This window comes from Bidens hawaiensis, unplaced genomic scaffold (genome assembly GCF_021521415.1).
Source record: "Bidens hawaiensis isolate Kalapana, Puna unplaced genomic scaffold, B.hawaiensis_p1.1 tig00026380_1, whole genome shotgun sequence".
NCBI lineage: Eukaryota > Viridiplantae > Streptophyta > Magnoliopsida > Asterales > Asteraceae > Bidens > Bidens hawaiensis.
Window position 1 is genome coordinate 1 of NW_027505070.1, and position 67,500 is coordinate 67,500.

At 37.7% G+C, this 67,500-nt stretch overlaps 1 protein-coding gene and 1 non-coding gene across 3 annotated transcripts; one reads left to right on the top strand and one right to left on the bottom strand.

Moving 5' to 3' along the window:
• The first annotated feature begins 15,214 nt into the window (after window positions 1–15,214).
• LOC143610460 (ubiquitin-activating enzyme E1 1-like) lies at window positions 15,215–24,149 on the top strand. Of its 2 annotated transcripts, none has more exons than XM_077084937.1 (7): window positions 15,215–15,285; window positions 16,170–16,519; window positions 17,244–17,461; window positions 19,609–20,403; window positions 21,509–22,377; window positions 22,463–22,895; window positions 23,415–24,149. In XM_077084937.1, exons 2-7 carry the CDS (start codon window positions 16,186–16,188, stop codon window positions 24,009–24,011), a joined length of 3,246 nt encoding a protein of 1,081 aa, XP_076941052.1. In that variant the 5' UTR covers window positions 15,215–15,285; window positions 16,170–16,185; the 3' UTR covers window positions 24,012–24,149. The 2 variants fall into 2 exon arrangements, with proteins under 2 accessions (XP_076941052.1, XP_076941053.1); XM_077084938.1 differs by lacking the exon at window positions 15,215–15,285 and adding an exon at window positions 15,332–15,395.
• Window positions 24,150–47,436: 23,287 nt separating this feature from the next.
• LOC143610461 (small nucleolar RNA R71) lies at window positions 47,437–47,543 on the bottom strand. The gene has a single exon (XR_013149591.1). It is a non-coding gene; the product is annotated as a small nucleolar RNA R71 (small nucleolar RNA).
• Window positions 47,544–67,500: the final 19,957 nt, after the last annotated feature.

Consider the following 67,500-nt stretch of genomic DNA (forward strand, 5'->3'; position numbering starts at 1 on the left):
TGATTCGGTACTCTGAAAGCCCCAATCAGCGACAGAGGTACTCACTTCTGTAATACCTTGATGGAAAAATCTTAGCACGATATGGAGTTCACCACCGGTTGGCGAAACCATATCACCCTCATACCAGTGGGAAATTAGAAGTCTCGAATTGAGGAATTAAAAGAATTTTAAAAAGAACTATATGAATGAATTGCAAAAATTGGCAATAAAAGTTAGATGACGCATTGTGGGCCCTTAGGACAGCCTACAAGACCCCCATAGGAACAACACCCTTCAAACTTGTTTATGGGAAAGCATGTCATCTACCAGTAGAACTAAAACACAAAGCCTACATGGGCCCTCAGAGCAGTGAACTTTGATTTAATGTCCTCCGGAATAAACCGGGAAGATCAAATTCATGAACTCGAAGAACTAAGAACATTGGCCTATGAAAATTCCTAGTCTTACAAAGAAAAGACTAAATGTTTGCATGACACCCATCTGAAAGGAAACAAAAAATTTCAAGTTGGCGATCAAATGCTGTTATACAACACACGTTTACGTCTTTTCCCAGGGAAATTAAAATCACGATGGACAGGTCCAAACATAGTTGAATCAGTTTTCGACTATGGGACAATCGAGATTTCAAATTATAATGGTCACAAGTTCAAAGTCAATGGACATCGATTAAAACCATATATCAATGGACCATTTGAAGAAATTTCGGAGGTAATAATTCTCCGACCAACTAAGTAGACATATAAAGGAACATGGTCCAACCAAGGCCTTCATAAACTTGGCCTTATAAATATTTTTTTTAAATATATATATTTATATATATAATAAAACACGGGGCGTGCCTAAGAAATCACGGTACCATGCCGCAATATGCGGGCCGGAATCTTCGCTGCAAAAATCTCAGTCAGACTTGTTCGTAACAGAATTGTCAGAGTGAAACCACGGGACCGTGCTTCTAAAAGCACGGGGTCGTGCCTAGAACTTGGTTGGCTATAAAAGGTACATCTTGCCAATCCATTCCTTGCACTAACCAAAACCAAACCACTCCTCTCTGAAAATTCGACAAGCCTAATGAAATGAGTGAAGTAATTCCCGTTCCTCGACAACTGAGAAACGATGCCCGCCATGTTTCCAAAACCGAGCTTCTTTTGAAACTTCAAGAACTCGTCAAGGAACTTACCGAAATGAATCTCCTTGCTGAGATGCGTCTCGTCCAACTCACCGAATTAGTGGAAAATATGAAAATGGAACTTCGAGACATCAACGAACAACTCCAGTTTCAAGTTTTCGGTTTCACATACTTTCCACCACCAGGGCCATTCGGAGGAGGAGAACCTTTCGGAGAAATCTAGGAACCATAGTTTTCTACTTTCATGTGTAAACAAGTGCACTAGGCACATTGTGTTAGGAATTCCCGTTCCTCGACAACCGAGAAACGATGCCCGCTATGTTTCCAAAACCGATCTTCTTTTGAAACTTCAAGAAATCGTCAAGGAACTTACCGAAATGAATCTCCTTGCTGAGATGCGTCTCGTCCAACTCACCGAATCAGTGGAAAATATGAAAATGGAATTTCGAGACATTAACGAACAACTCCAGTTTCAAGTTTTCGGTTTCACATACTTTCCACCACCAGGGCCATTCGGAAGAGGAGAACCTTTTAGAGAAATCTAGGAACCTTAGTTTTCTACTTTCATGTGTAAACAAGTGCACTAGGCACATTGTGTTAGGAATTTCGGGCTTAACCCGAATATTTTCTTACCCCTAGGAAAACCGGGCTTACCCCGTATTTGTTTCAGGACCTTTAATTTTAATGAAAAATAATTTTTAGGATGATCAAACTCTTAATCACCATACTAAACTTCATTATAAAAATTCCGGCTCTCGCGTTTAGCTGAAAAATCAAAGAAATTTTGAAAGACAAGAAGCATGGGTCGTGCTTCCTGAAGCACGGGACCGTGGTCACCTTAGAATCTTCAGTATGATACGCGCTGACTCTGTACAATTTTCTGAATCAGATACTTTTATTCCCCTAGAAGCACGGGGCCGTGCTTCATGAAACACGGGGCCGTGCTCGACTTTCCAATCTCTATATAATGCATGCAAAAACTCACTATTCCATTCACACCAAACACAAAATTACTAAAATGGAAAGCAAGAAATTTGAATGGAGGCTAGTGAGGAAAGGCAAGCAACATGATTCATCTTCAAATCATGAGGAGGAGGTCATGAGGCTACAATGCATCATAAGAGACCAAGTCGAAAACAACATCCAAATTGAAGCTCGCATCATCGAGCTAATCAACAAAGTTGAACTACTTCAGTTTGAAAACTTCCATGTTGTGGATTGCCACAACAAGGATGTAGCCTTCAAGCTCAACTATCTTAACCGAGAGATCGTAAAGCTAGACAAAAATCTTTCCGAGCTCTTGGAAGCTAAACGAGCCCCACCTCACAATCAAGACCTGTTCGGGAATGGTGGTCGTTGAAGTCCCGACTTTGTCTTGCTTTGAAGTTGCTTTTGCTAGTGTTATGTTTTGTGATATAGAATTGTTGTTGTATTTTCCTTTCTACTATTAACTATGTTTTATGTTTTAATGAAATTTAGGACTTTTAATTACTGTCTTAATTCTAATCCACAAAGAAAATCAGTTAAAAAACAAACCTGCTCGACAAATAAACAGGGTAAACAAAAGAAACTGTCTGCCTCGTCCAGCAAGGGTCGTGCTTCAAAAAAAAGCACGGGCCATGCTTTTGAGTCTACAGCAGTTACGATTTTAAAACCAATAAAATAACTTTTTCAACCAGTTAAGCCTAAAAACAACTCCGTTCATCACCACAAACCACCGAAAATTCATCAATTTCACTAATCTTTGCATCAACTCTTTGAATTACAACCGAAGGTATGTTAATTTAACAAAACTATTAGTCGATTTCATCCTTCTAGGTCTAGATTAACCCGAAAATCTCACAATTGATTGAATCGGGTTTAAACCCGAAAATTAGATACAATATTCGGTTAGATCTAGGAGATTTGTTAGATAGGTTTTGTAATAATCTTTGTTGGAAGAAATCATTCGGGTTCGGATCTTGGGTAAAATATATAACAATTGAAAACCCAATTGAAACAACCGGGTAAAAAACGCAGGTTCGAGTCTTGATAAGTTTGAAACTAGAATTAAAAACACGAACGTGCTTTGAACAACACGAATCATGGTCACCTTTTGGTCAACATAAAGTCAAAATTGGAAGAATCTAAAGAACAGTAGCAGCACGGGCCGTGCTTCTAAAAGCACGACGCCGTGGTTTGCTCTCTGTTCCAGCATATAAATAATTTTCGATAAATTTTGACTAATTTGAATACGAATTGCAGATGGCTGAGTATGGAGATGACATTCATGCATTTTTAGTCTTTCCCGGGCGTGAATTAAGGAATAGGAGAGCCCACGCGAGATTAACCTACCTAAACAAACGATTTCCAGAAGCAAACTTCTACGCCTGCAGGGACACACTAAGACAAGTCAATCAATGGAACCGGTACAAAACCCTGGTTAGAGGACCGTGGAAGCGAGTTTTTGGTCAAACAGGAGAGGCTGTAACGGAACTCGCAAAGGAATTCTTGGCTTCTTTCTCTGTAAAGGCCAAGAATCCAGATATATGGGACGAAGAAGCCATTGAATTCAGGTATGGGGGTGAATGGCACACAACTTCTTTCACCCAATTTAGGATTGATCTGGGAATATACACGGTTGAGGAGATAGACAATGAAATCTGGTACAGAGCAGGAACAACATTTGCAGACGAAGACGGTGATGATGATGTTGATGCTGGAAACACAAGGATGGAAGCATGGGAGCAGCTGAGCTACGGGACCGAAAACAACAATGCAAGCATTCAAAGAGCACGGCACTACATGACCCACTTATGAGATATATTCATCGCCTACTCAGCCACACTGCCACTGCTAGAGGTCAGAGTGAGGGGGTTGTTAATTTGAGGGATCTCTGGGCACTGTATTGCATGAAGACTGGCACCCCATGCAACATCACTTATTTATTCTGCAAGCTGTTCAGACAAATGCAAATGCAAAAGGGAACACACCGATTTTTGGTGGAGCATGGATCTATAACCTATATGGAGCCTATGGCGTAGACAGAGAAGGGACCCGAAGCCCGGATCCGATTGCTCTTAGTCTTGATTTTTGTAACAGCATGCAGATGATTCAGTGGATTGGTCAAAACCCGGATGTGTAGAGATTTTGTGATGCCTATAACCAGGTTTGGGAGCCTGAAGACCCGGCAGAGATGTTACTCAAGGACGTGCCCAATAGGAGAGGAGGATCACTGCCCAGACAGAGTCTTCGCCGCACCTACCATCAGAGATGTGGCCCATCATCATCAGGGGTCGGCCCCAGCTCGTCACATGATAGCAGATATTCTTTCGAGGGCCTACACGGCCTAATTGATCAGTTCTCAGCAAGAACCACCGCCTCGTTTGACATGATCATAGAGCAGATGGCTGCCTCCGATGCACAGCGGGCAGCCGAATATGCAGAAACAAGGCGAGAGATTGATCGTTTGGGCTCTCGCATGGATATGCAGTGGGACCATTTGACCCAGACATGGGTAACTGATGGGCAGCGGCACTGGTAGGTCAGGGTATGGGCATGCACGGGTTGGTAGTACTTTCATGACATTATTACTATTATGTTTGTTTGAACAATTTACTTTATATCTTTTGTTTGTTGGTTTGGTTGGATACTTTTATGGCCGTGGGTGCCAAGACATTATTAGCAGGTACTTAATTAGCCCATGTGGGCAAGGTATGGATGATTCCATACCCAATTTTCATCAAATTATGCTTGGCTATTTGTGGTTGTGTGCAGTTTTATTTTATACAGGTACAAAACAGGAAAACGGGCGATAAACAGTGGACGCTCTGTCAAAATTTCGTTAACCCGTTGGGAAGTACCTCTTCATTATTACCCACCGTACTTGATTAGAATTTTTATCTTCTAATGAATCTTTTCACATTGAGGACAATGTGAGATTCAAATGTGGGGAAGGGAATTACTTGACCAATTGCTTGCTCAACCAATTATAAGATTCTCTAATAACAAAATTTTTGTAGCAAAAAAAGACTATTTTTATAACAAAACCAAAAGAAAATCCAAGAATTTTTTTTGCAAATAACCAACTACTAATCGATTATACCAAAAGTGAAGAAGTAAAAAAGAAGTTTTGTAATACTGAGAAGAAATTTATGCAAAGCATGGCGTTTATACCCAATTCCTCTGTTGCTGTGAGATAAACCTCATGCCATATAAATATTTTTGCGGAAGATTTGAGTGACTCATATGTTTCGTGTGATTTAGAACTTGTCGCAGATTTTCATTTCAAGACCGCACGAAACATTGTATAAAGAAGAAGGTAATGTTATCACCATTCCCCAAATTACAAAACCCAAAAACCTTAACTGAAAACCATACCACCTTATCCATCTCACCGGTAAAATACAACACTGGTCTTTTACCGGAAGACCCTAAAGAACTGGAAATACATTCTTTCGATTTTCAATTTCCTTTGCTGCATACATTTAGCGAAACCTAGGTTACCTCCAGAACTTAGGGAGAGAATTTTTCTCTTTAGCAATGAGGTGAGGAAAAAGTGGCGCCAAGACGAACAAAAGCCACCATTTTGTGCAGTTTCCAAAAGCGCTGAAAAAGAGAGAAAAAAATATATGAACGATGCCTAGGCTGCGGAAACTAGTCCCATGAAGGAAGAACTAATCCACATCCTCGACAAAACTGGTCTTGATGATCTGACCTTAAAAGAGTCACTAGGTTTGTAAAAAAAATTAGCAATCGGGAGAAAGAGCTAAGCACTGAAAGACATCTTAAGGCTCCTGACAATCAGTAGAAGTTGTATTTACCATCCTCACCATCAGTAACCCAAACCCTTGAACCACTACATCATACCAAATCCCTACAAAACCAGCTCATATTACCTTCTGATTTATGCGACTCTTCAAAAAGGTGGAGATTTGAACTTGTTACAAGCTTATTTGTCACAGGTTACATGTTGACTAAGAGTGATCACATGCATACTTCACAGGTATGATCAGATATATAAACCGAGTGTGAGTGAACATTGTGAGAACGTGACGTTTTGCATAAACAGAAGCTCATTAAAACAAAATCACTTTTTTACATTTCATTACATATATTCCTATGATTTAAGGTTGGATGTTTTGTTCCCAATTTCTTGGAACTCTCTTGGGGATGTTTAAGATATGGTCCTAACTTGCTACTTTTAGAGAATATTCATAAGTAGATTGCTTGTGGACAAGCAATGTTCAAGTGTGGGGATGTTTGATGTACATAAAATTATGCATCTTTTTAGCATCAAATAATCTCTAAAAACTGCAACTTATATTAAATAACATAGCACAGAAGGCTACTTATCGTAATAAAATATAATTTCAGGTAAAACCAAGCCCCAAACGAAGAAACGAGTGAAAAGACGAAGAAAAATGGAAGAAAACACAAGAAAAGCAAGAAACACGCCCCCATGCTTCTGAACACCAGAAAAGACAAAAATCTACAAGAAAAGACAAATACTGGGAACAAAAGCCCGGGACTGTGCCTCTTGACCACGGGGCCTTGGTCATCCTCAACAAAAAGACAAAACGAATTTAGCATATATCAATAAACGCGGGGGGGGTGCCTTCCTAAGCACGGGGTCGTGCTTCATGCTCCAAACTGCCTATAAATAGTGGCTCATGTTGCATTGATCAAGTGTGACTTGAAGAGAATTCTATACAATTTTCACTTATAAAACCACCCACTAACACTCATATTGAAGATCTAGTGAAGGGTTTGAAGGCTTGGAGGTCATCATCATCAACCATCATCATCATCATGAAGGAAGATTCATCCACATTTGGTTAAATTGTTCTAGTTTAATCATGTGTTTGTTATCATTATCCACTCTAATGTTCATAACCATGCTCATTATGAGCTAACTCCATGTACCATCTAAAATCTATGAAGAAGCTTTGTTTTACTTAATGATTATACAAAACATGTGATTTGGTTTAGTAAAGTACATGGTTATCTTTCAATTATCTTTTGATGAGAAATGTTTCACCATCTTAATTCAACAATTCAAAGTTGGTGATTTGCAATCATATTGACAATCATTCATGATCGATTCATATTCTTGAAAGATAGAATACTTTGATAACTTATCGAAACATGGATCCTTATATTGTATTTAGAAATGATGAGATATAAGTTATGATCTATTTCTCTAGTTTTGGTAATTCTGAAATAACATTGTAAACACGATTGCTTAGGTTATCATGCTAGTTAAAGAAATCATATGTTAACGGAATGTGCAATTATAACCTACTTAAATCAACCAAGAGGAGGTTGTGTGATAGACTATAATCACCCAAGGTTGTTAGAATTGGTATTTGAGAAATCGAAGTCAATCCTAATCTTTCTACTTACTAAACCACTGGCAAACTCAAATTGACATTTTCGTGGTAGTATGACATTAGGAAAGGGTTGACTTTAAAATGCGCATACTACTTTATTTTATGTCATAGGATATGCTCACTTAGAAATGATGGGCTATTCTATCATATATTATTTTGACAAGTTTATCACATATTCATTTGTTAATCATTAAGGAACAATTGAGTGGATTCTTGATCTTAGACGGTAACCTTCATATAATTGAACTACTTGTTTAGAATTTCTCGTCTTGGTCACCTATATATTATATGTAAGTATTTATATTTTATAAAAAGTTCAAAAAATCAACCCCGATATGATTAAACCTCTGATTAACGTAAAACGACGATTCATTGTTAGAAACATGTGTGTCCACGGATCGATAGTTGGTTCTTACCAATACTATTCTACATATACGATAGGTACACTTGCATATTTTGTGTGTGTTTAGTCTTAGTAGAAATCACTTTTATAAATTTAAAACACGATCTTGTGCAAAAGCTAAATAATCCCATCCTTTCATAATTTCACCATCGCACGCACCACATCAAATTCATACTAAATCATGAAAGTAATTAATTTTTATCAAATAGATTACAAGTTATTTGAATAATATCAATATAAATTACATAAAATAAAGAAATAAAACTTGTTATTTTCAATGAAACCTGGTTTACGGGCATGTTTATTATTAATTACAAAAATATCATTAATTTCTTTTACCTTTATAAACATTCTTTGTTTGGCTGAAAACAAGTACGTTTCTTAAAAGAACATTTATGTTCGGGTGACAATCTTCACATAATATGAGTAAATATATGTCATCCTCTTGGTTATAAAAACCATGAATGGAATTGATTTTAATCCACATAAGTTCATCAAATGGCAAAGGGTGCACCTCTTTTCCTGTTAGTAATCACCACATGTTCGTTGACTGCCCATTTTATTCTACTACTAGCTTATCAAAGACATCGTAAAAATGTCCTCGATCAGAAAAACCCAAGCCAAAAAAGCATCTCACTCTGGTCGAAAGCTTCAGCTCCATTGCTCTGCCCTCTGGTAACACAATAACTTTATTTGAAGTTCTATATCATATTTATATTTTTCTGTAAATTAGATTTATTTGAAATTCTATATCCGATTTAGATTTCTGTAAATATAATAATTAAGGAATTTTCATGTTCATACATAAGAGGGATCAATTGAATATGTGGCAAAGAGTCGCACATCAAGAAGCAATGATTAGCGGTTTCATTTATGCTATGCCCTGCATCGTGTTCGTCTGTGTTTATTGAGCTTCAGCGCCATGCGCTTTGCTTCGCTTGAAATCACAAAGGCGACTGGAGATGAGCGTGGTTCCGGAATGGTATTTCCTACCGATCCATGCCATTCTTCGTAGTATACCTGACACCGAGTCTTTCTGGCCCCTGTGAACATCTTTTCTTAATGTATTAAAGAGGGCCTCTCTAAGAGAAGAGAAACGTCGTAGAAACAAAACTTGCACGATACAAAGAATCGTGCAAGCACTATGCTGACCGAGTGTCTGACTTGGAGGTGGTTAAGAAAGAATTCTTTAAAGAATAACTTGAATTGAGTTTCGGCCCCTCTTGCTTCTTACAATTTGATGAGATGTGTCATCACTGCAAAACTCGGATGGCAAAGGTAGTGTTGCTACCATGCGGTCTTTGGTTCTGCTTAGACTGTGATAATGGAACTGATGTTTGCCTGATTTGCCATACCCACAAAACCATTAGCATCAAGGTCAATAAGATCCAAGAAAAATTTATGGGTTTTTCGTAAATAAAATCAATGTTTTAACATATGAAATTGCATGCTCGATGATGTAATCTTGATTTTAATTAAGTTATTTTTGTGTTATAATTTTCAAATTTGTTTTAAGAATGAAATAGAATTCTATGGTTTTCTGGAAGCCACCGTAAAATGCCCTCGATTAGAAACACCCAAACCAACAAGGAAATAACACCGGCCGAAAGCGATCAGCTCCACCCTTTGATAACACAATAACTTTATTTGAAGTTCTATATCTAGTTTAGATTTATGCAATTTTTATAATCTAGAAATTTTCATGTTTGTGTAAAGACGAATCAGTTTATTATTGGCAGAGAGTTGCAAACAACGAAGTAGAGAAGAGAAAAGTCACAGAGACAAGACTTGACCAATACAAAACTTTGTGCAGGCACTATGTTGTCTGGGTATCTAAGATGGAGGAGTTGGTATGACAGACGTAGGCGGCTGAAAAAGAAAATAGAGACGCTGATTGGAAATGCTGAAGAATAAGTCTAGTTGAGCTTTAATCCCTCTCACAAATTATAGACTGATGAGACGTAAGATGTGTTGCATTTAGACTATTGTGTTATGTACGTGATATTAATTATATATATGAAATCTTGAAAACCATAATAATGTTTTCTCATGTCAGGTTTCGGGGAACTTGTTTTCAGAAAATGGATTAAAATGCAATCGGCAAAAAACCAAATGACTTACTTAATGTTATTTAACTAAATAGATATACGGCCAAAGTATAAACTGAACAAAATTGGGTGACCAAAGTGTAAAATCATCCTAAAGATGATTATCTAGAAAAACGTGTAGCAAAATCATTAGCAACGAGACTTATAGGTACAACCTAAATCTATTGCAAAATGGGTATTTGCTACTCACACCTTGTGTGGAAAGAGGCTTAATAGATTCATATAACTTATTTCGTAATACAATTATATGGTTCAATGTAGTCATTCGATTTAGATTATACATCTTCTATCTTTCGTGCTTGTATGATTACATGTGACATTTGTCATCTTTTTTATATAGTATTCGTATTTGTATTTGTATTCGTTAAACCGACCCGTTGTGTGGTTTCAATAAATTTTTATTTGTCGTTTTCATTTAATATTATTTTCGACAATTATGATTATTTCTCGTTCATTGTCCATCTGTTTAGTTCAAATAACGAATCTCCGAGCTATAAAAGTCAATAAAATAATTTAAGTTTAAATTTATCGGGTATAAAACGTAAACTATCTAAAGATATTAAAAATATAACAAGTTCTAATCAACTATGTACAATTATAAAGTTAAAGGTTAAAGATTTATAAAGTTAAAAAAACAATATATAAATTGATTCAAAGATGAGGGGGCTTAAAGTGTAACTTTGAAGTTTAAAATAATAATAATAATATTATTAATATCCCAACCCTCCCAGCCGTTCCCCCTCTTATTCTTCGCGATTTTCCGGCGACCGGAATACCGAATTCCGGCGATCCACCAAACGACTATTTAAGCTTCATTTTAATCCGTTAATCACACTAAACGTCATCTCCAATAATTCTAAACGTTATTACGTGATTAATTTCATCATTTATATCCTAATTAGCATCTTTTAATCACCTAAACCGTCGATTATAATTATCATATCAATAACACGAATTAATCACCCAACATATCAATTGGGGCTATAATAGCACACTAATCATCTGCTAGAACTACAACCATAAAATTACACAAATGAACCACCCATAACCTCAAATCTGTTCTTATTATTCCGATTCCGGCCAAGCACCGTTCATCCACTTTCTGGCACCATCCAAGGTAGTTTTTACATGGTTATGATTCGTTTTGACCCGACTAACAAAACCCCTAACCTAAATCAATCAAACATGGAATGAATCTGAAGAATTGAAAACCTAGGGTTTTGGTGTAGAAGATGATGTTGAGCTTTTGTTTAAAATTAATTATTTCCATCTGTTAACAATCAAAACTGTTTGGTCCAGTGGTTGTGTACGTGTTGTGTGGTCATGGAGACCCGGGTTTGAACCCGGGTCACAACAGATCCTTTCATATATTTTTTTAAAAAATGTTTTATTAATTATAATAAACAAAATATATATTTACAAAATCATACAAAATAAATAAAATTAGTTTTATAGTTAAATAAAAGATGTTTTGATTTCCGTTAACAATTTTCATTCAAGATTCAACTTTTACAAATCCGAACCACTCGTTAAAACTCGTAAAATAAATATAGATAATATATATATATATATATATATATATATATATATAATGTTGTTGCACACTACTAAAAAAGACTTTTAATGACATTCGCACTACGACACGCATGATTTAATGACAGGCGAAAGTGTTGGTCATAAAAAAAAAAGTCATAATTTTTAAAATTTGAAAGATTCATGACCCGCATATTTGTTTGTCATCGATTTAGGGTCATAACTAAAAAAATTAAAAAATGTGTGTCATTGGGCAAAGCCCTAAAAAATGTTACACTTATCCCTTCTATTCAGTTCATTCGCTCCCATCTCCACACCCAAATCTCCTAACCCCATTCATTGCGTTCATCACCACCAAACCCTCTTTCTCTTCGGTGTTCATCGTTGCTCCGTTCCTCTCTTTCGGCACGGCATTGTATCTGCCGTCTTCATTCGCATAGGCTGAGACACCGATTCCACGGCTGCCTCTATTCACGGTTCGATTTCAGGTACATATATGTGTTTCAATCATTCGATGTTTTTATGCCTATGCTTTTAATTTTAGTTTTTTTATTGTTTTCGGAGCTTTAATCGGCTTTTGAAGCTTATTATTCATTGATTACACACCACTGTTTTGCAATTAATTGTAACTTTCTAATATCTAAACCAACAAACGTTTAGACTAAAAATAAAACATACCGGTGACGACAAATTCCGTAAACATTAATATTAATTTTGTAAGTAATATTATAATAATAAGTTATAAAAACCCGTTAACTTAAATATTAATACACTTGAAAATATGTAACAAAATACTTATAAATATAAAGACGTATGAACTATAAAACCGACATATTATTCCATTAAATTAGTTTGTAATTCTCGTGTTCTTGTTATTTTAGCTTGTGAGATTCGATCGTTCGGTTCCATATAATGCGCTTATCATATTACTTTCAAGTTATCATCCAACCTCAAAGGTGAGTTTCTCACACCCCCTTTTTACCCTTTTAAACTATTTTGTGGGTAGCATATATATTCTATAAAAAATGCAATTTATTTTATTTATTATTTACAAACTACAATTCGCATCATGGACTTGTGTGTTTACTTGTTACTCGCTCAATTATTACGTGCATGGATTTCTTCTATAAGTATGATCATACGTCCCCCTTTGCACTCATGGACCATTGTTTCTAGTGGAAAATGGACTCCGATCTGAGTACGTTGGTGCACAATCCCAACTGGAAAATACCTTCATTTATTCTTTACACTCAGGACCTTTGTTTCTAGTGTAAAGAACCTTTATGTGTTTTTCACAAGTTTTCATGGAATTGTATGGTTTTTATGTAGTATTTAAACTGTGTGAACTCACCAACTATTAAGTTAGTTGACTTTATTTTATATATATGTTACAGGTACCTTTATTAGAGGATGAAACGGATACAGTCACTAGAAGTTAGGTTATTTAAATAATAAACAAAAAGACGTCTGTTTTGTTCATTTCTCTTTGTATTTATTTTATTGAACAACTTGTGTACTTGGGTTTTGAATGAATAATGATATTATCGTCACTTAATAGTGTCACATGTGTTTTGGGCAATCTGTACGTCACACCTGGGCGTATTCCTCTAAAGCCAGGGGTGTTACATTACACTCCACATATCCGACTCCGTTTAGATTGAATAGTGACTTGGGATGATTTGATCCTTACAACATGTTTTTGTAATAGTGTATAGAAAGGTGTATGTACCTGATAATGATACTATGTATCCAAAATTTAAATGGCATCGTATATTTCAAGTTCCCCAAAAGAATAACGTGAAAAAATCTAAACAAAAACAAAAGTTTGGCGTTGCACAATCACGTTCCACCAAGTGATCCAATAACATGATTATGGCACCAAGCCATCACTATTTATCTATAGTATGATCATCCAAGTATTCAAATTATTGGATTCCTTGCTTTGTATTTGATCACCACTCAATTGAGCATTTTTGTCTTCTTCTTTTGTTCAAGACCTACCTAAAGGTGTTGCTAGAACATTCTGGAAATCAATGGTTATATGACAATCAATCTAAATACCTATTTTGACTTTATACATCAGGTTGGGTGGTTTCAGTAATAACCTAATTTTGAATTTTATTGACTTTTTACTACATCTCATCACATTGTATATAAATTTGTTACGAACTGAAACCATTGCAAGGTATGAGACTTGTCTCACATGGTTGTATGAGCAACTAATGTGGGGTTTATAAGCCAAATGGGTTCCTTCACTCATCATACTAGTCTTTTGGGTTGTGTGCTTTTGTTTGTTTGTAACATTGGTATTAGAGACAACCTCGTAGTGGTGGCCTGGAGTGAGCTAACCGTGACCAACGAGGATGTTGGCCCTTAAAGAGGGTGTATTGTTACCGACAAAAACCATTGCAAGGTATGAGACTTGTCCCACATCGGTTGTATGGGCAATTGATGTGGGACTTATAAGCTAAATGAGTTCCCTCACTCATTAGACTAGTCTTTTGGGTTGAGTTCTTCTGTTTGGGTTGTAACAAAATTAATAAGTGTATTTCATTCAACAATTTTAAAGAAGATATCATCTAACATATTCTTAGTTATATCATTGGAAACTCAAGGGTGTTATGTTTTCTTATATGCAGGTAGAGCTCATCTTTACATGTATTTTACAAGTGCGTTATAATATTACAATTAGATTGCTCTTCTTTTCTTGCCTCTCATTGATATTGAGCATAAATGTTGAAAGAAAAATAAAATATTTATGAAGTTTTTAAACTTGTTATGGTGTAAAAATACTCTTGGTCATGACAACCATCATTCAATTCCACAAACTCTTCAAAGTACATTATAAATTTGTGATCTTATCACCTACGAAACCTAACCTTCATCAAATGGCTTGTCGTACGTATATCATATCAATTAGGTTTCATTAAATTTGTTACGGTTTGAGGTTGTATCACTATTAGAATTAGGTTTCATACACTTTTTCTCATTTTTGTATATTCAAATTTTATTTTTTCAATTTAGATGTGTTTTAGGTTGATGCATGAGTGAAACTGTTATGTGTGAACATAATTTGATATTTGTTTGAACCACAATCACCTGGTTTAAGGTACACTCTTGTATGCTCTAAGTCTCTAAAATTAGGTACGATAGGGGTAGGCTAATTTCGGATTTATCCGGTATGACGTACGATAGGGTGCAAGCGAGCCGAGCTGCTCACGAGCTATTCGAGATCGGATCATGAAAAAGCTCAATCGAGCGGATCTTAAACGAGCCCGAGCTCAAACTTTACTTATCGAGCTTGATCCAGCTTGCGAGTCTAAACGAGCTTGTCATTAATATAATTTTTATAATATGTATTTATATATATTTAATAAATATTAATTAATATATATATATATATAATGTTATGAAAAAATAACTAAAAATTATATATTATGTTATGTACAAAAGTACAACTGAAAATAAAATATATAAAAATAATTATTAATATATAAATAATAGTTAAAGAAATGGTAAACACCCGAGCCTGATATGAGCTTGAGCTCATGTATAACTTTACAAGTTTGGGGGAGGAAATATAAAGTATTGAAGATGGAGGGAGTAAAATGTTAATATAACCAAACAAAATTAAACCGTAACCCCACCTCCACGTTCATCCTACGCTTCTCCATCCTTGGTTCATTCATCAAGCGACGCAAACCCTAGCTCGATTTTGGTTCCATTTTTGTCCTTCGAATTGAGGTAGTAATACTCATTCCGATTTCCTCCAATTTTTAACCAAACGCCATTTGCATGATCGCCATCGCGATCTACCAGATCGAACGATCCAGATCCAAAATCACGTAGCTATGGTTTGAACTGCAAATGATAATATTTGCCTGAGTTTCTATCTGTTGACAGATTTTCATTCAGTTAGGGTTTGTGTGTGTATCGGTGTTCACCATCGGACTTTATGCTTCCTGGAAAGAGATTATATCGTTATTGTGTATTTGGATTTTATGCAGTCACTGATATATCGGTTTTCGGCCCCTTGACAAAACATCGGTCTTGATATTATCAGCGATGTTATATTTGACCAATATTATAATATTTATGACCGATATATCACTGATTATATATATTTTGGTTTTTTAAGTCTTAATTGTCAGTTTTTAGTGTTTGATGTCAGTGTTTTGAGTCTTAATTAATTCCTAGTTGCTACAATTGTTAGTGTTTGTTAATTAATTCCTAGTTGCTACAATTGTTAGTGTTTGGTAAGTTACAAAAGGTTAATTTGTTGATGGTAGTGGTAGGAGAGTATACTGAATTGTTAGCGTTAAATTGCTGTATATATTTTTAAACTCTGCGTGATATAGATATCCCACCGATATCTTACCGCGGTAACTGATATCAAAGATCGGTCCTTGACTGACATCCGACGCATTGGCTGCAATCCAAAATATTTTTGTGTTATTAGGGTTGATGCGTGCGTGAATTTGTTCGAAGTTGAAATTGTATGAGTTATAAACAAGGAGAGGAGACGTGATTGATTTGTTTCTGTTGATTGTTTTTTACTCATTTTTGTGTAGTTAGTTAGGTTTTGTGTTTTGTTGTTGCTTTGACTGACTGAAATTGTGTTTGAACAGTTCACCGTCGGACTTTATGCTTCCTGGAAAGAGATCAGCTGGAGGAGAGGAAGTAGTAGATGAGTCTTTGATCAAGAGGACTAAGATTGGCAATTTGATTTCAACAGCCGCTACCGCCAGCACAAGCACCGGGACTTCTTCAACTGTTGCAACTATGGGAGGTGGAAACAACTCGAACGGTACCACTAATGGGAAATTGCCCATTGGCGGTGGTGGTGAATCAAACCAGTCGGATATTGATGAGGATCTTCATAGCCGACAGCTTGCAGTTTATGGTCGTGAAACTATGAGGCGGTTATTTGCTTCTAATGTTCTCGTCTCTGGGATGCAGGGACTTGGTGCTGAAATTGGTGAGTTTATGATTGCACATTTGTGTTTTGATCATTTTTATAGTGTTGTTATCAAGAAGTTAGTTCACCACCACCGCCAATGGGCAAGTTAAACCTAAACTGACGTGGGATGAGAGGATTAAGCATGATTTGATAGACTTAAACCTTTCTGAGGACATGGTTGAGGATAGGAATTCATGGAGAAGTAGAATTAAAGTTAAGGATTTTTAGTGAGAAAGGAATTCCTTAGGGCTTCTATTTACCTTATTTTGGTCACATTTATAGTATTAGTATTAGTATTAGTATTACTATTAGTATTATTCTTCCCATATACATAGTATTAGTATATTCTTTTCATATATATTATTATTAGTATTATGATTATTATTATTATTACTATTATTATTATTATCATTATTATTATTATTATTATTATTATTATTACTGTTAAACTTTGATTTCCTTTGTATTGCTTCATACATATGGACTTTAGAGCTGAGGGTCTCTCTGGAAGCCACCTCTTTATCCCTTTGGATAGAGGTACGGTGTGCCTACATCCCACCCTTCCCAGACCCTACCTATAGCTTTGCTGTTGGTGGGACTTCACTGGGTATGATTGATTGATTGATTGATGTTATCAAGATGTTGCTATTGTTAAATACTTAAATGTTTATTTTATCATATATTACTTGAATTTCTTATCTGTGTTATGCTGTATTGAAACGTTTATATACACTCTGTGCAGCGAAGAATCTTATTCTTGCTGGTGTGAAGTCTGTGACGTTGCATGATGAGGGAGTTGTTGAGTTGTGGGATTTATCTAGCAATTTTATTTTCACAAAAGATGATCTTGGAAAGAACAGGGCTCTTGCTTCCCTTAACAAATTGCAAGAACTGAACAATTCTGTTGTTATTTCGACATTAACAACTGAATTAACTACTGCGCAGCTGTCCGAGTTTCAGGTAATTCAGTATGGCTTTTTAGCTGGTTTTAAATGTTGGTAATTGTTGAACTTGTGCATTTTATGATCCAAACGTGCCATGCCTGATATTTTTGGTTTTTTTACTATGTTTAATTTGTCTTTCTTTGTTCAGTCACAATTTTATCATCTATGATCATTTTTTTGCGATGTTTTTGTTTTGTTTATGTTTATTTTTCTGTTTCTTTTACATTCACTTTGAAGCATGCTGTACATTTATGCAGTGTGATGAAACTTGGCCCAGCCGGTCGGACCGGTCAGACTGGGACCCGGTCCCTATACCGGGTCGGGTCCGTGTATTTGGGTCGTTTCGAAAAACCCGGCTGGTTTTGCGGGTGAATGGCCGGCCCGAACCGGTTGACCCGGCGGTTGAACCGGTAAAAACAAATTTTCATTAAATTTAAAATGAAATGTGCCCGCCGGATTCGAATTTGAGACATTTTAGAGATAGAAAGTTTAATAATTACCCATGAGCCAACCAACCAAGCTTCATTGATGTCTCCATTGATCAAACATATATCATATATATTTAAAAAACAATGTATAAATCATAGGTAAACATTTAAGTTTGTTATTATTATTATTTTTGGACTTGGTTATTATTATTTTTTATATGTAACGTCATCCGGTCAACACCGGTCTGCCCTCTCGGGTCGGTCCGACCTTTGACTCGGTAAGACGTCCGGGTCGACGTTCTGACCGGGCCTGAAAACATTGCATTTATGATGCGATGCCATGTCTTATGATTGTTTAGTTGGTTTCTAAGTTTCTTTTGTTTTTTCTTTCACAAGCACACTTTTATTTACAATTGTTTTATGTGACAATTTTGTTTGGTTAGCATTCTTGAATCTATACGTAATATGTTAAAATTTGGATATTGCGTTGAATTATATTTTGAGAAAGCCAAAGATTCATATCATTCTTTGGGTATCCTTAAGTGCTGGTCAGTTAATACATTAAGATGACCAATGATGTTTACAAGTTTAGGGTAACTGTAGCTCTCAGTATATAGTATAATTGATTAATTGATAGATAATTTGTGAACCATTAGTAGCTCTCAGTATATAGTATAATTGATAGAGAATTTGCAAACCATTAGTTAGTTTCTCTTGTCTTTAGTTGACACAATGAATTGTTTTTATTGAACTATATCCGAAGTCAAATGTTGAACAAATGCTACATGCTGAAGTTTCTAAATACTCAAAACTAATTAGGAGACGTCTAAATCATTCAACTACAAAACATGTGTTAAAACATGTTTGGACAATATCAATAGAATTAATTAGGACAATTACAACACCCATATGGGATCCAATTTGCCGCATCTCTAAATGACCTTCTAGTATGAGACCTATCCGGTGCAATGGCGAACAATCGTGGCCACCCCAAATAAGATTAGAAGTATTACGGTTATACTTTTGATTATATTTGGGGTGGTTGTAGACGGTCACTATTGCATGGAAGGTCATGTGGAGATGCAGCAAATTTGGATTACTTATAGGTGTCGCTATTGTCCTAATCTGTTCTATCGCTATTGTTTTAAGTACTAACCTGATGTTTTGAAGTTAAATGGTGTGGGTATCTCTTTTAGTTTGCTTGTAGCATTTGGTAAGTTTAGCTTGTAGCATTTGTTAGATATTTGATATCTAAAATGGTTCAATGAAAACCTTCCCTTGTGCCAAACTGTCAACTAAAGAACAAGAGAAAATGAGTAATGGTTTAAAAATTATCTCAGTAATTACATGTTTAGAGCTACAGTTACTATCAGTTTACCCTAAACGTTATGAGTCGTCTTATCAGTATCTACATAACCCAACACTTTGGGATACCTAAAGATTGAAATGCACCAGTTTTGGCTTTCTCAATATATAATTCAGGAGTAATGGGTGCACATAGATATCTAAAATTTAAAATATTATGTACAGATTCAAGAATGCCATAAAAAGGGTAAATGTTGCATTATCCTATAAACTGTGAATGCAAAATCTAGAACAAAACATAAACAAACATATAGATCACATAAAACAACCGTGGATAAAAGTGTATTGTGAAACAAACATTTGTTCTTTCAGTTATGCCATATGTGTTTCGCTTGCTAGTTACATCGTAACATTGAAATTCTTGATGCAGGCTGTAGTGTTCACTGACATCTCCTTGGAAAAAGCAATTGAATTCGACAACTTTTGCCATAACCACGAGCCTTCAATCGCTTTCATAAAATCTGAAGTACGTGGTCTTTTTGGTAGCGTGTTTTGTGATTTTGGCCCCAAATTCACTGTCTCAGATGTAGACGGGGAGGACCCACACACAGGCATCATTGCATCTATAAGCAATGACAATCCGCCACTTGTCACATGTGTTGATGATGAACGCCTTGAATTTCAAGATGGAGATCTAGTTGTATTCTCAGAAGTCCATGGAATGACAGAACTAAATGATGGAAAACCAAGAAAGGTTATTAATGCAAAACCATTTTCATTCAGTATCGAAGAAGACACTACAAAATATGGCCAATATACAAAGGGTGGAATTGTAACTCAATTGAAACAACCAAAAGTGTTGAAATTTAAGCCATTGGAAGAAGCTATTAAATACCCTGGTGAATTTCTCCTTAGTGATTTCTCTAAATTTGACCGACCTCCACTTTTGCATCTTTTGTTTCAAGCTTTGGATAAGTATGTGTCTGAATTGGGACGGTATCCTGTTGCTGGATCTGAAGAAGATGCTCGGAAGTTTCTTTTTGTGGTTGTTAATATGAACAATGAACTTAAACATGGAAAGATTGATGAGCTTGATGAGAAAATTATTAGGAACTTTGCTTTTGGTGCTCGGGCTGTTTTGAACCCTATGGCTGCTATGTTTGGTGGCATTGTTGGACAGGAAGTTGTTAAGGCTTGTTCTGGAAAGTTCCATCCACTACTCCAGGTTAGTTCTCTACATATTGTTTATGAGAGTGTTTGGATTTGCAATTTGAAATTGATTATCAGAATGTTGAGATTTGAACTTGCGTTAATCAGTTTATTAATGTTATTTTAGTGTTTTTACTGCTGATTATCTTATTGTTAAGACTTCTATTTCTATATGTCTGCAACAAATTCTATTTTGGGAGTGTAAAGAAAGTTACAATTATACCCCTTTTATATAAACTGAAGGACTTCTATTTCATAAATCGTGTCTTTCATAAATCTGATGGGTTTGTAAACAAACTGAAAAGAACACGAATGGATCATGCTTGTGTTTGTTTGTTTAACTTTAATCGGTCAAACGATTGAACACGAACAGCAAAGCGAATTGGGTTTTCTTGTTCGTGTTTGTTGGTTAACAAAATGAATGTGCTCGTGTTTGTTTATGTTAGTTCATTTACATTATAAACAAATGTTCAGGAATTTAAATGAATGAACATAACTGAACATAGATGGACGGACATAATTGAGCTAAAACCCATATAAATGAATGAACATAACTGAACATAGATGAATGAACTAATGTGCCTAAAAATTTAATCGAGTATATTGACAAAAGTAAATGAATGCAAACATAAATGAGTTCAAACATAACTGAACGTAGATAAACATACTTTCACGAACGTAATGAATGAATGAGACATGTGTTTAAGTTCGTTTTTTTTACTCAAATAAACAAAAAACTTGTCCATGTAGTTCGTTTTTCAAATAAACAAACATAAACTAACTTCTCGCCCAGCGGTTCACTGAACGTCTGTTTGTTTGCAGGCCTAAAAACTGCTTTTTTTGGTTCATCTTATCGATTATTCTTTTAAATAATCGGAAATTGCCAAACACACTACGTACACATGATTATATGATCATTGCAACTTTAAGCAGCAGAAGCACTTTGAAACATTACTTTCTATAACATGTTTTCTTATACATAATTATCTAATTCAGTTACTCAACATCAGTTAAATCACTTTTCAAACACATATCTAAACACCCTTTTACATGTTCAACATTTTGATAATTAGTGTGTGCAATTTATCTAACGGGACCCACTTTTTCTTTCTGTTGGACAGTTCTTCTATTTTGATTCACTAGAGTCCCTTCCTGTTGAGCCTTTGGATCCCAATGACCTAAAGCCGTTGAATAGCCGTTATGATGCTCAGATCTCAGTCTTTGGGGTTAAACTTCAGAAACAATTAGAGGAAGCCAAGGTTTTTGTTGTGGGATCAGGTGCACTCGGCTGTGAGTTTTTGAAAAATCTAGCATTAATGGGTGTTTCCTGTGGTAATGGAGGAAAACTAACAATTACTGATGATGATGTCATTGAAAAAAGCAACCTTAGCAGGCAATTTCTCTTTCGAGACTGGAACATTGGTCAAGCTAAGTCAACGGTCGCCGCAACAGCTGCCACCTTGATCAACCCTAGTTTCAAAATCGAAGCACTTCAAAATCGCGCTAACCCAGAAACTGAAAACGTGTTTGATGACACCTTTTGGGAGAATCTTAGTGTTGTGGTCAATGCTCTCGATAACGTGAATGCACGGCTTTATATTGACCAGAGGTGTTTGTACTTTCAAAAACCGCTTCTAGAGTCGGGAACCTTAGGGGCCAAGTGTAACACACAGATGGTCATTCCTCATTTGACTGAAAATTATGGTGCTTCGCGGGACCCACCCGAGAAACAAGCGCCCATGTGTACTGTCCATTCATTCCCACACAACATTGATCACTGTTTGACTTGGGCTCGGTCAGAATTTGAAGGTCTGCTTGAAAAGACACCAGCTGAAGCCAATGCTTACCTGTCAAATCCTAGTGAATATGCTTCTGCAATGGAAAAAGCTGGTGATGCACAAGCGAGGGATAACTTGGAACGTGTGCTTGAATGCCTCGAGAGGGAGCGGTGTGAATCATTTCAAGACTGCATAACTTGGGCCCGCTTAAAGTAATGTGTATCTCTTTACATTAGTACATCACTACTTAATTAACACTTAAAACATGTTCTTAGTGTTTTTTTTGTATGTAATCAGGTTTGAAGACTACTTTGCCAACCGTGTGAAACAGCTAACCTTCACTTTCCCTGAAGATTCTGTGAACAGCAGTGGGACCCCGTTTTGGTCTGCTCCGAAACGGTTTCCGCGCCCGTTGCAGTTCTCAGTTGAAGATCAAAGTCACCTTGGATTTGTTATTGCAGCATCTATATTAAGAGCGGAAACTTACAGTATACCGATTCCCGAGTGGGTCAAATCTTCTGCAAGGTGTGCTGAAGCTGTTGGTAATGTGATGGTTCCTGATTTTGAGCCCAAGAAGGATGTTAAAATTGTAACGGATGAAAAAGCTACTAGTATGTCAACTGCTTCTATTGATGATTCTGTTGTGATCAATGAACTGGTCAACAAGTTAAATGCGTGTTATCAGAACCTTCCGCCTGGTTTCCGGATGAACCCAATTCAATTTGAAAAGGTTCCCCTCTCTCTCTCTCTGTATATATATATAATATGTGTGTTAGTTAGATTTTAATATAAACGGTACTAATTTTTTAATCATATTTGATCTTGGTATCAAAAAGCGTGCCTGAGGTGACCTTTAAAACGTCTCAGGGCATCAACCCTTTATGCTAGGGATGTGCATGGAAACGAAAAACCAAACTGAAATAATCGAATCTTAATGACAGTTGGTTTTTATGTTTATTGTAAAACCGAGTTTTTGGTCCGGTTTTGATCTTGCATGCAATTAAAACTGAAAAAAGCCACGCCAAACCGAATTAATCGGATTCGAACTGTAATTGTGGATTTTGCAATTTTAAGTTGAATATCAACTAATTTATAAAAACTTATGTTGCCCAGATGTTTTAGCCCCAAACGAATAATAATCAGTTAATCATTGAATAACAAGAAGGATTTGGCCCAAATTCATTATTTTCAAGCCTCAATGGTAAAACCAAAAGCGTACTGAACCTAATTGTTAATTTTGAATGTTTAGGATGATGACACCAATTATCATATGGACTTGATAGCCGGACTTGCTAATATGAGAGCTAGAAACTACAGCATTCCGGAAGTCGACAAGCTGAAGGCCAAATTCATCGCTGGAAGGATTATTCCTGCCATAGCAACCGCCACTGCCATGGCGACCGGTTTTGTCTGTCTGGAGCTTTACAAGGTCCTTAGTGGCGGTCACAAAGTGGAAGACTACAGAAACACGTTTGCCAACCTGGCACTTCCTCTATTCTCCATGGCTGAACCAGTCCCGCCAAAAGTGATTAAACACCAAGACCTGAGCTGGACTGTCTGGGACCGTTGGATCATTAGAGATAACCCGACTCTAAGAGAGCTTCTTCAGTGGCTTAAAAACAAAGGACTGAACGCTTACAGCATATCTTATGGAAGCTGCTTGATTTATAACAGCATGTTCCCCAGGCATAAGGATAGGATGGATAAAAAGATGGTGAATTTGGCAAAAGAAGTGGCTAAGGCTGAGGTGCCGCCGTATCGCCGCCATATTGATGTGGTGGTTGCCTGCGAGGATGAAGAGGATAATAATGTTGATATCCCTCAGGTCTTGGTATACTTCAGGTAGATGGATCGTCTCGTGGTGTTTTACTTAATCATGAGAGTTGTTGGATTTGATGCATTTTAGGGTTTGGACCCTTCTAAACCAAGATGTTATGTGTTAAAAACATGGTTTAACGTCTCATGCATTTGTTTTCTTCTTTAAGGTTGGTGTTTGGTTGTGTTTGTTATATATATAGGTTATATATACATGATTCTAGTATGATGAATAGCTCATTCGATTCAAAATGAAAGTTTTGAACGATTGATCACCCCCAGCCCAGCACACAACATTCAATCCATTGACGCCCGTTCATATCTCCACGTGCTCCCACCGACGTTTAACTTTGTTTTAGGTTTTAACCTATCTATTATATATATGTTTAAAGTTTAAACCCATTGGTGTTGAGAAAAGCTAATAGATTAGGATTGTTGGGACTTGTAAGTTGGTGACACAATAGACTTGATGGGCAGTATCTATTTCTTTTTTATTAACACACCAAGAAACACATATGCTTGACATGGTGCTAGTTTGCCTTGTTTACACATGAAGAGATTCTTTCAATTGATCTTGGGGTGGTTTACACGTCAAGGGATCACTTCTAACAATTGGTATGAAACAAATGAGGCAGGGAAGAGGGCAAAAGAAATTGCCTGTTCTTTGGTAATAGAGATTTGTTGACTGCTCAATTGAAGTTGCTGGAACAATAGGTCTCTCTTCAAATTGAATATGTTACAAGAGTTTTCGGTCTGTTATAACAGTCCATCTTCTTCAAAACATTACATACGTTGCCGGATTAACGTCATGGTACAGTCTTTATATTATAGTGTAACAACTATACATGAAGTACATAGCCGAAGTTAGAGGAACACGGAGGCATAATGTTTGAGAAAATTACTCCAACCGACATCCGTTAGGCAGGGTTTAACAAAAAAGCATATGCCAGCAGGTTGCCATGTCAAAGCCTTAAGAGACTAAAACTGATATGTCAACAGTTAAAAGTTAACCATTGGTTTGAGGTCATCGGCGGAATCTCTAGGGTCTGGATGTGTAGATGTGGATTATCTGCAAAATAAGGCCGAATATAATATAATTGATGTGACTAAATGGAGAAAGAAGAGGGAGTGGGCATTAATTTTTTTTTATTTAGGTGAAAAGAATGAAAATTCCTTTCTAGAGTAGAATAAAATGAAAACTACATATGTTGTGCATAAAAGGTTAATAGTCTGGACAAGATTCAGATATATGCTTTTAAATAAATAAAATAAATGAAAACTGCAGACGTAAACAAAAAGCTTGATAAACATACATTAATAGGTAAATACCATGCATGATATATTGAATCGTTTAATAGTATGATCTTGTCTGTTTTTTAGTTAATTTTTGTTTTGGTCACTCTGGTTACTCATGATAACCATTTTAGTCCAATCGTCAAACCTTTAACCAATTGGGTCACCAAGGATTCATGTTTTAACCGATCACGTCTAATCGATTAACTTCATGATTATCCCATCATCGTAGTCTTGTGTTTTGGCAACTTTCAGGAGCTTGTGACGACAGACAGACATTGTGATCTAAGTTCGAAATCAGACAACTTTTAGAGTTAATTTGTAACTCGGCCGGGTAAAATCAGAGGGCGGTAATGCGCTCTGCACATAGCCTTTGTTGTTGTAGCCATGGCAAATAAGTGTCTTGCTTCGTTTACAAACAGATCTGAGCCTCATTTATAAGTATAATAATTTTGTTAGTGTAAGAAAAAAGATACTCATGTGAAGCCATATCAAATAAGTCCAATACACTAATTTTAATGAGAACATGCCTGTATTAGAACTATTACCAAGCTTACACATTACAAAGAAAGTTAATACAACTGAATTTGCACTTCTCTCAATTTAAGATTGCTTGTTTGCTTTGATGCTTCAGCCATAAAAAGATGTGACCTTAAGGTCATTTGTCACACCCATATTTTGGGCCTGGGCGTGCAACCAACAATTGGTACTGTTTTTATAAATAAATCAGAGTTGCGGTTGAAATGCGGAAATATTTGCGTGGATTAAAATAATAATATTTACATAGCAAAAGAAGGGATTATAAAATACCCGTTTAATGTTTATCAAAGATTAAATGTTTATACAAAACCACCATTTAAATTTAATATTTAACAAAATGATCTAAGCCATCAGATTGCCTATTGAAGACTTCGATTCTTCAAGCGCCTATCCTTCGTTACCTGTAAAACAGTTTGAAAATACATAAGCAACACATGCTTGTGAATAACTGACACATGAAATATTTTATTTACTTAATTACCCCTTGAGACATAAGTTAGGTCTCGGCCCATCGTGGCTTAGGAATAATCAAGTTAAAATCATAAAACACAATTACAAACTTAAGCTTTACTCGAAACCGCTCAGCAAACACCGCAGCGTTCGAGATTACTTAGCTACCATCAGTATACACATGATTACCCTCCCTCGGACATAACTTAGGTCCGACCCGTCATGGCGGAGGCATATAACCAGGTGTGGCGCGGTGTGCCCACTGTCTAACCACATATGTAAGGATTCAGACAAACGTACACGACAACCTGAGAGCCAACGATTAGTTTTGTTCATAATGTTTTAGAGATACGTAATCTCATGTAATTCATTTATTTGACTAGATAATACAAGTTATGAAAGTTGGGCGTATTCACCGTTGAAAAGGATTAGCTTCACTTTAATGATCGGGTTGTCTTTATTTAGCTATCTCAGACCTATAGTATGAGTATAACCTTTTGTTATTACTAGATCTTTAATCTAGCTTAAGACTTTTAGTCTCTTTTGTATAATTTTTACCTCGATTATAGTTTCTTTTCGAACCTTTATTCCAAAACATATTTTCTTTATTTTACGAGTTTAAACCCTTAGTTTTACTTATTTACTTTTCTAAATACTACGTTTCTTCTTCTCAAAGAAACGTACACTTTATTTCTTTATTTATTATTTAAGAAATTTAACAATAAACTTAAATAATATGGATAACAAAGAGTCACTTAATATTCATATTTCTCATTTATATTTTCTTTATTATATTTTCTTTCGTTTATTCTCGAGGTACCGAGTATACCCTCGACTAAGGTCTAAGCCTTTTTAATATTATATTAACATTTTATTTGGGCATTATCCCTACCTTGGTTGGCTTATATCCCTAGACTCTTGGGCAGCACTTCGACACTTTCACGCTTCTCGAGAATCTTAATCAACACCTCCTTGGAACGTAAATTGAGGTTCGCCAACCGTCAATCGTCGTTGGCACGTACTTCAAGGCGGGACGTCGACTCTTCTCTTGGTGGCACGCCTTCGGGGAAATGTCGTCGGTGTATGGCACGGATTTCAAAGAAACGTCGGTTTAGGGCACGAATTTCGAGATACGAACGTCGGGTTGGTGGTACGTAAAACGAGCTAGAGTGAGAGAGTGTTATAAACTTTGAGGTGTGATGAATGGGAGGGGTTGGTTGTCACACCCCCATCTAATGCCTAGGAGTATGACCAACAGTTGGTACCACAATTGTAAATAAATCAGAGTTACGGGTTTAAGCGGAAGTCTTATAAAACTTGTGGATTTAATATAGAATATTTACTTAACAAAATACGGGATTATAAAATACCTGTTTAAGTTATATCAAAAGCATTACTTGTTATTTACAAACCACCATTTTAATATTTATAAGTTTATACAAAAAGATCCGAGCCATCGGATATCTTGAGCTTCTTCGTTCGTCAAGCACTAACTTTGGTCACCTGCAAAATGTAAATAAAGTACGTTAGGGGTGAGCAGAAAACCGAAAAAACGGAACCGAAACCGAAATAACCGAAAAAACCAAACCGAAAAAATCGAACCGAAACATTAACCGACGTTTTTTTTGTTTTTTTGAAAAACCAAAATTTCGGTTTCGGTTCGGTTACTCATTTCTAAAAAACTGAACCGAACCGAATAACCGAACCAGCATATTAACCGAACCGAACCGATGTATAACCGAGCCGAAACGTATTGCTTCAGAATATTTAATTTGTTTAGCCCAACTTTGTGGTCCACAAGTCTTTGCTTAATAACTTTTAACCTAACAATAATACAATATACAGAATCATCTACACAAAATAGTAGCAGCCGTTAATATGAAGAAGACGAAGAACGAAGATTGAAACTAAACTTTTAGTGTTTTTTTTATTAAGAACTTTGTTGAATTTAAACTCTAGTACGCTTTCAAGTTTGTATTCGTTTGGTTCTACGTAACAAATGTCTATTTTTGTGTTTTGAATCTAGTATGAACTTTCATTATTTTGAAATTTTTTGAAATGTCTACACACACACACACACACACACTAAAAAAACCGAAAATAACCGAACCGAAACCGAAAAACCGAAATCGATCGGTTTATATATTTGAAAAAACCGATATTTCGGTTTCGGTTTCGGTTTCACCTAAAAACCGAACCGAACCGAACCGAACCAGGCACAGCCCTAAAATACGTCAGCAACGAATGCTGGTGAACACGGTGACGCTAATAATATTTTCTTTTACTTTATTACCCCTCGAGACTATGCCTGCCTCGGCCCATCGTGGCTTTGGAATAACAAAGTTAAAACAACACGTTTATAAACTTGAGTCTCTACACTAAATACCTCAGCAAACACCGTAACGTTCGACTTAGTTAATTACATGTATGTATACACATGGTCGTGCTCCCTGCTGGAAAGCGTCCTACGACCACGTGTGGTGAGATATGCCCACCGTGTACTACCACATATGTAAGGATCTAGGCAAACGTATACTACAGCCTGAGGGCTAGGCTTATACTCTTATTTATAACGATTGCAGGAACACATAGTCCCTTGTAAAATCATTTTGATATAACACGTTTGACTCGTTTTAAAACAAGTTTGTAAAGTTTGGGGCGCATTCACCTTTTCACTTTGGGATCGGCTTCAAACAACGTCCGAGGGTCTTTCCCTTGCTATCTCGCACCTATAATACGAGTATAACTATTTGTTAGTCGGATATACAATCCGGCTTAAGACCTTTAGTCTTATTTTATAATATCTGCCTCGATGAATCTTTAGTTCAAAATCTCTTTTAATTAAAAACCTTTAGTTTAAAAGCAATTTATAAACCTTTAGTTTATTTATTAAAACCCGACGTTTCTTCTTCTCTAAGAAACATATTCTTTTTCTTTTATTATTTAAGAATAGTTATTATTACTTAAATAATATTTTCATAACAAAGAATATATATACTTACACACGTGTATATATATATATATATATTTATCAATAATCATAATCTTATCTTTTGTTCTTTTCTTTGTTATGTTTTCTTTTCTTTTATCGAGGTATCGAGTATAACCTCGACTTAAGGTTTAAGCCTTTATAATATTTTATTATTATTTATTCGGGCATTATGCCTACCTTTGATTGGCTTATCAACCCTATTTACTCGACCAACACTTCAACGCCTTTTCACCTTCTTGTTTAACCTTTTCTCTTAACACTCGTCCTTGGTACGTAACACGATGTACACCAATTCTTCACCAATCGTCGGCACGCCTTACGTGTTCAATCGTCATGATACCCAAATAACAAACGTGTTCTTGGTTGATGCGTCGGTGGAAGATGGCACAAACTTCGAGGAAATGAACACGACAAAGGAGGAATCAGTGCACGTTTTACGAGGTGGATCGAGTATATGATTGTGAACTTCTAGTGAGAGGTTAGAGAGAAAATGGAACACTGATTTTGATGTGAGAAATGGAGATCTCGGATTTGCTATTTATAGACAAACTTTGGAAGCCCTTCGCGATACGCGATGGCTTCCTGGGCACCCATCGCGTATCGCGATGTAGCCTTGGCCAGTCATAACGTAGGTCTGCCACGTGGCAGACGGTGTGCCACGTGTTGACACGTGGCGGGCGTCGTGCCACGTGTAGCCACGTGGTAAGCCACATATCAAGTTGTCAGACACCCCATCGCGATACGCGATGGGTTTCCCTTCTGATCCATCACGTATCGCGATGGGTCAGGAAAACAGAATTTTCATTTTAAACCCTTGGGTTTGGATTTTAACAGTTTTGGTCCCTAGACTTTGGAAAGTTTGATAATTTGAACTCGAAATTTTCACGATGTTACATCCTCCCCACCTTGAAATAAATCTCGTCCTCGAGATTGCATTTTTAGAATAGATGGGGGTATTTCCTTCTCATTTCAGATTCGAGTTCCAATGTATACTCGGGTCCTCTTCGTGAGTCCCATTTAACTTTCACAATTTTTAATGTTCGTCTTTTCAATTTCTTTGTTTTCGAATCTTCTATTTGAATTGGTTTTTCAACAAATTTTAAATTTTCATTAATTTCAACATCTTTTAATGGCATCGAAAGAGATTCGTCGGTCAAACATTTTTGCAGATTTGAAACATGGAATACGTCGTGTATCCCTTACATTTCCTCAGGCAGTCGCAAATGGTATGCAATAGTACCAATTCGTTCAAGTACCTCGAAGGGTCCAACGAATCGAGGACTTAGCTTTCCCTTCATACCGAAGCGAACAACGCCTCTCCATGGCGAGACTTTCAAAAGAACTTTGTCACCAACATTGAATTCCAATGGCTTACGACGGACATCAGCGTAACTCTTTTGGCGATCACGTGCCGTCTTAAGTCGTTCTCGGATTTGGAGAATCTTGTCGGTGGTTTCTTGGACTATCTCAGGTCCAGATAATTGATTGTCTCCGGTTTCATACCAGCACACGGGCGTTCTACATTTACGACCATATAACGCCTCGAATGGTGCGGCTTGAATACTTGTGTGATAACTATTGTTATACGAGAATTCCATTAGGGGTAAGTGGTCATCCCAACTTCCACCTAAATCGACCACACAAGCGCGGAGCATGTCTTCCAACGTTTGAATTGTCCTTTCGCTTTGCCATCAGTTTGTGGATGATAGGCAGTGCTAAGGTTGAGTTTTGTGCCCAAGGCTTGTTGGAAGCTTTTCCAGAAATGAGACATGAAACGACTGTCTCGATCAGAGATTATAGATAACAGTACCCCATGCAAAGCAATGATGTTGTTTAGATAATACGCGCTAATCTATCCATTGAGTACGATTCATTGATAGGTATGAAATGTGCGGATTTTGTCAATCGATCCACAATAACCCAAATAGCATTATGTTGTCGAGTCGTCTTTGGGAGTTTAGTGATGAAATCCATTGTTATTAACTCCCACTTCCATACGGGAAGTTCGGGTTGCTGGAGCAATCCCGAAGGATTTTGGTGTTCAGCCTTCACTTTCAAACAAGTTAGACATTTCTCAACATGCGAAGCGACATCATTTTTCATCCCATTCCACCAGTAGTTAGGTTTGAGATTTTGATACATTTTGTCACATCTTGGGTGCATCATGTATTTGCACTTATGAGCCTCGTTCAAAATTTTCTCACGCAAGTCTCCAACGATTGGTACCCAAATTCTATTACCGAGTCTAAGGATACCATCGTCACCCTTGACTAGCGAGTCAATGGTGTCGTTACGTTTTTCGTTGGAGATTTGATTTTCATTGATCGCTTGAGTTTGGGCAGATTTTATTTGTTCAAAAAGATCGACTTGAAGTTCTAGCCTTAACGCTCGGACTCTTTTTGGCTTTTCGTGCTCTTTACGACTTAAGGCATCAGCCACGACGTTGGCTTTGCCTTCGTGATAAAAAATATCGCAGTCGTAGTCGTTGAGAGTTTCCATCCAGCGTCATTGGCGCATATTAAGCTCTTTTCGATCGAAGATATGCTTTAAGCTTTTATGATCGGTGTACACGGTAAACCTTACTCTATAAAGATAGTGCCTCCATATCTTAAGTGTAAAGATTATGGCGCCTAACTCTAGATCATGAGTTGTGTAGTTCTTTTCGTGCATCTTGAGTTGACGAGAGGTATAGGCGATTACTTTCTTGCGTTGCATTAGTACGCATCCCAAGCCGGAATGAGATGTGTCACTAAAGACAACAGAATCCTCAGTACCTTCTGGCAAGGCCAGTATAGGTGCTTGGGTGAGTTTTTTTTAAGTATATCGAACGCCTCTTGTTGTTTTGTTCCCCACTCATACTTGATATTTTTACGAGTTAAAGAAGTCAGGGGAACGGCTATACGAGAGAAATTTTCAATGAACCTTCGATAATAGTCGGCCAAACCCAAGAAACTTCGGATTTCGGTTGGCGACTTTGGAATTTCCCACTTCGAGATGGCTTCAATTTTAGCGGGATCAACTTGAATACCATTTACATTTATGACATGTCCAAGAAATTGCACTTCGTGTAACCAGAACTCGCATTTTGAAAACTTGGCGTACAACTTCTCGGTTCTAAGTATTTCAAGTAAGGTTCGAAGGTGGACTTCATGATCAGCCTTAGACTTAGAATAAATAAGTATGTCGTCGACGAATACGATAACAAATTTATCCAAGTAAGCCTTGCAGATTCGATTCATCATGTCCATGAACGCAGCTGGCGCATTAGTAAGTCCAAATGGCATAACGGTGAACTCATAATGGCCATACCTTGTTCGAAAGGCAGTTTTTGGAATATCTTCAGATTGAACTTTGAGTTGGTGATAACCAGAACGAAGGTCGATTTTGGAAAAGAAACTAGCGCCTTGAAGTTGGTCAAAAAGATCATCGATTCAAGGGAGTGGATAACGATTTTTTATTGTAACTTTGTTTAACGCGCGATAGTCAATACACATACGCATAGATCCATCCTTCTTTTTGACGAATAGAATTGGCGCTCCCCATGGTGATGAACTCGGTCGAATGAAGCCTTTCTCAAGAAGCACGTTGAGTTGTTTCTTTAATTCTTTCATCTCAGTCGGAGCAAGACGATATGGTGCCTTTGCGATCAGAGCAATACCGGGAATAAGATCGATCCTAAACTCTACTTCACGATCGGGAGGGATTCCAGGAAGTTCATCGGGAAAGACATCAGAAAAATCGGAGACTATAGGTACGTCCTTTAACTCATTTGGTTTGGATTTTTCAGTAACGTAGGCCATGAATGCTAAGCATCCTTGATCAAAAATTTGTTAGCCCTAATCATTGAAATTATGCTAACTTGGCCAGCGTCTTTGTCCCCTTCAATTCGAATGGTTTGTTTATCAGGGGATTGAAGTTAGACGGTTTTGCTATTGCAAATGATACGAGCATGGTTGTTGGATAACCAATCCATACCAAGTACAATATCAAAACCAGCAAGATTCATTGGCAACAATTGAATAGGTAGAATATAACCGGCTAGGAGAATTTTTCCGTTTTCAAGTGCTTCAGAGATTTTAACGATTTCGCCACTAGCAGTCTCGACGCTTAGATTTTTATTTAACTTTGTTAGAGGTTCGTTTAATAGACTACAAAAGCTATAATATATAAAACTCAAATTGGCACCTGAATCAAACAAAACTCTAGCATAGGTGTTGTTGACTAGGAACGTACCAGTGATGGTTTCCGGCATGTCAGCGACGTGTTTCGTGTCAAGTACAAAGACTCTTGCATTTCCTTTCTTGTTTTGACCACTTCCACCCGCACCACCAGCCGCGGGTTTGTTCTTGGGACACTCAAAACTTAGATGCTCCATCTCCTTGCAGTTGTAGCAGGTCATCTTTTTCTTCTAACAGTCGGCCGTTGCGTGGCCAGGTCGATTGCATGATTCACAGACCTTGGTAGACGGAGCGAAATTACACTGACCCTTGTGATACCTTTTGCATGTTTTGCAAGGCGTAACATTTGAATTGAATCGATTTTGGTGTTGGTTTACGCCTTTGCCCTTGAATCGGTTACTTCTTCCAGTCCTTCTTTGGTCGTTGGTTGATACGACCTTCTTATCCTCCTCTTTATTGTGGATCATGCCGCCCACCAGATAACCAGCCAATTCCATCGCGGAGTCGGAGGTTTGTGGTAAGGGTGACCTCACCATGTCGCGGATATCCCGCGGAAATCCCATATATAAGGTGTGACTTTGCTGGACTCAGGGTTAACCAGCTTGGGAGCTAAACGACAATATTCATGGAATTTGGTATTTTACTCGCGAAGATTCGTTCCTATGACTTTGTGGTTAAGGAATTTGGTTTGAATTTGATCGGTCTCGTGCATTGGATAAAACTTCGCCATCAGCATCTCTTTGAATTCTTCCCACGTGATATTGTATAACGTTTGTCATCCCTTGCTCATGATCATTGTGTTCCATCATTCTAACACTTCACCTCTAAACATTTGAGCGGAGTATTGAATATTCTCTTGATCAGAACATTTGCTTATAATCACTATCGACTCCATCTCTTCTAGCCACCTCACGGTCGAAATGGCTCCTTTATCACCATAAAACTCTTTGGGTCCAAAGTACTTGAAATCCTTAAACGAACAACAACTTATTTTCAGCTTCTTAAACTCTTGCCTAACTCCACCATCAGCGTTAGACTCATGACTACTTTCTTCGACATGAGATGGTTTAGGTTGAGATTTAACGGATTTATGGGAAAGATTAACAGATTGAGAATGTTTAGAGTGTTTTGATTGGGATCTAGCCATAGATTCTTCTCTAACCACATCCTTTATCATCTTTTGTATTTGACTCATATATTTTTCGGGAATTGGTTCATCTTATTTATTCTCGGGGTCTTTCCCCTTTTCTTTCCTATTTCTTTTTCTTTTCGAGCATTCTCAATGTTGTTACTTTGTTCAGACATTGTCCTTTTCTTTTCAATATTTCTTTTACTGAAATTTTTACTAACTTTCCCTTATTAAACATATATTTTATTTCACATCAATATATATATATATATATATCGCAAAAGGATATATATATTTATTTTACAATACACACACACACACATATATATATATATATATATATATCATTTGATAGATATATATATATTGATTATCCTATCTTTATTTAAAGAACGTCTCAACGTTCTTTGTTACACATATAACACGAAACACATAAGATTACATTAACACACAAACTTCTACAGCACGTCCTTCACCATCTTCAATCTCTCATGAACTTCCTCACCACCTTGGTTAACTTGTTGCATTTCCAAAGAAGCGTCTCTCATATCTTCTTCTTTTTCTTCCCATCAACATATATCTTCTTCCTCAAATTGTCCGACTCATGTAAGGCGCCGTCAAAGTGTTCCTCTTGTGATTGCGGGATTTCGTTGGGATATCCATATCTCGGAGGCGGGTCGCGGTAACCCATCGTCACTATGTCATAATGATTTCTTGGTTCTGGATACGGGGAGGCGGTCACGTCGGATGAGTAGTGGAAGAAAGCTTCAGCAGCTTTGTTTTGTTCTCGAATTTTATTGGTTTGCTCTTCTTCCGTTGGGATCATGCCTTGAAAAGGTGAAAAACTTGATGAAGCTTGGCTCTTGAGTTTCTCGAGGTATTGAACATAGGGGTCAACAGAAGCATAGCTTGGGTTTTGGGAAGTGAGTGATTCCTCCATCAGTGTTGACATCTCATTGGGATTATTCGGGTATTCCTCCTCCGGTTCTTCCTCAGATTCTTCCTCGGGATATTCTTCTTCTTTCTCTGGTTCCTCTTCTTCTTCTTCTTCAGGTTCCTCTTCTTCCATGAGTTGCGCGGTCTCCTTCACAATTGGTGGCATTCAGAAACTTACATAGGGCATCATCACCCTCATCTTGAGTTTACGGGATGGCCCTTCAATGTTGTTTGGTTGGGAGTTAACTTCATTAAAGGCGGAGCTTCCAGTATGCTATCTTTGTTGATCGGAATGGCACTGCATCAGTCGGATGATGGAGATCTTGGTTCCTCCTTGATTGGTAAATTGGAAAGAAAAGCATATGATGGGTGAGGGTTTGGTGGTAGATATGTTGGATCTCCAGTTGGGTAGTACGGTGGTATCTCCGATGGTTGATATGTGGGGATCTCTGATGGATGGTATGTTAGAGCTTCATAGGGATGGTACATGGATATTGTTGGCGGATGGTAGCTTGAGTGCCTCGGTGGTTCATTTCTTTGTTTCGGTGGGCTATCGGGAACATTTATTGGATAGTGCTTGGATCCGGGGTAGTATACAGGTTTAGTTAGATCATGTTCTACGTCTTGGTCGAAGTATGCTTCATAGTAGCCTTCACTTATATTATCCTTAGGGAAAGGTTTGGTGATTCCAGCCTCTTTAGCCTTGCGTACAAAATTTTCCATTATGCTCTTGAATGACATTTAACATTTTGGATGGTTTAGAATGAGGAGGGAAAGAAAAGGTTTACCAGCCTATCTTATCCTTATTTCAAATAAACAATTAATTCCTATACTTGGATCGAAGCTTAGGTATTATCTTGTAATACCTAATTCGCTAAGATCGATGGCTCTGATACCAACCTGTCACACCCCCATCTAATGCCTAGGAGTATGACCAACAGTTGGTACCACAATTGTAAATAAATAAGAGTTACGGGTTTAAGCGGAAGTCTTATAAAACTTGTGGATTTAATATAGAATATTTACTTAACAAAATACGAGATTATAAAATACCCATTTAAGTTATATCAAAAGCATTACCTGTTATTTACAAACCACCATTTTAATATTTATAAGTTTATACAAAAGATCCGAGCCATTCGATATATTGAGCTTCTTCGTTCGTCAGGCACTAACTTTGGTCACCTGCAAAATGTAAATAAAATATGTCAGCAACGAATGATGGTGAACACGCTGACACTAAAAATAATTTCTTTTACTTTATTACCCATCGAGACTACGCCTGCCTCGGTCCATCGTGGCTTAGGAATAACAAAGTTAAAACAACACGTTTATAAACTTGAGTCTCTACACTAAATACCCAACACACACCGCAGCGTTCGAATTAGTTAAGTACCTGTATGTATACACATGGTCGTGCTCCCCGCAGGAAAGCGTCCTACGACCAGGTGTGGTGCGATGTGCCCACCGCGTACTACCACATTTGTAAGGATCCAGACAAACGTATACTGCAGCCTGAGGGCTAGGCTTATAATCTTATTTATAACGGTTTTAGGAACACATAGTCCCTTGTAAAATCATTTTGATATAACACGTTTGACTCGTTTGAAAACAGTTTGTAAAAGTTTGGGGGCGTATTCACCTTTTCACTTTGGGATCGGCTTCAAACACCGTCAGAGGGTCTTTCCCTAGCTATCTCGCACCTATAGTACGAGTATAACTATTTGTTAGTTGGATATACAATCCGGATTAAGACCTTTAGTCTTATTTTATAATCTTTGCCTCGATGAATCTTTAGTTCAAATTCTCTTTTACTTAAAAACCTTTAGTTTAAAAGTAATTTATAAACCTTTAATTTATCTATTAAAAACCCGAAGTTTCTTCTTCTCTAAGAAACGTATTCGTTTTCTTTGATTATTTAAGAATAGTTATTATTACTTAAATAATATTTTCATAACAAAGAATATATATACTTACACACGTATATATATATATATTTATCAATAATCATAATCTTATCTTTTTTTTCTTTTTTTATTATGTTTTCTTTTCTGTTATCGAGGTATCGAGTATAACCTCGACTTAAGGTTTAAGCCTTTATAATATTTTATTATTATTTATTCGGGCATTATGCTTACCTTTGCTCGACGTATCAACCCTATTTACTCGACCAACATTTCAACGCCTTTTCACCTTCTTGTTTAACCTTTTCTCTAAACACTCGTCCTTGGTACGTAACACGATGTACACCAATTCTTCACCAATCTTCGGCACGCCTTACGTGATCAATCGTCATGATGCCCAAATAACAAACATCTTCTTGCTTGATGCGTCGGTGGAAGATGGCACGAATTTCGAGGAAATGAACACGACAAAGGAGGAATCGGGGCACGTTTTACGAGGTGGATCGAGTATATGATTGTGAATTTTTAGTGAGAGGTTAGAGAGAGAATGGAACACTGATTTTGGTGTGAGAAATGGAGATCTCGGATTTGCTATTTATAGACAAAATTTGCAAGCCCATCACGATACGTGATGGCCTCCTGGGCACCCATCGCGTATCGCGATGTAGCCCTGGCCAGTCATCACCTAGGTCTGCCACGTGTCACCACGTGGCAGACGGTGTGCCACGTGTTAACACGTGGTGGGCGTCGTGCCACGTGTGGTCACGTGGCGGGACACGTGGCAAACGGTGTGCCACGTGGCAAGCCACGTATCAAGTTGTCAGACAACCCATCGCGAAACGCGATGGGTTTCCCTTCTGATCCATCGCGTATCGCGATGGGTCAGAAAAACAGAATTTTCATTTTAAACCCTTCGTTTCGATTTTGACAGATTTGGTCCCTAGACTTTGGAAAGTTTGATAATTTGAACTCGAAATTTTCACGATGTTACATTGGTGGCCCTATTTATAGCCGCTGATCAGGTGACCCATCGCGATACGCGATGGGTCTTGCATAGGATCCATCACGTATAGCTGGATCCTTTAATTATTATTTTACTCCATAGCGACACGCGATAGGACTTTGGGAGACCATCGCGTATCGTGACTAGCCTTGTCGCATCACCATATAGCTTTTCCACGTGTGTCACGTGGCTGTCTACGCAGTGTCACGTTGCACGTGTCTACTGTTAGACCACGTCATCGTGATACGCGATGACGTTATGGTTTGGGCGTCGCGTATCGCGATCGGCCAGAAAAACAGATTTTCAAGTTTTGTCCTTGGATTTTGAAATTTGACATTTTTGATTCGATATTTCGTGATATTACATCATTTGTCACCTTGGCCATGGAAAAAGGCTTGTTGTTGAAGATCATACCATTTATAGATTTTCACATCATCCAACAAGTAATCAAAGATATAGCTTGAATCGCATGACATTCGTCTTAGTTGCTTTCATGTTTGCTTGGGAACTCAAGTATTTCTCTTACCGAATTGAATTGACCAAGACTTGGTAGCTTAACCCAAGCATGAATGATAGGCCACACCCATTTAATAATACTACAGTTCACCATTAAATGTAGCGATGATTTAGAGTTTAGACCACATAATCCACACCTTCCGTCTTTGATATCAATCCCTCTAAACGATAATGCTTCTTTGTCGAGATCCGATCTAGAAGTAACCTTAGCAAAGGGAAATTATGAAACAGTTAACCTTGATCTTGAGCGTCATATCTTCTCATCCGTTGCTTACTTGACACACAAAAAATCCAGTTGGGCTCTATTAAAAGATTAAATTATCCGATTTAAAAAAAAAAATACTTGAGCGACTTAATTGGAAGGATTTTAGAACTTTACTACTATTCCCTTAAATTCCAATTGGTATTTAAGTTACCATAAAATTTGAGAGTCGGGTGTAGCGTTTTCCTCCAGGCTTAGTTGTATAAATTGAGTAAATGAGGGGTAAAATAATATTAGGGCAACGTTTAGTGAAGTTTGGATGTGAGGTTTCAGAGGGTGGTTGGCCGGTGATTACCTCATAAATAATCAACCAACAACCCTCACTCATTCTCTATTTTTATTTTTAGAGAGAAAAAATGATGGGAGAAAGAAAGCATTTGTTTTTTGATTTTACAGGGAATAAATTATAGTAGCATAATTACCGGTCTTGTTTTGTTCAAGCTGCCATCGATTCTATTTCCTGATAGAGGTAACCTTTGAATATAAATTTCATGTATTTTGAGCGCCTCTTTGATGGATTTTAACAGTCACTATACTATACGGGTGGGTGTTTTGGACTGTAAATATGAAATTGAAACAAAAAATGGGTACGAATATTCTTGATATGTTGAAATGCATATCCATCATTATTGATTGGATCAGATTCAGGTCAACTCAATGGATTCCAAGATAAATAGGTTAAATAAATAAAAACAGATTAGGATTGTTGGAAGTAATTAAAGGTTGTGATGAGAAAACAACAATTACTTACAACAACCTCACCTGCAACAACCATCGTCTTCAATCGTTCTTTTTTTTTCGCCAAGAAAACAAGAATTGGTGAACACCTCTAGTGATTTTATGATTTTTATTGTGACAAATAAAAAACCAAAACCCATAAACAAGAAAATAAGATGTGGTCACACTATAAACTACATAAACAAAACTAGAGATGGATCATGGAGGAGGTGAAGCATGGATGATATGATGGCGTGGAAAAGAAAATCTATTTACAAGGAGAGGGCCTAAAAACAAAACTAGTGATGTTGAGTAGAGGTTTTCATAAATAACACCCAGCTAGTTTGGGTCAAACCAGTTTTCAAACCTACCAAACTCATAGGTTTGTATATGAGTTTGCCCTCCAGAAAGTCAAACTGGTTTAAGACCTAACCCAAATCCCGATTAGGAAAAAACCCGTTTTATAAACCGAGCTGAATTGATTTAATAGGTTCGAACATTTTTCCTCCTAAATTGGTTCAATGGTTTAGCTGAATTAATTATTGGTTTGATTCTAATCAAATCATAAGTATCCCTTCCAAACCATTCAATTAATCCTAGTTATTTTTTTTTGAAATTAATCCTAGTTAATGTTAACAACTTTGGATACTTTTTTTTAATGCAAAATTTGAATGGGAGGAATTGAACTTTAATTGTAGCATATCAATGTACGTGTTCTTCTATATGATTAAGGCTCAAAATGTAACATCTAGTTACATTATAAAAAGATGATGTTTGCCATCAAACCATCGAAATCTTATTTTAGTTTGGAGCATAGATTTCTCAACAAATTACGAAAATTTTCCGTGCAAAATTACCTTAAGATATAAGATATTTACTTGTTAAAACATTCATATTTAAAAAGGGTAATTGGTTTTTAATACTCTCAACTTTCACTCATTAATAAATAACACTCCTAACTAACTAGCTGTCTCTCACCACTCCCAACTTGTAACTTGTTTTTATATGTCACTCATGAACTTAACAGATCCTAACTCCGTTAGTTTTTTTTTGCTGATGTGGCATTTTTTAGAAAGTTGTGGGTTCATGCTTCCACTACCACCACCATCACCCACATCTATCACCACGACCTGTTAGTTTCCACGGCTGCAACCATGATTTCTATGGTGACTCGTCGGTTTCCAGGACTACGACCTCGATTTCCACGGGACTTGTTAATGAGATCACCTTTGAAAACCTCTTGATCCGCATCGCCTGCGACCACAATTCCCATGGCGACTCGTCGATTTCCTCATACCGGAACCACTTTCATGCCAAAATCGCTTCAATTTGGGGGGGGGGGGTGTTTAACCAACGTGGTGTTTCTGAGTCAACGAGGTAGACGATATCATCAATTGGTTGGTTTCCACACCTTAGTCAAACAAGCCGTTGGTAAAAAAAAACAATTATTTTCCTATAGATATAACCAAACATCTAAACTTTCTAAACAATCTCTACAAATTCCTCGCACTCTTAAACTTTCTCTACAAACTTTCTATTCAAAACACCAACAAAATGGATTCTCCGTCCTCGTCCAACATAACCAATCGATATTTGCAAAATAACGAGACGAGGCGGAGGAGGCGGTTACACGTGTAGTTACGCTTGAGGCAAAGTATATGCAATCTACTTAGTCTCCTCCTCCACCGGTTTTTGAGAAGAGAATACTTGAAAGAGACCGTGGGGGAGCCAACACGCGTTTGATGGACGACTATTTTGTCGACTCGCCGACATACAAGAACTCGAAGACTTTTAGAAGTTGCTTCCGAATGTCTAAACGTTTATTTTTCGCATTGCCGATGATTTGGAGCGTGAGTATGATGACTTTAAGCAAAAACAGGACGCATGAGGGCTGTTAGGATTCACCAATATCTAGAAGTGTACGTCAACGTTACGCATGCTCTCCTACGAAACCACGACCAACATCAACGACGAGTACTTAAAAATGGCGGAAAAAACGACACGAGACACCTTGGAGTATTTTTGGTGTAACATTTCTGTTATTCATTTTCTTATTTTGTAACCGTTACCGATCCGGTTCGTATTCGGGTAACATTTATTAATAAAATATCGCACTCGTTTAGTATAATTATTTTCTCTTATTTATTTATTCATTTATTGTTAAAACTATAAGATATATGCAAAATCAACCCCTAAAAAACAAAACATCCCCTTATGCAACCAATCCCAAATCACAAGGACCAAATAGCAATATTAACCCAAAAATTCCTTTCCTTCCTTCTCTAATTCCCACCGACGACCGATACCCCCCCCCCCCCATTGCTTGTTCCTCAATTTTCGGACAAATTGACGTAATCAAATCATTAGCATACCTTTATCGCATCCTACCAACACTCTATACATAGAAAACACTAACCAATTGACAACTAAACGATTCAAAATCATAACCATGATGAACTGCGGCATAGTCGTCCCTAAAACACTATAAAAACCAGTGTTGTAAATGTCGGATTCCAAGGCTTTGGAATTGGCGATTACTCGGTCCTCAGACCTCCACCTTATCGACTTTTTCCAACTCAGATACGGTCAAACTCGGTCAAGACCCAGCCTACTCGGTGCTACTTGGCCCTACTCGGCCTTATTCGGGCCTACTCGGCCAACATCAATTTTGACTTTTATTTATAATAAAAACTATTAAAAACAAGCTAAAAACCCATGTTCTATCACATACATGATGAATTGTTTCAAATTTTTATTTTAAACATGTATCATTTTGAATTATCTTTATTTTTCACAAGAATTATGTTTATTTTAACGTGAGTTATGCTTTTTTTGACATATATATAATATCAAATAATTAGTTTTCGTTATATTTATCATGTACGAGTACTTCCCGAGTACACCCCAAGTACTCCTTCCAAGGAGGTCGGCCGCCTAGGGACCGCTTAGAGACTTTTGCAACATTCATATAAACGCAACCATAATTCAATTAAACAATACCACACCATCCTTGTGACCAGACACATCTAAACCCTAACTTAATATCAAGACAGAGCCGAGTTTGTTTTTTCTTCGTTCCCCGTCAATTCATCACCATAATAGATAATTAAAAGATGCTTTGTGATTGGTTTTAACCATGAACATTAACCCTAAATCAATTTTAATAAACCTTAAACGTTTGAATCGATTTAAAGATCTAGGGTTTATGGTTAATTAGGGTTTTGAACATACAAGATATACCTTTTTTTAATCTGTTACATTCACACACCAGATGGCTGGTGCGTGTGTGGTTAAGCGTCGGGAACCGGTTCAGGCGCGAGTTCGAGCTCCCTGGACCTGGTTTTTGTTATTTATTTTTTTTAGAATTACTTTTCCTTTATCATATTTAATATTACTTATAAATATCAATTAATGAATGTTATTTTTGTCAAAACCGAGCCTCTAAGTCTCACGAAACCCGGATTTTAGGTTTTATTTTTTTTTAAATTATTTTAATCAATTTTTTATGTTTATTATACATACAACATTCAATAAACATTTTTTGATAAACTGAACCCCAAAACAACTAATTTCTTTTCATATTTATGTATATATATATGTATATATATTTGTTTAGAATATTAGTTTAAATTTTCCATTAATATATAATAATGTTAATTATTCTACTTATCAAACTATAATGAAAATCAACAATTATGATAATTAAATAGTAATAATAATAATAATACTAACGTTAATAATCACAACAACCATATTAATACGATAATAAGACTAATTATACCTTAATAACCTCATCCAAAATCCAAAATCCAAAATCCGTTATAAGTCTTGTAATTGTAATCTAATATGTTTATAATTATTTTTATATTATCGTTAACAAATAGGGCCTTTCGTTGACGTGTCTCAAGGAGCTAGATCACATTTATTTAATTTCTATCACCGTCACATCTTCACTTATCTTACTCTATAAGGTAAATAAATTCACATCCCCTTTTTACCGTTTTACATTTTTGGGGGCGTTATGCGTTCACAAGTAAAACTTCATGTTCACTACAATTCCGCTATTGGCGTGTATATGATATTGCTCAATTGGTTCTATGTGCGAATGTGACTGTGTTTATTTTTGAGTTATGGTTGTTGGTATCTCATCCTCATTCTCATTAGTATGATCATACGCCGCCGAAATAACTCGACCCATTAGGACGAGGGAAAAAGGCCTTTATTTATTATTGTTATGCTAGTTGTAGTATTTCAATTTATCGCAGGGAATTGTCATTTTCGATATTATATATAAACAAAAAGTGTGATTTACTTGCTCAACTTTATGTTGACAAATATATATATATATATATATATATATATATATATATATATATATATATTTACGCATGACACAGGTAGCTAGCTATATTGGATGGAGATAGTATTATGGACCTTAGGTCGCATGAAGAGTAAAGACTTTTATATTGTTCAATTTACCTTTATTGATTGTAATTCTCATTGAAACAATGTTTTTACTTTGCGTACTTGATTTATGAAATTAATAATTTAGATATTGACACGTGTAATGCAATTAGTGTCTTTTGAGCTATGATATAACGTCCCGGCATGTTCCACCATAGGTTGAGGTGTGATATTTTCCACGGTATTTATTAAACTTTTATAAACATTATATTGCGTTTATTTTAAATTTGTTTATTTAATAATTATAATATAGGCATAATACAACTATACAATGAATTATCCCGACATGATGGGGGGTATAGATTGCATGCATTGGAAGTGAGGTAACTGTCCAACTACATGGCGAGGTCAATATACACATGGTGACTAGAAAGTACCAACGGTGAGTCTTCAAGCGGTTGCTTCATACGACCTTTGGGTTTGATCGGCCAACTTTGGCAGCCCAAGGTCCAACAACGACATAAACATTTTGGAGGCGTCGCCCGTCGTAGACGATTACATCTCCGCTACCACACCAGTCGCATCGTTTTGGGCTAACGATAACTTCTACCACGCGGATGCTATTTGGGAGATGGGATATATCCGGAATATTCTATTATTATCAAAACGTTTAGAGATCTGATGGATGAAAAAAGAAACTATTTTAAGAAAGTACAACAGTCTTCACGAAAGGACATCGAGAGGTGTATTGGGGTTGGCATTGCATGAAAAATCCGTGTCGTGCATGGACATTGGAAAAAATGAGAAATGCTATGTATACGTGTATCATATTGCATAACATGATTTTAGAAGACAACGGGAGAGCAATATGTCAACATTATATACTGGGGCTTGTCCAACAACAACAACCTCAAGAAACTATGGGGGAGAGGATGCAAAATGCTTATCGAATGCGTTCACGTGAAATACATAATGCGCTTATGGGTGATTTGGTTCAATGATGTAACACAAAGTGCACACCTTTTAGCATCAAATCATCCTCTTAATTTGGTAAAACTCCATGCAAATTCATTGTATTTAGTACTTATTTGAGTTATTTATGAATTTGCAGGTCCGGGCGCCCGCCCGACGAAGAAACGACAAAAAGATGGCGCTTTTCAGACAAAAATCAAGAACATGCTAAGAAAGTGCATGACCATGCTAATTAAGTTCATGACCATGCTGAGAAAATGCACCATCATGCACTTTATGGGTATGATGGTGCACCTTTATTGGAACCCGTGCACATCTGATACCGTGCCAAAAGTGAAACTGCACCATCATGTACTTTTAGTGCACCACTGTGCACTTCCGAGGAAACGTGCCCGTGCATTATCGATGTTGAGAATAAGACATCAATTTTAAAAGTGCACTACCTAGTGCCGGTAATGCACGACCATGCATATTTTCTGCATGGTAGTGCACTATGACAGTACACCACCGTGCACTTTTTGTGCATGAAAGTGAAATTTTTTGGAACCTACAACTTTGAGTGACCATTAGTTGAAGTTTGACTTATCAAATCGGTGCTTGACCATGCACTTTTTGTGCATGACCATGCACTTTGTCAAGAAACTTATAAACAGTCAATTTCACTTCATTTTGGTGTGTAGAGCTTTGCGATTCTCTCTCAACTCTTGAAAATTATTTTATGTGTTCCTTGAGAGTTTGAAGGATTCCACCATCCTTAAGATCCATCATTCCATTCTTCAATCCTTGCTTAATCTTAGTTTGCATTCATTTGTTCTTGAAGATGTTTTGTAAACTTATTTCTAGTTTGATTGTAGTTTTAATAAGCCTTATGGGCTAATTACTTTTGCTATCTAGACAATGTTGAAACTCTTATTAGTGTGATACATTATCTATTCATGATTTTGGTAAAGTAGTTTTCTTTCAAGAATATGGTTGAATTTATAAGTTGATATTGATGGTGTTCATACTTGTTATAGTTACATAATCTTAGTTTTACTAATGTTTAGGCATTCATGTTGGAAGACTATGTTCTAGATGTTTGTTTGTAAACTTTGAATGTTCATATTTTCTTTGTTTACATTGCTAAGTTAGGAATGACTAGTAAAAATTAACTTTGTTACAATATTATTGATAAGTATGAAACCCTTCACTTAATATTGGAAAATTGATGATTGTTGTTATGATTCTTGACTTGTTTATGACTTGCAAGTTAAAGTTTCATAAGTTGATATTAATTTCATGAACTTGGCTACTTTAGGGTAATCTTAGGTGGTTAGAATGTTGTTCATGCTAGCTTTCCTTTGATTATGAGACTTTGTTGTTTTGATAAACAAGTTAGTCTATGTTTATCTCTTGATTGAAAACCCATCATGATGATTATTTGCTAGTATTAGGTTGCTTTATTGAAATCTAGTATTTATGTTTATATTCATGATGTATTGCCATATCATTGCTATTTTGTCATGTTAGTAGAGTGGATTCATGTCTAGGTAGTTTGTTGGATAGATTGATTTCTGGCTTATTTACTTTCTTTGTGTTCATCGTATGCTAGTTTAGTTAATTAAAATTCAACTAAAGATTTACTTGTTCGGTTGGTCATTTACAAATATTTAGTACTAGAAAGTTGTCGTGTCCATGGATTGATACTCGGTTCTTACCGACACTTTATTAAAAACGATAGGTACACTTGTCTTTCGTGTGTGGTTTAGTTGTAGGTGAAAACCTATTTTAAAACCCGATTTGTGTGGAACTTTTACTTAAATTTTTATACATAAATTCACACACGTCAAGTTTTTGGGGCCGTTGCCAGGGACACGGTGAGTTTTTGATTAGCCTTGTTGATATTTTTGATCTTTGTTATTTTATTTTATTTCATTTTTATTCATCTTATTTTTGTTTTATTTTAGTTTCCATGCTCACGTTTCACATTTCCTTCGATTATGTGCGCCATTCAAAATTAATAATTGTTCTGATGATGCCGTGAGACTTAGACTTTTTCCATTCTCACTTCGTGGGTCAACTCTGGAGTGGTTAGAGGTACTCCCTTTCGGTTCCATCACCACTTGGAATCAATTAGTTGAGAAGTTTTTTCTTAAATGTTTCCCACCCGATAAAAATGCTAAATTCCGAGCAAACATCACTGGTTTCCGTGTCGATGATGACGAGTCATTTCATGCCGCATGGGAGAGGTTCAAGGGCTTGTTGAGAAAATGCCCTCATCACGGTTTGAGTCGCGGGCTTCAATACCTCACATTCTTTGACGCTTTATCCGAGGCACAAAAGCAGGTCGTCGATGAGGTTACGGGGGGAGATTTTGGTAGGTGTACCCCAAATGAGGCGCTTGATATCTTGGAGAAAGCCGCTAAGAAGAGTTTCGCGTATAATCCACCTCGTAGTATTTGTTCCTCTATGGGTGTTCATCACGTTGATTCAAACACCCTTGTCTACGCCCAGTTAGAAGCTTTTACTTTGACCAAATGCAATCCGATCTTGTCAAATCTAGTTCTCGTTGTGGGGTGTGTGACGGAAAATACCAGACCAGTCAGTGCCAGTAGGCCATGGTGGTGGAGGATGTTACGGTTGTTAACTGTGTGTTTCCAACTTGTTTATGGCTTATTGAGCTCATTTACCATAGAAACTGATTTTTGGCATATTATTAGAAGTTTATATTCTTACTAGCTTAAATATCCGACGGGTGATAAGTTGTCGGGTTTGTCTGCGTTGTTAGGGTTTTAGGTTAAATTATCTGACAAGAGATTTGCCTAGTTTTGCCTTAATTTCACTGTTTAGCCGTGTCCTTTAGACTATTCAAAAACCACCCCGTGTACTTAGGTGCATTGAGATAGTGAAACCGACGGGTTAGCTGTTTTTTAGGGTAATTAATCATAGCTGGTGAACTGACAGGTGAACCAATAAGCCGGTGTTTTTACATGATCTCTAAGATTTCTTTTTAAGTGACACCTTGAGAGTCATTAAGGATCCATTAAGTTTCCTAGAGCTTCATACCTTTAGATTCTCGGTTCCCGTAACAGATAAAATCTCGAGTCGTCACAATTCGGACTCCTTGCCTAGGTAACTCTTTCTCATATTTGAATTTGCTAAAGTCTTATTCGGTAATTTAATTTTCTATTTTTACTTTAATTTAGTTAAGTAATTAGTTTAATTAATTATTAGTTTTTAAAATAAAATAAATAAAAATCCAAAGATATATATTTTCTTAATTATTACTTTAAATTAGCTTTTAGAACTAGTCTCGTTAATTTAATAAGTGTCTCTAGGGTTCGATATTCCCGGTCTTCCCATCGCTATTCTACACCCGATAGGTTCACTTACATGTTGCTAGTGGTTTGGTTTAGGGTATTCTAGGTTTTTATTACCCAGATGGTTAACCCTGAGTCCAGCAAAGTGACACGCTACATATGGGGATTGCCGCTAGAAATCTGCGACATGGTGAGGTCTCATCTCCCTCAAACTGCCGACTCTGCGATGAAGTTAGCTGGTTATCTCATGGGCGGCCTTGTCCGCAACAAGGAGGAAGACAAGAAGGTCGTGTCAACAAACGACCAAAGGAGAACTGGAGGAAGTGCTCGATTTAAAGGCAAAAGTATAAACCAAAACCGAACCGGATTCAATTCAAATGCCCCGTTCTGCAAGACATGCAGAAAGCACCACAGCGGGCAATGCCGTTTTACTTTGTCTTATACCGCAACGGTCTGTAATCGTGTCATAGACCTGGCCATGCAACGTCCGATTGCTGTAAAAAGAAGATGTCCTGCTACAATTGTAAAGAAATGGGACATCTAAGCTTTGAGTGCCCCAAAAACAAACCCGCGACTGGTGGTGCGGGTGGAAGTGGTCAAGCCAAGAAAGGCAATGCACGGGTCTTCATGCCAGACGCCAGAAAAGCGTCCGACATACCGGAAACCATCACCGGTACGTTCCTAGTTAACAACACGTATGCTAGGATTTTGTTTGATTCGGGTGCCAATTTAAGTTTTAAAGATTATAACTTTAGTAGTCTATTAAATGAACCATTAACAAAACTAAATAAGACTTTAAGCATCGAGACCACTAGTGGTGAAATAGTCAAAATCTCCGAAGCCTTTGTAAACGGAAAATTCTTTTGGCCGGTTATATTCTGGCCATTCAATTATTCCCTATGACTCTTGCTAGTTTTGATATTGTACTTGGTATGGATTGGTTATCCAACAACCATGCGCGTATCATTTGCAATAGCAAAACCGTTGAACTTCGAGCTCCTGATAAACGAACCTTCGAATTGAAGGGGACAAAGACGCCAGTCAAGTTAGCATAATTTCCATGATTAAGGATAACAAATGTTTGAATCAAGGATGCTTATCATTAATGGCCTACGTCACCGAAGAATCCAAACCGGAGGAAATAAAGGACGTGCCTGTTGTCTCCGACTTTGCCGATGTTTTTCCTGACGAACTTCCTGGAATCCCTCCCGATCGTGAAGTAGAGTTTAGGATCGATCTCATTCCTGGTACTTCCCCTATCGCCAAAGCTTCATATCGTCTAGCACCGACAGAAATGAAAGAATTAAATAAACAACTTGACGAGCTACTTGAGAAGGGTTTCATTCGACCAAGTTCACCGCCATGGGGAGCCCCGATACTTTTTGTCAAGAAAAAGGGTGGAACCATGCGTATGTGTATCGACTATCGAGCATTAAACAAAGTCACTATCAAGAACCATTATCCACTCCCTCGAATCGATGATCTCTTTAACCAACTCCAAGGCACAAGCTTCTTTTCCAAAATCGATCTTCGTTCTAGATATCATCAACTCAAATTCCAATCCGAGGATATTTCGAAAACCGCGTTCCGAACAAGTTATGGCCATTATGAGTTCATCGTTATGCCCTTTGGACTCACTAATGCGCCAACCGCGTTTATGGATATGATGAATCGAAGCTGCAAGCCTTACTTGGATAAATTTGTTATCGTATTCATCGACGACATACTTATTTATTCTAAGTCTAAGGCAGATACTGAAAATCACCTCCGAACCTTACTTGAAATACTTAGAACTGAGAAGTTTTATGCCAAGTTCTTGAAATGCGAGTTCTGGTTGCACGAAGTACAATTTCTTGGTCATATCATAAATGTCGATGGTATTCAAGTGGACCAGCCTAAGATTGAAGCTATCTTTAAGTGGAAATTCCAAAGTCACCAACCGAGATTCGAAGTTTCTTAGGTTTGGCCGGCTATTACCGTATCTTCATTGAAAACTTTTCTCGTATAGCCGTTCCCCTAACTTCTTTGACTCGCAAAAACATTAAGTATGAATGGGGAACTAAACAACAAGAGGCGTTCGACATACTTAAACAAAAGCTTACTCAAGCACCTATACTGGCCTTGCCAGAAGGTACCAAAGACTTCATTGTCGTTAGTGATGCGTCTCATTCCGGTTTAGGATGCGTACTGATGAAACGAAAGAAAGTGATCACTTACGCCTCTCGACAACTTAAGGTACATGAAAAGAACTACACAACTCACGATCTAGAGTCAGGCGCCATAATCTTTGCACTAAAGATATGGAGGCACTATATCTATGGAGTAAGATTTATCGTGTATACCGATCACAAGAGTTTAAACACATATTCAAACAAAAAGAGCTTAACATGCGTCAACGACGCTGGATGGAAACTCTAAACGACTACGATTGTGAGATCGTCTATCAAGAAGGCAAAGCCAACGTTGTGGCCGATGCCTTAAGTCGTAAGGAACATGAAAAGCCAAGAAGAGTCCAAGCATTATGGTTAGAACTCCAAATCGATCTCATTGAACAAATCAAATCCGCTCAACTCCAAGCGATCAATGAAAATAAAATCCCCGACGAAAAACGTAACGACACCATTGATTCGCTAGTCAAGGGTGATGATGGTATCCTTAGAATGGAAATCGAATTGGGTACCGATCGTTGGGGACTTGCGTGAGAAAATTTTGAATGAAGCTCACAAGTCCAAGTACATGATGCACCCCGACAGTGACAAAATGTACCAAAATCTCAAACTGAATTACTGGTGGAATGGGATGAAAAAGGACATCCCTTCGCATGTTGCCAAATGTCTAACATGTTTAAAGGTTAAGGCTGATCACCAAAAGCCATCGGGATTGCTTCAGCAACCCGAACTTCTTGTTTGGAAGAGGGAGTTAATAACCATGGATTTCATCACTAAACTCCTGAAAACGACTCAACATAATGCAATTTGGGTCATAGTGGATAGACTAACAAAATCCGCTCACTTCATACCCATCAATGAATCATACTCAATGGATAGATTAGCGCGTATTTATGTGAACGACATCGTTGCTTTGCATGGAATACAGCTATCTATTATTTCTGATCGAGACAGTCGTTTTACGTATCACTTCTGGAAAAGCTATCAACAAGCGATAGGCATAAAGCTAAACCTTAGCACCGCCTATCATCGACAAACTGATGGGCAAAGAGAAAGGTTGATAAAAACTTTGGAATACATGCTCCGCGCTTGTGTGATAGACTTAGGTGGAAGTTGGGACAAACACTTACCCCTAATGGAATTCACGTACAACAATAGCTATCACACGAGTATTCAAGCCGCACCATTCGAGGCGTTATATGGCCGTAAATGCAGAACGCCCGTGTGCTGGTCTGAAACCAGAGATAAGCAATTATCTGGACCCGAGATAGTCCAAGAAACCACCGACAAATTTCTACAAATCCGCGAACGACTTAAGACGGAACGTGATCGCCAAAAGAGTTACGCTGATGTCCGTCGTAAGCCGTTAGAATTTAATGTTGGTGACAAAGTTCTTTTGAAAGTCTCGCCATGGAAAGGCGTAGTTCGCTTCGGCAAGAAAGGAAAACTAAGTCCTTGATTCGTTGGAACCTTTGAGGTACTTGAACGAATTGGTACTGTTGCATACCGATTGCGACTACCCGCAGAAATGCAAGGGATATACGATGTATTCCACATCTCGAATCTGCATAAATGTCTAGCCGATGAATCTTTATCGATGCCCTTAAAAGATGTCGAAATTAACGAAAACTTAGAATTTGTGGAAAAACCAATTCAAATTGAAGATACAAAGACAAAGAAATTAAAGAGACGAACATTGAAAATTGTAAAAGTAAAATGGGACTCACGAATAGGCCCCGAATATACTTGGGAACTCGAACCCGAAGTGAAGATGAAATACCCCACTTATTCTAAAGAAGCAATCTCGAGGACGAGATTTATTTCAAGGTGGGGAGGATGTAACATCGTGAAAATTTAAAGTTTAAAAATACTAAGTTTCCAAAGTCAATGGACCAAAAATGTCAAATTCTAAACATTAGGGTTAAAAGTGAAAATTCTGGTTACACGTGGCACTCCGTCCGCCACGTGTCACCATGTGGCATCACGTTTGCCACGTGTTGCCACGTGGCAAACCTATAGGGCACGTCGCCACTCTATGTCGCGATACGCAACATGTGACCAAGGAGGCCATTGCGTTTCGCGATGCCTCCCCAGTCTTGCCTATAAATAGTAAGCTCCGGATTCATTCATTCTCACACTCCAATTTCACAAATATTCATCTCTCTAATCTCTCTCTAAAGCATCATAGCGTATACCCTCGATCACCTCATAAAGCATGCCTATATTCCTCGATTTTCATGCCCGTTTCCTCGAAATACGTGCCACATACAAATGACGTTCCAACAAAGAAGGTGGTGCTATCCCGACGTCCCGCCTTATAAAACATGCTGACACGTGGAGAAGTGTGGTGTGCATTGTTTTGCGTGCCTAGGAAATAGTGTCGAAGGAAAGGAGTTTGATCAAGAAGAAAAAGAAGGCGAGGAGGCATTGGAGTGCTGCTCGAGTGAATAGGGTTTCATAAGTCAACAAAGGTAGGCATAATGACCAAATGAAATAATGACAAAATAATATAAAGGCTTAGAACCTTAAATCGAGGTTATACTCGAAATAAATAAAAATAAAGTATAACAAAGGAAACAAAAGAAAGTATTATGAATATATATATATATATATATATATATATATGTATATATATAATATCAATGTGATTATATTATATGATTCTTTGTTATAGAGTATTATTTAAGTAATAATAACTATTCTTAAACAATAAAGAAAAGAATACATTTCTTAAAGAAGAAGAAGAAACGTAGGGTTTAAAGAAAATAAGATTTAACTAAGGTTGTCTTATAAAAGAATACATATTAAAAGAAAGACTTTTAATTTATAAAAGAAAATAATACTTTTTAACTATAGGTTTTAAACTAAAGAAAAGAGATTTGAACTTAAGGTTCACAAAAGATAATATAATCGAGATAAAGATTATATAAGACTAAAGGTCTTAAGCCGGATCGTATATCCGACTAACAAAATGTTATACTCGTACTATCGGTGCGAGATAGCAACGGGAAAGACCCTCGGACGGTGTATTGAAGCCGATCCAAATCAAAAAGGTGAATACGCCCCAAACTTTACAAACTTGTTTTAAAACGAGTCAAATGTGTTAAATGAAAAGGTTTACATGAGACTACGTGTCTCTAAAACATTTATAAACAAGAGTATAAGCCTAGCCCTCAGGCTGTAGTATACGTTTGTCTGGATTCTTACATATGTGGTGGGCACAACACACCTGGTTATTTGATGCTTTCCTGCGGGGAGTTAATGATCATGTGTATACATACGGGTACATAACTATATCGAACGCTGCGGTGTTTGCAGAGGTATTTAGTGTAGAGACTTGAGTTTATAAATGGGTTGTTTTAAACTTGGTTATTCCTAAGCCACGATGGGCCGAGACCTACGTAGTCTTGAGGGGTGATCAAGTAAAAGAAAATATTTTTAGCGTCAGCATATTCACCAGCATGCGTTGCTGACGTATTTATAAACATTTTGCAGGTGATCAAGGTTAAGGTTTGGGATGACGAAGTGCTCAAGATATCCGAAGGCTCGGATCTTTTTGTTAAACTTAATATAATATGAATGGTGGTTTTGTAATTAAAACAAGTAATCCTTAAAACATTAAACGGAAACTTTTAAATCCCTTCTTTTGTGAATGTAAATATTATATTTTAAATCCACATGTTTCTAAAAGACTTCCGCTTTAACACGTAACTCAAATATATTTACAAATGTGGTACCAACTGTTGGTCATACGCCCAGACCTAAGATGGGGGTGTGACAAGGTGGCCCATGCCAAGGGCTAATTTATGATGATTCTGTTCTTGGTCACCTTATTCACCATTTTATTTGTTTTGGATTTCTTCACCTAGACTAGATATAAAATAGCAGACAATATCTAGTGCCTTCTTGGTAGATAATAATCTAGGAAATGCATAAAAGATTTTAGGTTGTAAACTGTTTATAAATTAAAACACTAGTGATGCATATTCTTCAACTTTGATTTCGAATGTTGGTAGTAATGTGTAACTTGTATTTCGGATCATTCGTCAACTTTGATTATAGTGTTTTCATGGATTTTGAAGTAGTAATGTGTAATCTGGATTTTTATGATGTTTTGTATTTTCTTTTATAATTATTCATCAGTTAGAGTTCTAAACATATAGATACGTTTTATTCAGCACGAAATAGACCAGAGGCGCAAAATAGTAATTCTGCATAATTATTCAGAGGTTCAACCAAACAACGGTTACTGGTTCAGATCATTTAGAGCTCTTAATGGTTCAGCACTTAATGACTCAGCACTTGCCAAACAACCTGTAAGGCCCCGTTACCGGTAGCCCTACTTTCGTGTTGGATTTACTCATAAACGCAATTCTAAATATCAGAGTTAATTAAAACATTCGCGGAACATTAAAAACATTCAAACCATTACATTCCATAACCATAATTCTTGTCTTATCGAGCATTCATAGTCATTTAAAAACAAAACATAGTCTTTTAAAATAAAACATCATAGCAAAATCTTCAGATGCCAGCTTCGTCCAACTCTGCCATGTGTCCTCCTCAAGCTACCTTCCTCATTCTACTCACCTGCGTGCATAATAAAAGTCAGCTATGCTGAGTGAGTTCTAGTTAATCACATACTCATACAATACCTTCTTACATTTCATACTTAACCTCTTAACTTTATTTCATACACACATCAGTGCATATACTTTCATTCCTACCTTCATACTTTCTTTACATACATAATCATACGTTTTAAAGAGCCTTTCGCCCTATAACCTCACAGATATTATAAGGGTCTGGTCCCTGACATCACAAATATTATAAGGTCTGGTCCCTAACATCACAGATATTATAAGGGTCTGGTCCCTAACATCACAGATATTATTAGGGTCTAGTACCTAACATCACAGATATTATTAGGGTCTGGTCCCTAACATCACAAATATTATTAGGGTCTGGTCCCTCTTCGTTACCATACAACCATGCCTTTCCTTCGTTTGTTAACCTTATCGCATTCATACATATAAGCAAAGACATTATACTTACCTTATACGTAACACTACAACCTGACAGTACGTGCAATATCCGAAGATCGTTCACGTACTAACAAGCAATCATTCATACATTTCACATCATTCATATAAGGCATACACTTATCACTTAGGATAAGTGTATTAACAAACATATAGAGTATACACACAGCCCCAAAAACATAACACAGAAGTGGGGCTAGAAACTCACCTGAATCCTGTTACGCTCTCCGTTAATCGTTATTCCCTTCTTGATCTGTGCACGGCTAACTGTATAATATTTACATGTATCAATTAACTACTACTACTCATGTTGTATTTCTATCTTTATATAACCCACAACAAACGGGGGTCCGGGGGCAGCGCCCCTGGCAGCGGGGTCTAGGGGCGGCAGCCCCTAGCAGGGTCCAAGGGGCAGAGCCCCTGGCTGGGGTCGAACTTATCATTAAGCGAACTTAACAATAAGCGAACTTAACATAGGCGAAATTAGTGTTCGGCGAAGTTAACCCTAGGAGAACATATGCCAGGCGAAGTTATCAGTTAGGCGAACTTGTCACCAGGCAAAGTTATCAGTTAGGCGAACTTGGCCTTAGGCGAAGTTACCAGTTAGGCGAACTTGTCACCAGGCGAAGTTATCAGTTAGGCGAACTTGGCCTTAGGCGAAGTTACCAGTTAGGCGAACTTGCTTGCAAGCGAACTTGCTTGCAGGCGAAGTTCGCTTGTAGGCGAAGTTGTGCAGCAGCCGCCGCTGTTCATCCTTAATCCCCAAAATCATCATCGTTTTACCTAGAAATCCATGGGTATGGCGTTAACAAGTCTCGCGATCATTCCCATGGCCTTGTTTGGGTAAAACTTAGCCCAGAATGACGTAAAGTTAGGACCTTTATGGTAAAAACATTCAATACTAATGTTAAGGGTTCATTAACCGAGCCGTTTCCATTTTCGGGTTCATTACACTCGTATTTATCATCAAGTTTACAACTTTATGTTTCGTTTATACCCGATCTACTCTCGTTCTAAGTTTCAAGACTAAACGTTTATAAAAACGAAATCTTTAGGATCAAAACATACCTTTTATACGTTCGGTGTGGTCACGGTTTGCTTAGTTATCTAGTATATTGAAGATCTAATAATGGTCGGCTTGATTTTTGGACTCGAATCCGCTCCCTCTCTCTCGGCCGTATGAGGTGTAGTGTATGTGTGTGTTTTTTTTGAGAGTGTAGAGATTTATGAAAGATGGAAATGATAGTTAGGGTTTTAGGATGGTTTAAGGGGATATTTATATCCCTCAAAGCCCATGGACCTAAGGCCCATTACCCTTAATCCATCTTAATTAATCCAAGTCCATGATCCGTTCTTTACTCGATATTATTTAATTAATAACGCGAAATCGCTAAACGTAACTTTCTTTATTTAACATTATAATATTCAGGATGATACACAACCCCAATGTATTTTAACTATTGAAAGAAAAAAAAACGTATTTGTTATTGTTTCGGTCAAAAATTAGCAAACTAACTTTTGATCAAATTAGTGCGTGAGGCGGGGTGCTTAATGGTAAAAAGATTGAACACGAGGATATGATTACGAGGGAAAAAACCCTTGATTATGATAATCTTCGTTTCGGTCAAGAGTTTACAACGTAATCTTTAGTCGAATCACTTCGGTTAAAGATTATGAACTTAACTTTTGGTCGAATTAATGCTTGATTATTATGATCTCCGGCAAAAAAAAACCCCCGAGCGGTGAAAACTATCACCGTCAATATTATTAATAATAAGACCGGTGATTACAAAGGTTAGAGCTGATAAGTGATCGTGAGCTAAGTGATGCAATGATTAACAGTAGTTAAATGAGTGAGCTGTGTGTGACCTATCGATATTATCAGCTCAATATATAATAAGAGATTTACAACTGATATCCCGATTATTCCGAAAACCCTAGACTAAGTCTTTAACAAGCCGTTGCTGCCCACGTTGTTTGTTGACGAAGTTCAAGCAGTATTCCGTTGCAATCCACGTTCTTATAAACATATTTAACATGTGCTCTTATCTGCAAAACAGTTAGATAATATAGGACAATTGAATTAGTCAACGTACCTTCCTCAGAATAACAGCTTAAGTCAACATCCTCAAGTTATGCTCAATTCCGAGGATAAAAATCCGCACCCAACAATTGCCCCCAATTTTTACAGATAAGGCGGGACAGCTGTAAAAATTTCAAATTTTGAAAAGTAAAATATCTTATGTCAACTAAAAAGACGTGTACGCGGATCAAGGAAAGCCTATAACCGCCCTTCCAGGTTATAATTAAACCATTTCCCAATCTCAAATCAATATTTCTTCCATCGATTCAAAGCCAGGTCAGTCCTTCTTCTTTGTCTTCTTTATTTTCTTGAAATTTTCCTTCCGACCAAACGATAATGAGAAAGAGAACCCCTCGGGCGCCCAATCCTTTTTCCTTCGCAACCTCAGATGATTTCGTCGACCAAGGCCTCAATCCGGTGACCGGCGAAGACCAATGTCTTTTTAAAGATTTAGATATTAGGTTTCTGAAAGAATCGGGTTTACTACCTGCCGAAACCGTCATTATGCCATACGATCCCAAAGTCAAGGACAATTTTTCTTCTAAAACCTGGACCTGCTTTTTCTATTACCCCTTTTCGATTGGCCTTTCATATCCGTTTTCCCCGCTCGTACAAGAGTTCTTTGATGTGACCGGATTATCGTATTCACAAGTCATGCCAATGGTGTGGAGGGCTTTGGCAACGATAGATCGTTTGAACAAAACCCGTGGACTATCCATAGGTGTGCCTGAAATTGCAGCAAATTATAACCTTTGAACCCATGGATCCTTTCGCTATTGCCTTCAATCCAAGTCCAGCCGTCTTTACATGGTTCCTAAGGTGTCTGGTAGCGACCCTGATTGGAAAAAACACTTCTTTTTCGTCCGCCGGGATTCCATTCCTGATGGGATGAGCTTGCCCACTGAATGGGTTCATAAGGTTAGGAGATCTGTAGGATAAAGCTTCTTTTTGCAAATGATTTATTTTGATATGGTTTGTTTCTTGACAGTGGTGTTTGAGGACTTGATAAAGCTTAGGAAGGACACGAAGAAAAGTTTCAACGCATTGTTCAAGATTAAAGCAGAGGAAAGGGAGTTTTGGTTAGAGAAAGAAACAGGAGAAACAAGTGTGATTGCTGCAAAACCCGCTGAGAGCATGACTTCTGGTAAGTATTTTGGGGATATTAGATTTTCTAGGGATTTTGTTATCTTGAAAATACCTAGATAAATCATTGTGTAGGGATGCCGAAGGCAAAATCTTTCAGCTTAGTTGATTTGGATGATTTCATTGAGGATAGGCCTGTGGTGAAGCAAGAACATTCCAAGACACTTTCTCCATCGGTGAGAATCCCGATAACTCGCCAGAAAAGCACTGCACAAAAGAAGAGAAAAGCTACCACTTCAGCTGAGACCGAGGCCTTTGCTGACGTGACCACCACTGATGCTGTAGAGAAACTTCAAGCTCTTGCTAACTTCCTCGGAAAAGTAAGTATTCTCGTTTTATCCTGAAAAATAGTAATCTGCAGAAAAACTATTGTTAATTTAGGGATAACAGAAAGCCGAAAATTATCGTCAGATATCCCAGGATGCTGAACTGTACAAGAGAGAGGCTGAAGCCATGCTCGCCGACCTCCTACAAGCTATTGACACAAAGGACAAGCTGCTCAAAAGGAAGGATAAAGAGATTTCAGATCTCAATGCCTCATTTGAGTCGGAGAAGGCCGAGTTTCTTGAAGAGGCCAAGAAGTGTGCAGCCGCCAGTATCTTGGAGTCGATGATCAAAATGTCTGAGGAAGTGCAAGCAAACGGTCATGTGATGGACTCCTGGAATTCTATAGCTTGGAAGAAAAAGCTCAAGATGCTGGGGGGGGGAAGCTTTAAGAGGATGAGACGGCTGGGACTTCTGAAGTGGTCAAGGATGCTGGAGCTAGTGAGAATGTGAAGGAGATCAATGCTGGAGAGGCGACAGATTTGGAGAAGAAGGAAGGTGACGATGCCAAAGGTGGAAAGGTTTGAACCTGGTTTCCAGGTTGTTTTTATGTATTTTCAATGGTTGTTTTGAACAATTTCTATTATGGTTGTGTAAGTACAAGGTATTAGGTTCAGGATAATGGTTTGGGTGGAGGGATCCTGGTTTCAGGACGAAACCCAAACCGTCTTTTACTTTCTGCATTTTAGAACAATTATGATAGTTCGGGCGGATGGGCTCCGTTTTGAGTGAAACCCGGACTACCTTTTTCTGCATTATAATATTAGTACAACTTTTTATGACTTATATTGGCATGCTTTCATTTTTTCCGTTTTTAGAAAAATCTAAGTTTCATGAAAAATCTCTTAGTAATAGTTTAAGTTTTACCAGCGAACCAATATTATGTCATAAACTTTAAATAATATAAAAGATAAAATTCTTGCAAATAGTAAATCATACCAGAACCGTGTATCGATTAGTCTGGAAATTGTCCAGACCGTCTTATCCTTGCAATAAGATCACTGTTTAGAATATTCTCCTAATCCTGAGGATACAGCAATAGAATTGTGACATTAGCATTATCCTGAAAATATTTTTAGAAATTCTGGCGACAAGGCCTAGATAAACTAGCGACAAGGCCCTTGAGAAGAGATGAAAAATCTCTGAAACCATTAGAAACGAACTTGCGACTAGGCCTTTTAGAAGAGATGTGAATCTCTTAAACCTTAAGAATGGACTGGCGACGAGGCCCTTTAGAAGAGATGTAAATCTCTTTAACCTTAGATTATGGTACGTCTACCATAAACTTGTGATTCAAACCAATAGCCGAGGATAACGAGGTAACAAGTCACTAATTTCATGTGCTGGCCCCGCCTCTAAAACTAAGGCCGAATAAATCATGCGCTACAAGCGTCCTAAAAAGAGACGAAGATCCCTTTAACCTCAAGATCCAAACCAATAGCCGAGGATAACGAGGTAACAAGTCACTATATTTCATGTGCTGGCCCCGCCTCTCAAACTAAGGGTGAATAAACGTGCTCTACAGGCGATTTTAAGAAGAGATGAAGATCTCTTTAACCTTAGAGGAGGTGAAAACCTCTCATACCTTAGGAATAAGCTGGCGACAGGGCCCTTAGAAACTGGCGACGAAGGCCTTGTTAATTTTATTCCATATGAGAATCCCTCATATCTACAAAACAGACAACTCTAAGTGAGGGGTGGGTGTTAGCCTTGCTAACACCCCTCCGATGATTAAGTCAGTACCATGTTTGAAGAATAATAATATTAAAAAATAAATAAAAGTATAGGTTTGAGTACATACCTTGACTGTTTAGTATAACAGTTATCCTCGGGATAGAAATCTTACATGAAATATTTTTTGAGATGTATAGCATTCCAAGCCCTTGGTAGTAAGACACCATCCAAAGTAGACAACTTGTATGCCCCCTTTCCTGCTTCCGAATAGATCAGGTAAGGACCTTCCCACTTTGGTGCGAGCTTCCCATCCGTAGGATTGGTAGTATTTTGAAAAGCTTTTCGGAGAACCAAATCCCCTTCGTGAAACATTCGAAATATGATATTCTTGTTGTATGACTTTGCTATCTTCTGTTGGTAAGAAACCATTCTGATCTTTGCCAAATCCCGGAGTTCTTCTACCGCATCTAGATCTTCGAGTAGACTTCGAGTGTTATCTTCGGGATTTTGATGAGTGACTCTGGCCGTTGGGATAACCATTTCTGTGGGGATAACTGCTTCAACTCCAAATACTAATGAGAAAGGAGTCTGACCAGTAGCATTCTTTGAAATGGTTCTATCTGCCCAAAGAACGAAAGGTTGTTCCTCAGCCCACTTTCCTTTCTTAGACCCCAACTTTTTCTTCAGGTTATTGATGATGATTTTGTTGCTCGATTCAGCCTGTCCATTAGCTTGAGGATGAACAGGTGTTGATGTGATCATCTTGATTCCCCAACTGGCACAGAAGTTAGTTGTTCTCTTGCCGATGAATTGCGAGCCATTGTCACATACTATCTCTGCCGGAATCCCAAATCTGGTCAGGATATTGCGCTTGATGAATGAGATAACTTCTTTTTCTCTGACTTGAACAAAGGCTACTGCCTCGATCCACTTCCAGAAATAATCTGTCATAGCCAACATAAAAACTTTTCCTCCTGGAGCTCTTGGTAATTTCCCCACGATATCCATTCCCCACTTCATAAAAGGCCAAGGGGATATAATAGAATATAATGGTTCTGCTGGCTGGTGTAACATGTTGCTATGTCTCTGGCATGCATCACATTTCTGAGAATAATTCATAGCGTCCCTCTTCATCGTTGGCCAGAAATACCCCGTCCTCAGGATTTTGGAGAATAGTGCTTTGCCCCCAGTGTGGTTTCCACAATCCCCATCATGGATATCTTGAAGAACTTCTTGGGCTTCTGCCTTCTCCAAGCACCTAAGATATGGTCCTGCAAGAGATTTTCTGTATAATATATCATTAATTAGAGTATATGGGATTACCTTTGTGCGAAAAGCTCTTGAGTTTTCATCCTTGGGGATAACTCCATCCTGAATATATTTCCTGATTGGGATAATTCAAGAATCTTCATTATCCTCAGGATTCTTGACTCCCACATCTTCGTCATCTTTTGATATTTCATTGACACCTTGCTCTTCTATTGATGGGCTCAGGATGTGTATGATAGGGATCTTGACACCTTCTGGTATCCTGAAGGATGAAGCTAAATATGCTAGGGCGTCTGCTTCAACATTTTCTTCCCTAGGTACGTGCGAAATATCAAATATTTCGAAACACTTTGCTAGTTTTTTTACTAGCTCTGGATATTTCATTAGTCTTTCTCCTCTAACAGTATATGAACCATTAAAATGATTAGTTAATAATAATGAATCAACATGTACTTGAATAAACCTGATTTTCATGTCGATTGCTAGTTGTAATCCTGCTATCAAAGCTGCATATTCTGCCTCATTATTTGTGGCTTGAAATACGCAGGATATGGATTAAGGTATAATGTCCCCCTGTGGAGATTTCAGTAGAATCTCGAGACCTGTTCCTCTAACATTTGAAGCACCATCAGTGTATAGAGTCCACTTATTTTTTGTTTCTTTAAGTTGTTGGACTTCCAAGTCTGTCTTTTCTTTAAGCTCACTGGTGAAATCAGCCACAAAATCTGCTAATGCCTGGGATTTGATAGCAGTCATAGGTTCATATGTTATATCATATGCACTTAGCTTTACTGCCCATTTTTCCATTCCACCTGACATTTCTGGTTTTCTCAAAACAGACTTAATAGGATAGTTAGTTTTAACACATATAGGGTGAGTTTCAAAATAATGTCTAAGTTTAGTATATGCCATAATAAGAGCTAAAATTAATTTCTCAACATAAGAATACCTGGTTTCAGCATCCAAAAGACTTTTACTTACATAATATATGGGGTGTTGCTGACCTTCGAGATCCTTAGCCAAAACTGCACTTATAGCATTATTTGATACAGCAAGATATAGAGATAGAGATTCACCTTCCTCGGGTTTTACCAGTAGAGGAGCAGAAGAAACATAAGCTTTTAAGGATGCTAAAGCTTCCTCATGCTTACTGGTCCACTCGAACCTTTTGTTTTTCTTCAGGATATCATAAAATTCTTTGCATTTTTCTGAGGATTTGGATATGAACCTGTTGAGCGCTGCTATCCTGCCGGTCAGCCTTTGAACATCCTTGACCGATTCTGGGGATTTCAGATTTAGGATAGCTTGTATCTGTTCTGACTCGCCTCTATCCCCCTTTTGGTGACCATGTATCCCAAGAATTTTCCAGCCTTCACTCCGAAATGGCATTTCGAAGGATTCAGCTTCATGTTTTATTTGTCGAGGATATCAAATGCTGTCTTGAGATCTTGAAGTTGATCTTCAGCTTTCTTGGACTTCACCACCATATCATCAATATAGACCTCCATTGTGTCCCCCAGTTGCTCTTTGAACATCATGTTAACTAACCTTTGATAGGTTGCACCTGCATTTCTAAGTCCAAAGGGCATAGCAATATAACAATAAATACCTGTGGGAGTCATGAAGGTCGTATCTTCTTGATCTGAGGGCTCCATCTGGATTTGCTGAAATCCTGAGGATGCGTCCATAAATGTCAGCATCCCATGACCAGCTGTAGCATCCACCATTGAATCGATGTGTGGTAGAGGGAATGGATCTTTAGGACAAGCCTTATTCAAGTCTGCGAAATCTACGCAAACTCTCCATTTGCCATTATTTTTCTGTAAAACCACCACATTTGCTAACCATCGGGGATATTGAACTTCCCTAATCATTTTCGCCTTCAAAAGTCTTTCTACTTCCTCTTGAATGATTATGTTTCTTTCAGGTGCAAACTTTCTTCTCTTTTGATGGATTGGCCTGAAAGAATTATCAATTCCAAGTTTATGTGTTATAATATCTTTGGAAATACCTGTCATATCTTCATGTTTCCATGCAAATGTTGATCGCCTTGACTTGAGGAAATTGAGAAATTTTGACTCTATATCCTCAGGAATGCTAGTTCCTATCAGCACTTTGACTTCAGGATCCTCGGGATAAAGAGGTACTTCTTTAATTTCTTTTTCCCTGGCCTCCATTACGCCTCGTGCTAACTTCTGTAATTGCTACGCCTGCTGGGGTTTGGCAGTACATTTCATGGAAGAGGTGTAGCAATTCTTGGCGTCTTGTTGGTCACTGATGATTTTGATAACTCCCCACGGACTTGGGAGTTTTACACATTGGTGATAAGTAGATGGGACTGCTTTCATCTCGTGTATCCAGGGCCTGCCTAATATAATATTGCAACAAGATAAACAATTAATAACACAAAATTTTTGCATTTTATTTACCCCATCGACATATATTGGGAGCTTAATCTCCCCAATAGTATTTTTAGTTTCTCCACTGAATCCAACCAATATTGAGGAACTGGGGATGATCTCATCCTCAGGAATATTCATCTTTTTCAGCACGTCTAATTGAATAATGTTGACAGAGCTTCCGCCATCTATGAGGATCCTGCGAACATAATGGTTAGCCACATATAAAGTTATTACCAAACTATCATGATGAGGATCCTGAACATCGACTCTATCGCTTTCATCGAAGGATATAATCCTCTCTTTAGTGAGAATATATATCTTTGTTGGCCTCTCAGCCACTTCCAACTTTCTTTGGTCAGCATTTCTCTTTGCAGCAGAATAAGAGGTTCCACAGATGTCGGATCCTCCGGATATGAATATGATTGTTCTTGCATCCGCTGGTGGAGGAGTCGGTTTTTCAGGAATTTTCTCGGGATCCTGCTCTTTTCCCTTCTTCTTGCCAAGTAGCTCTTTCAGGTGGCTCTTGCTGAGAAGATAGCTGATCTCCCTTCTGAGTGTAATGCAATCATCAGTCATGTGTCCAAAGTCTTCGTGGAAGGCACACCATTTTGATTTGTCTTTCCATGCTCCTGGTCTCTCCACTTTCCTTGGCCACCTTGCTTTCTCACCTAAATCATTCATGGCACACATTAATCCACCAATATCAACAGAAAAACAATATTCAGAGATTTTAGGATATTCTTCATCATTTTCCTCATCTACTGCATTAATCTTGGGGTTATCAGGCTTGTAGTAAGGCTTTGCTCTATATGATTTTCCCGGGGATTCGGATTTCCTGTTCGTCTGATCATATTTTGGGATATCGACCTTAGAGTTTTTCTTGTCGTCTTCTAGCCTGATAAACCTCAGAGCTCTGCTTCTTGCTTCGTCTAATGACCTGCATGAAATCATAACGAGATCATCATAGAAAGAGGAGCCTTTTTCTAACCCCAACTTGAGAGCTTCTACTGCTGAAGCTAGGTTTATGTTCGGAATTTCCAGCGACTCCTTACTGAACCTGGTAATAAAATCTCTCAAGGATTCCCCAGGATTCTAGGTAACCCTATAAAGATCACCTGTCATTTTCTCAAAAGTTCTACTGCAAGAAAACTGGTTATTAAACATGTTAACTAAATGAGAAAAAGAATTGATAGTGTTAGGAGGAATACTCAGTAGCCATTTCATGGTTGCTCCGGTTAAGGTAGACCCAAACCCTTTGCAGAGACATGCTTCTTTGATTTCCATAGGGATTGGATTGATCTCCATACGTTCTCTATATTGTGCGACGTGTTCCTCAGGATCCGTCGAGCCATCATACGGTTTCATATTTGGGATTTGAAACCATTTTGGGATCTGCACGTCGCTAATTGATGGCACGAACCGGGATATCCTGTGACTATCAGTGGGAACTTCAGCTATGGGACGGATTATGCCAGGGACATTCGATATCATGTCCTTTAACTTCTGTAATTCTCGGGCTAAGCCCGGATTTATGCCTGCATCCTGCTAAAATCCTTGATTAGCATTAAATGGAATTGTATTTAAAGAGTTACCCTGATTAACATTCTGAAGAACGGCTTGGGCGATGTAGCTCGTATTCCCAAACATAGTATTTCCTGGAGTGACAAATGGAGTGGTCGAGGTGTTAGCCTGCATCGGGATGAAGTCTCCTTGGTGTATCTCGGAGGACCCTGCGAACTGCTGAGTCTGAGCAAATGGCTGTTGAGGATCGAAGGACCCTGATTGAGGTAATGCTGAGAATCCTGCTTGTTGCGGAAATCCTGAGGATACCACCTGCTGATAAGGACCTAAGGATCCTCCCTGCTGCGACAATACTGAGGATAACGCCTGCTGATAAGGACCTAAGGATCCTCCCTGCTGCAACAATCAAAAGGATAACGCTTGCTGATAAGGACCAGCCTGATGGAACAATCCTGAGGATCCGGACTGTTGAAACAATCCTGAGGATCCAGATTGCTGGAACAATCTTGAGGATCCCCTCGACTGTGACAATCCTGAGGATCCTGAGTGCTGGAAGAGCGAGGATCTAGGGTTGTACGCCGTGGTTGACTCTGGACGCACCAATCCTGAGGATCCTGAGGAGTGAAATCCAGAGATATCGGTATTAATGGCGTGAATTCTTCCGCCGGCTTCTTGGCTTTTCTGATATCTTCTAGTTCCTTCACCAGCATCTGGTTGGTCTTGTTCTGGCGATCCATCTGTTCCTGTAACCGCTTATAAATAGACAAAAGTTCATTATTAGACACCATAACGGGATCCTGGGGGGATGGTCTCGATCCCGAAAATACTGGAGTAGCAGCTTTCTTCTTAATGTTGTCAGGTTTCTTTGGAATAACAACAACAGAAGGAGGAGGAGGAGGAGGAGGCATGGAAGGTTTCGCTGAGGATTCTGAGGCTGCGGTAGAAGATGAAACAATCTTGGGCTGTGAAGACATGTTGTGGATATTGAGAGTAGGGTTCAAGCAGTATTGCGTTGCAATCCACGTTTTTATAAACATATTTAACACGTGCTCTTATCTGCAAAACATTTAGATAATATAGGACAATTGAATTAGTCAACGTACCTTCCAGAATAACAGCTTAAGTCAACATCCTCAAGTTATGCTCAATTCCAAAGATAAAAATCCGCACCCAATAGTTATGTTCTAAACTTGTTACGCACCACTATATAGAAGTCATAGAAGTCTACTTAAAACACTCTTGTTCACCACAACTACCATTTTTATTTTCATAAACATTTTAACAATACATTCTCAATTT

Coding starts and splice junctions, on each gene's coding strand:
- LOC143610460 (XM_077084937.1), top strand. CDS start 16,186: ATGCTTCCTGGAAAGAGATCAGCTGGAGGAGAGGAAGTAGTAGATGAG. Junction 22,378..22,462: donor ATAACTTGGGCCCGCTTAAA/GTAATGTGTATC, acceptor GTATGTAATCAG/GTTTGAAGACTACTTTGCCA. Junction 22,896..23,414: donor ACCCAATTCAATTTGAAAAG/GTTCCCCTCTCT, acceptor TTGAATGTTTAG/GATGATGACACCAATTATCA.